Source organism: Muscardinus avellanarius (assembly GCF_963383645.1).
Source record: "Muscardinus avellanarius genome assembly, chromosome: 16".
Taxonomy (NCBI): Eukaryota; Metazoa; Chordata; class Mammalia; order Rodentia; family Gliridae; genus Muscardinus; species Muscardinus avellanarius.
Genome location: NC_137802.1, coordinates 47436069 through 47506355, shown reverse-complemented (window position 1 = coordinate 47506355; position 70287 = coordinate 47436069). Strand labels below are relative to the sequence as shown.

Below are 70287 nucleotides of genomic sequence, written 5' to 3'. Positions count from 1 at the left end.
CTTTTCTTTTCTTTTTTTTTTTTTTTTAGAACTGGGGATTGAACCCAGGGGCATTTTTTTTTTAACCTCTGAACTACACTTCCAGCCCTAATTTTTTATTCTTTATTTTGAAACAGGGTCTCACTAAGTTGCGGAGGGCCTCACCAAGTAGCTGAGGCTGGCTGCGAACCTATGATCCGGCCTCCCAAGTACTGGGATTACAAGTGTGCGCCACCACGCCCAGCTGAGACAGGTCTTATTTCTTTGCAGCAAATTTGTCTTTCAGATTCTATTCGGTTCAAGCTATAAATACATGATAAAGGACGAGAGGCGGCCAGTGCAGACACCTGGGCATGGCATTCCCCTTACCTGCACAGTCCTAGCTGCCTGCCTAGATGGCTCTTGCAGCTCCCCTTCCTGATGCTGGTGGAAAACAAGGTTGCTGCGTGGCCACAACACCAGGCTGCACAGCCAGGTCAAAGCTGGAATGCACACTGACAGTTTTCCCATTTCTCAGCCCAAAGCCCACAGGATGGAAGTAGCTTTGCACAGGCACCTGCTCCTCGCTATCCTTGGCTATTGCTGGCAATGACCTAAGGACTGTTCTGACTACTTAGTGGGGCATTGAGAAAAGTGGGACACTTGGCCAAGATGGGTAGGTCTGGGAGTGGTGGGAGAGTGACAGTCTCTCAGCACACCAGTACACTGGCTAGTCTAAACTCCAGCACAACGGGACAGGAGATGCTTGCCCAAAAGCAGCCATCTGGCTCCAGCCTCACTTCCAGTAAAGATATGAAGCCGGATTAAGAGCTATCAGAGCTGGAAGAGGAGGAGTCTGGGATGTATGATCCCAAATTTCATCCTTCCTCTTTCCCATTCAGCTGATTCCCTTCTCACCCCAACCTCTTCCTGACCCCGGTACACCTCCCAAACCCCCAGAGGACACCCCCCCACACACACACAGCACCTACCCTGTGGGGTCCAAAAGTCATTTGAACCTCTTCCCCTCTCAAGCCACAGTCTTTCCCTCATCAGACTGACCCTTTCTCTGTGTGTCCCCTTCACCTCGTCTCAGAGTCTGGCCCCTAATTCCATTTTTCCTTTCTCGATCCACCAATTTCCCCTCCCAGGAGGTTATCCCTACTCTAAACACGCCCTCAGGCACCTGTGACTGGCCTGCCACTTAATACCGACCGCTCCCCTCGAGCCCGGGGGGACCCCGACCCCGACCCCGCCTGGACGCAGAAGACCCTATACCTTTAACAAACCTCCACGTGCGTGTTAACGGCGGTGACAGCATTTCCTTGTCTCGTTGCTCCCGCCCCCGGAGGCGCTGTCCATTGGCCGCCGCGTTCCTCTATGCGCGCTCTAATTGGCTTCACTCCCAGAAAACTCCAACCAATGGCCTCTCGGCGTTTGCCTCCCTCCTCCGGTCCTGGACATCCATTGGCTCGGAGCACTTAGGCACTGTTAGCTTGGCTGGACCACTAACAAATCCTTGCTTCCGCGGTAAGACGTCGGGGCTGAGAAATCGGTTCCGAACCCAACGGAGCCCAAGGCCCAGCGACGTCGGGTCACGTGGCCGGCGGACCCCATGACGTGCGGGCTGCGGGGCGTCACCGTGACGTTCGGGCGACCTGCCAAGTGGCCGGGCTACCTCCGTCACCTGTGTGGTCGCGGTGCCGTCATGGACCTGGGACCGATGCGCAAGAGTTACCGCGGGGACCGAGAGGTGCCGCGGCCGGGGCAGGGCTTCTGCAGGGCCGGGGGAAGGGGACCCCGGGGTACCTACAGAGGGCAGGTGCTGGAGGAGGACCTCCTGAGGGTGCTTGGGGTCTCAGATGGGAGAAGAGGGGTTCAGAGTCAACCACCCGGCAGGGGCTCAGGAGAGCCTTAATGACGGTAGGTTTCAGAGGCAGTTCGTTGCAGTGGGTGAGAGCACAAACTCTGGATGGAGTCCACCTGGGTTAGAATCCAGCCATTTTCTGAATGGATCACCGTGGGCAATTGACTCATCTTCCCTGGGCCTCAATGTCTTTACCCATAAAGTGATATCCCTCCCTCACAACGCTGCTGTGGACTCGGATATTTGTAAAGTGCTTAGAACAGTGATAAAACAGCTTATAAAGGAAGTGAAAGAAGCTCTCGCTCTTACTGCCTTCAGGACCTTCTGCTCACCTTGCAGAGTTCTGGTCCTTTGCCTCCTCAGGGTCAAGACGACGGTTTTGGAATTGGGGCCCAGAGCCAGTGGTCGCCAAATCTAGTCTCCTCTGAGCATTTCCAGAAATGCTTGTTTAAAAAGCAACTTCTCATTAAACCTCCGATCTACTCAACATGAGAATTTTTGGGGCCCAGGGTGTGGGGAGACCCTGTCTTCTTCCTTTTTTTTTTTTTTTTTAAGATTCCTTGAGCTGAGAAGCTGGGCATAGTGGCGCACGCTAGTAATCCCAGCATTCGGAAGGCTGAGACTGGAGGATCTCGTTCTTGGACAGCCTCAGCTACTTAGTGAGGCCCTCTGCAACTCAGTGAGACTGTTTCAAAATAAAAAATAAAAAATAGGGCAGGGTTGTAGCTTGGAGGTCAAATGCCCCTGGGTTCCATCCCCAGACCTGCAAAAAAAAGAAAAAAAAAAAAAAGAAAGAAAGAAAGAAAGAAAGAAGAAAAAAGAAAAAAAGCCAGCGTGGTGGCGCACCCTTGTAATCCCTGCTCTTGGGAGACTGAGACAGGAGAATCGCACAGGTTCAAAGCCAGCCTCAGCAACTTAGTGAGACCCTGTTTCCAAATAAAATATAAAAACAGGTCTGGGAGTATAGCCTGGAAGTAGAAAGACTCTGGGTTCCACCCTCAGTACCACCAAAAAAGAAAAAGAAAAAAAAATCCTTGAGTAATTCTTACCTACAGAAAGGTTTGACAGCCTGAACCTCAGAACCATAATTCAACCTTCTCTAGCTGTGGGACACAAGCTACTTGGACTTTATACCTCTTTCCTCACCTGTAACATGGGGCACAGAACTTACTTGCTGAGTGCTGTTTTTTTTGTTATGAGGTCACTGTTATAAGGAGTAAATGAGTCAAGTGTGTGTTTGTGTGCATGTGTGTGTGTTACTGGGGGTTGAACTCAGGGTCATTCTACCTCCAGGCTATACCCCCAGCCCTTTTTTAGTTTTCATTGGAAACAGGGTCTTGCCAAGTAAATGAGAACCTAAGTTGCTGAGGCTGTCCTTGAACCTGTGATCCTCCTGTCTCAGCCTTCCAAGTACTGGGCTTACAGGTGTAGGCCATCATGCCTGGCCATGAGTTGATTGTTTTTTGTTTTGTTTTGTTTTGTTTTGTTTTTTGTTTTTGTAGGTCTGGGGATGGAACCCAGAGGCATTTGACTTCCGAGCTACACCCCCTGCCCAATTTTTTATTCTTTATTTTGAAACAGGTTCTCACTGAGTTGCGGAGGGCCTCACTAAGTAGCTGAGGCTGTCTGTGAACCGCAATCCTCCAATCTCAGCCTCCCAAATGCTGGGATTACAAGCATGCGCCACCACGCCCGGCATGAGTTGATATTTGACAAGTGCTTTGATCCATGCCAGCTACATCGTAAGCACCATCTGTGTTTATTAAGTGAAATAAACTCCCTTCCTAGGCATTTGAGGAGGCTCATCTCACCTCTCTGGATCCCATGAAGCAGTTTGCTTCCTGGTTTGAGGAGGCTGTTCAATGTCCTGACATAGGAGAAGCCAACGCCATGTGTCTGGCGACCTGCACCAGGTGGGCATCGCCTTGGGCTCCTGTGTGGGTGGGTACAGATGAGGCCAGAGACTTACAAAGCTGGCTGCTCAATGGAAGCCAACTTTATAGCCCCAGCTCTGTTATTAAAATGTGTGTGGTCTCAGGCAAGTCACTTCTCAGTAAACCAAACCTGACTGGTAAGCCAAAGGTCAGAGCACTAAGTGCCTTGTGCATCTCTCTCCTTGATGTAACCCCCCTCCACAAAAACCCTTGCCTCCCCCATCTCCCCATCTGCCCAAGCCCCACCTGCCCTTCAAGAACCCTATCTCCTGGAACTGCTCCATGAAGCTCTGTCATTGTCCTGAAACCTAGCAGGGTGCTTGGCTCATTACTCACCCACCAATCATGCCCTTGAGACCTCTCTTATATTAACCTTTTATTAAACTCTTCTTTGCCCATTCACTAAAGCGCCAGGCTTGAAGGCAGGGTCTTGTGCGGCCCCCGGGGCATTCCCCAGAGCTCTGAGCAGAGGAGCTGACGGAACAGGCCCCTTCAGATCCCTGAGCATTGGCTGGTCGCATTCTTCTAGGTCCCCGCTCCTTAGGGCCCTACTAGATTGCTAGGACTGCCATAGCAAAGTGCTACAGACTGGGTGTCTGAACCACAGAATTGTATTTTTCGTAGTTCAGGATGCTAACAGTCCAGATCAAGGTGCTGTCAGGCCTGGCGTCTGGGCAGTCCGTTCTGTGTGGCTTGTAGACAGCCGCCTTTCACCGTGTCCTCATGTGCCATTTCCTTTGTGTGTGGCAGAGAGGGAGTGCAAGTTTTGTGGCGTCTCTCCTATTATGACGACACCAGTCCTAGTGGATTAGGGCCCGTCCCTCTGACGTCATTTAACCTTAGTTACCTTCCCAAAGGCCCTATTTCTAAATACAGTCACATTGGAAGTTAGGGCTTCAGTGTGTGGATTTTAGGGGTATACAGTTCAGTTACAGCAGAGCCCCAGGTGGGGTGGCCATACTTGGACCTCCAGGATGAGTCCCCAGGGCACATGGAAGTAGGTGGCCTGAGAGCCAAGTAAAGGCGCACGGCAGAGGGGGGACTCGGATATCTTGTGGGACGCGGAACCAAAGCAAAGACGTGGAATGGACTCTCATCACCGTGCTCTGCTGTGTACCCCTAGAGACGGAAAACCCTCCGCTCGCATGCTGCTGCTCAAGGGCTTTGGCAAGGATGGCTTCCGCTTCTTCACTAACTATGAGAGTCGGAAAGGAAGAGAGCTGGTGAGGGTCTGATGCCCCCAGAGCCCGCGGGCCCACCCCACCTGCGCCTGCATGGCCCTCTCACGCCCGCCACCCGCAGCTTCTCTGTGCTCGGCCCCCCTCCTGCCTGGGGCTCTGCACCTGCCTTCTCTAGATGGTGAATGAACGAACCACCCCACCTCGGCCCCCGCCAGACACCTAATTGACTCCTGTTTTGGGGCTCAGCCCAAATGTTGGCTCTCACTCTGAGTCAGCCCCTCCTGCCGGGTGCTGTCATGAAACTTGCAAACCTCCTTGCTGCCATTTTTTTTTCCAGTTTGTGTCTGTGTGTTTATTTAGGTGATTAATATTTGTCTCCTCTGCTAAACAATAAGCTCTCGGGGGACGGGGGCTACATCTGCATTTGGGCGGCTGCTGGGGAGTAAACCCAGGGGCATTCTACCTCTGAGCTATACCCCCAGCCCTTTTGATTTTTTGTGATCATAGTATCAACCCCTGCCAGTTAAGTATGCTATTTATTTAATTATTTAGTAGCACTGGGGATTGAACCCCGGGGTGTTTTACCTCTGCGCTACACCCAGCCTTACTAAGTTGGGTCTTGCTACTTTGATAAAGAGTCTCACTACATGCTGAGGCTGTCCTCAAACCTGTGATCCTCCTGTCTCAGCCTCCCAAGTACTGGGATTACAGGTGTGGCCCACACATGGCTCCTTGGAGGGTTTAAATGAGATATAACACCGAGTGCCCCCCCACATGCCAGAGGCGGCCTCTGCTGTCCTGATGGCTCTCTGCGAATTCTCTTCATTTCCAGGACTCTAACCCTTTCGCCTCCCTTGTCTTCTACTGGGAGCCCCTGAACCGTCAGGTGAGTGCGCGTTCCCAAGCAGCCTGGGGTGAATTTACAGATAAACACAGGGAAGGTCTCCAGACTGGGAACGCATCCTGCCTGGGCCTGGGCACCCTGCGGCTCACATACCCTCAGTCAGCTGGCCAAGTTGCAGAGGGAACCACAGAGAAACAGGGCCTGTGCTGGTGGGAAGGGCCAGCGGCATGGGACGCAGCCCAGCCAGGGTCATCCCCCAGCAGGTGCGTGTGGAGGGCACCGTGAAGAAGCTGCCCGAGGAGGAGGCCGAGTGCTACTTCCACTCCCGCCCCAAGAGCAGCCAGATCGGGGCTGTGGTCAGCCACCAGAGTTCTGTGATCCCGGATCGGGAGGTGAGTGGGGTTCCTGGGTGGTCTTCCAGGTGAGGGAGGGGGGAGGGAGGAGCTCATCCCCGGAGGCTGGTCTAGGGAGATGCCAGGACTCTCTGGCTCTGGCAAGAGAAAAGGATGATCTCACCAGGGGAAGATGGGTAGCCGCGGCAGCTCCCGGGTCTGGCCCTGCTGCTGACTGGGCTCCAGTGGCCCTGCTCCCCTGTGCCCCCCAGCGCCGACAGAGCGCATGCTCAGGCAGCTCGCTTCCTCCATCCCCCTCTCCTGAACAGTACCTGCGGAAGAAAAACGAGGAACTGGAGCAGCTCTATCGCGAACAGGAGGTGCCTAAGCCCAAGTACTGGTGAGTGATGCCTGGTGCGCCCAGAAAGGGACCAGGACCCCTCTCTGCAGTCGCAGCAACCCCCGAGCGCCTCCCAGCCACGCTCTCCAGGAGCACCTGCGTGGGCACGCGGGTGGGAGAGCCAGCCTCTGCCTCTCCTTGCAGGGGCGGCTACCTCCTGTACCCGCAGGTGATGGAGTTCTGGCAAGGCCAAACCAACCGCCTGCATGACCGGATCGTCTTCCGGCGGGGCCTCGCGGCCGGAGAGACCCCCTTGGGACCCATGACCCACCACGGGGAGGACAACTGGCTCTATGAGAGGCTGGCGCCGTGACTGGAGCGGATGTGCGAGCAGCCCGGCCCTTCTGTATAAACTCAGCCATTTCCCTTCCCACCCTTTACGTCTAGTGCTCTGCAGAGCTCAGCCTGAGTTCTCACTGATGCCCGAGTGGGAGTCTATTTACAAGGGACAGAGACTTGCAAATAGGAAAGAGTCCCAGAAATATATATATATATATATATATATATATATATATATATATTTTTTTTTTTTTTTTTGCGGTACTAGGGATGGAAGCCAGGGGCATTCGACCTCCAAGTTACACCCCCAGCCTTATTTTTTATTCCCTCTCTCTCTCTCTTTTTTTTTTTTTTTTTTTTTTGTGGTACTGGGAGTGGAACCCAGAGACTTTCTACATCCGGGCTATACTCCCAGACCTATTTTCTATTTTATTTGGAAACAGGGTCTCACTAAGTTGCTGAGAGCCTCACTAAGTAGCTGAGGTTGGCTTTGAACCTGTGCGATCCTCCTGTCTCAGCCTCTCAAGCGCGGGGATTACAAGCGTGCGCCACCACACCTAGCTTTATTCTTTATTTTGAAACAGGTTCTCACTAAGTTACAGAGGGCCTCACTAAGTAGCCGAGGCTGGCCGTGAACCCTGATCCTCCAGTCTCCGCCTCCCAAGTACTGGGATTGCAAGTGTGCGCCACCACGGTCTGCTATTAATTTAATTATTATTTTATTTTCTTTGCTTCTCCTGATTTCTGGAATAGAGCCCTCTAGGGGCGGCAGCTGGTATGGCTCCCTTTCTGATAACTGTATAGACCTCAGCAGCTGGGTCTGTGAGTCTGTCTGGCCAAAGCTGATAGGGCTGAAGGTGGAGCTCAGTGGTGGAGGCGGAAAGCTGGAGGCCCTGGGTTCAATTCCCAGTACCTGAAAGGTTGGGGGAACACATAAAAAAACAAAGCTTATAGGTCCCAGTGCAGGCACCTGAGCCAATCTAGCCAATCATATTTTCTTATCAATAAATTGAATGTTGAAAGGGAGAGACCCAGGGCCTTCGACCCACTGTAGTAAGTCATCAATGGCGGAGAAGACACCGACTCTGGCTGCTGTCAATTCCCTGTGCTGCCCGGACCCCCCTCCTCTCTGTGCCATGTGATTTCTTCCTGCCTCAAAAGACCTTGGCCGTCTCTGTAAATTCTTTTATTTCTTTCTTCCTTCCTTTCTTTCTTTCTTTCTTTCTTTCTTTTTTTCTTTCTTTCTTTCTTGAGGGGAGAGGAAGGGTTAAACTAGCTAGAGTTGATTTACAATGAAAAGAACCTTTACTCACTGATAGGATATTTTTATAACATTTACCCCACACTGATTGCTGCCTTCCATTATTTGAAGCGTGGCACTGTGAAAGGAGATGACATTTATTCTTTGTAGTTCCAAGGGACCCATTAGAAGTTACAGAGAAGCGGGTTTCATCTTAATGTGGGGAGAGGTTTTAAACAAGTTCCTCTTAAGACATGCCCAAGAGGAAGTGCGCTGTCTGTTGGATAGTGAGTGGTCTGTCACTACAAGTATTCAATCCTAGCCAGCCAGAGATTTTATAAAAAGGTTTCATGTGTTGTGTTGGTACAAGCTAGGAAGATTTTAATGAAGCTTTCTGGTCCCCCTTTATTTATGGAAACCTATGTGTATGTGTGTGTATACATTTGTTTTCCAAGAATAAAATTAAATTATTATATAGATTTGCTGCTAAGAATATCTTCTACTGAAGGTAATTGCTAGGTCCCTGGTTTTCACTCACACTGAAATTATGGGGCGGGGGAGATCCTGATGTCAAGCTGGGCATGGTGGCCCACGCTTGTAATCCCCGCGCTTGGGAGGCTGAGACAGGAGGATCGCACAGGTTCAAAGCCAGCCTCACCTACTTAGTGAGGCTCTCAGCAACTTAGACCCTGTTTCCAAATAAAATATAAAATGGGTCTGGGAGTATATCCCGGAGGTAGAAAGCCCCTGGGTTCCACCCCCAGTACTATATACACACACACACACACACACACACACACACACGAAATCCTGATGTCTAAATTCCACCCTCAGAAACAGTTTAACTGATCTGGGAGCAGCCTGGGCATCGGGGAACTTAAAAGCTCCCCAGGGAGATCTGCGCAGCCAAGATTGAGACTCTGGTCTCAGACCCGTATCGCTCACCACGTGGCCCATGGCCAGCAGCATCAGCATCGCTGGGAGCCTGTGAGCAGCCAGACTCTTGGGCCCGCCCCACATCCCCTGCACCCAATTCTAATTTTTTTGCCTTTTTTTTTTTTTTTTGGTACTAGTGTATGAACCCAGGAACATTGTACCTCAGTACTTTTTGTTTTTTATTCTGAATCAGAGTCTAAGTTGCTGAGGGCCTCATTAAGTTGCTGAGGCTGGTACTGAACCTCTATCCTCCTGTCTCAGCTTCCCAAATCCTGGGATTTCGGGTGTACCCACCATGCCCGCTCCAGTCCTGCATTTGTACAAGACCCCAGGTGACTAGATGCACTGGCCCCAGCCCCTAAACCAACGCCTCCCACTCTGACAGTCAGTGATCCTCTGGTGACCCTTGTCTGTGAGCAAAGGATCAGGGAGCCTGCCGGCCAGGGACAGAGAGAAGGCGGGCTGGCAAATGTTTGCTCTGAGGAAGCCGGGATCAGAGAATTGACTCCCGTTTGCACCGGTTGGCCCTGAACCTGCTACTTTGCAAACTGTGCTTCCTTTACGGTACAGGAGTGCGCTCCAGTCTTACTGGTGGGGCTCCTCCAAGGGCAGTGCCCTCTGTGTTGGCCCCGTGAGCCGGGGTGCAGGGAGGCACGTATCCCTGGGCCGCCTGCTGGGTGCCCTCGCCCACCTTCCCCTGTTTATTGCTGTGCCCTGTGGACTTTTATGAGTAGACAGGGTGGGTGTGTGCGTGGAGAAGTACTGCAGCCCGCCTGTCACCCTCCGCTGGGAGCCTGCGCTCAGCTGTACCTTTTCAGTTCTCTGTCCATTAATCACTGTCCCAATTGTGTAATAAAAGCCCTTCAGCCGTGTGTGAGATTAATGTTTAACCTGGTCTGGTCTCGCCTGCTTCTCCCCCCGCCCCCAACCCCACCAGGAGGAGAGCTAGGAACTGACCTGACTTTTCTCAGGTCCGGCTTCTCACCTTGCAGGCCAGGTGTCCAGCAGGGGGAGCCCGCTGCCCAGGGGTCGGTCCTATCTGGGCAGTGGAGGCCAGTTCCAGCCGGCCTCCCCTGCCTCCCCCTTCCTCCACTTGGGTTGCTTCCCAGTGAAACTGTGGTCGATAACCCGTAGCCTCTCCCGGCTCCTGCACATATTTGCTCTCTCGGTTCCTCCTCCTCCTCCTCCTCCTCCTCCTCCTCCTCCTCCTCCTCCTCCTCCTCCTCCTCCGGTCTTCTGAAAACTTGCAGCCGCCTGGTTTGAGCTCCCCAGGCAGCCAGGTCTCACCCTAGCCAGCCCTCTGGCTTCAGGGTGTATGTGTGGGTGGAGTTTCCCTGGAAGATTCCTGTGGAGACCACTTTAGGGCTGTGAGCAGGGTCAGCATGCACACGCTAGGGGCCAGGACCCTCTTACCTAAGAGGAGTAAGGGTGCTATTGGAGTAGGCGACGATGCTGTGCCAGGTAGAAGCCAGGTCAGTGCCCAGGGCCCATCATCCCGCACCTCAGGGAGCCCCGCATGGGCTGACGTTGGAGGTCTAGAGGACATAGCGCTTATCCCCTAGGATCCCACAGCCTGACATGGCCCTCTCCCCCGCTCCCTCCCCTCTGCAGAAGGTGGCTGACAGTCCCGCTTTCTTTGTTCTGAGCCTCAGCTTCTCGAACCCGCTGCAGGGCAGGGGTCACACGCACAAACCAGCTCTGACTTCAGCCCAGTTCTACTATTGTAGGCGCCTGAGCCAGGGCGAGTGGTTCAAGCTCTAAGCCTCAGCCACTCGTAATCTGGAAAACAATAATGTCTCTGTGATGAGCAGTGGGGACGCCAATGCAGTGAGTGTTCCTGGCTGCCTGTAATAGGCACTCTGTAAATGGTAGGGTTTTGTTTTGTGTGTGTGTGTGTGTGTGTGTGTGTGTGTGTGTGTGTGTTATTGGGGATGGAACCCAGGGGCATTCTATCTCCAAGCTACCTCCTCAGCCTTATTTTTATTTATTTATTTTGGTGGTACTGGGGTTCCTGGAAACCCTTCTACTTCCGGGCTACACTCTCAGACCTAATTTTATACTTTTTTATTTGGAAACAGGGTCTCTTAAGCCAGCGCGGCTGGCTTCGAACCTGCGCGATCCTCCTGTCTCCGCCTCCCAAGCGCAGGGATTACAAGTGTGCGCCACCACGCCCGGTTTATTTTGTTTATTATTTTGAAACAGGATCTAAGTTACTGAATGCTGGCCTCAAATCTGTGATCCTCCTTGTCTCAGCCTCCCAAGTACTGGAATAACAGGTGTTGTATACCACACTGACAAAGTGGTAGTTACTAACAGTGAGAGGGCCAGAAATTTGGGGAAGGTCTAGACTCCTCCATGGGAGGCTTTAGGAAACCAGAGGCTTTAGGCTTTTGAGAAACTGCAAGACCTTCCATAAGTTTTATGTTATGGGTGGAGAAAGGCGGTGGGGAAGGCAGAACCCTTGAAATCACCTTCTGCCCCCCACCCCAGCTCCTGGTCGGCCTCACTCATCCTCTGAGCTCCCCCTGGCCTGGGCGAGGCACTTCACAAAGGTCCCCTTGTATAGGTCTGTTTGTCTTGGCAGTAAATTTCCCCAGCAACAGCTCCCCGGGGTGGGGTAGCCCAGCAGCCTGAAAGGGGCTGAGCTGGAAGTGGCAGGACCACATTGTTTAGTGACCACCTTGGTCTCTCCCTTGTCCTGCCTTGAGTTCTAGAGATCTGGCCAAATTTTTCCAGTTCCCAGGTCTTGTGGCTTGAGAAAGAGCCAGACCTAATGATAGAGAAAGGGAAAATCTTGCCTCATTCTTAAACTAAAGCTGAGCTGGGTGCACTGGTGCCAGCCTGTAATCGCAGTACATGGGAGACTGAGATAGGAGGATCATAGGTTCAAGGGTAGGCTCAGCAACCTAGTGAGACCCTGTTTCAAGATAAAAAATAGAAGCCGGGCATGGTGGCGCACGCTGGTAATCCCAGTACTTGGGAGGCTGCGACAGAAGGATTGCAGGTTCAAAGCCAGCTTCAGCAACTTAGTGAGGCTCTCAGAAACTTAGTGAGACCCTGTTTCCAAATAAGAAATAAGATAGGTCTGGGAGTAGCCCAGAGGTAGGAGGTCCCTGGGTTTCATCCCCAGTACCACAATAAATAAATAAGACGTGCGTGGTAGCACCCGGGGCTGAGACAGGAGAATCGCAGTTCCCAGACAGCCTCAGCTACTACTTAGGCTCTTTGTAACTTAGTGAGACCCTGTTTGAAAGTAAAGAATAAAAAATAGGGCTGGGGGTGGAGCTTGGAGGTAGAACACCCCTGGGTTCTGTCTCCAGTACCACAAAAATAAACAAGTAAACAAAATAAAAAGAGCTGGGAGTATACCTCTGAGGAGATAAAACACCACTGGGTTTAATCCCCAGTAACGCAAGGAAACAAACCCAAACCAAAACTCAAGCTGTGGGGACGGTGGCATTCTGTAACGAAGGAAGGAGGAGGGAAAACACTAGTTAACTGACCGCCTTGCAGTCCACTTTATACGGGCCACTCTGTGAAATGGGTACTATTATAGCCCCTTTTACAGAATAGAGAACTGTTTTTGTTTTTGTTTTGCAGTACTGGGGATTGAACCCAGGGGCGTTTTACCTCTAAGCTACACCCCCAACCCTATTTTTTATTCTTTATTTTGAAATAGGGTCTCACTAAGTTGGGAGGGCCTCATTAAGTAGCTGAGGATGAGCCATGAACTTGCAATTCTCCTGTCTCAGCCTCCCAAGTACTGAGATTACAAGTGTGCGCCACCACACCTGGAGACACTTCTGAAGTTTAAAAGAACAGTCAGAGCACATGAAAAATAGCCATTTCCATAATGCAAGAGAAGAGCATAGTTTCTCTGCTTTTGCAGGATTGTTTATTACAAAGAGATACCTACAATTACGTGTGTGTGTGTGTGTGTGTGTGTGTGTGTGTGTGTGTGTGTGTTTCTGGGGATTAAACCTAGAGGCATGCTACCTTTGAGGTACACCTCCAGCCCGATTTTATTTCTTATTGGAAACAGTTTTGCTAAGTTGGTGAGCGTCTCACCACTTGCTGAGGCTGTCCTTGAGCCTGCGATCCTCCTGTCTCAGCCTCCTAAGTACTAGGATTACAGGAGTGTGCCACCACGCCCGGCTTCTACAATTACTTTTTAAAGGAAAATTCGAGGCTCCAGGATTTACTGCTGGAGCTGATCTGTCTTAAATACTATAAGGGAAAGAGAGGAGAAAACTGCCAGAGCTTTCCTACCCACTTCCCAGTTTGGACCCTTGGGCCAGCACGGCTTTTCCTTGAGTGTGGGTGACTCAGCTCGGGGTCAAGGGGCCAGGGCAGGACCCCGGGTTCACTGGTCTGGCCGGCTGTGTGTCCTCCAGGGAGTGCCTTGGTCCTCTGGCCCTCCACACCTGGGGGCAAAGTTCCAGGAAGTTTGTGTTAGGCGAGCTCAAGTTCAACATCTCCGCCTCTGGCATCAAGGAAACCACCCCCACCCCATCACGTGGCTTCTGGAAACTGCTCTCCTAAGATTGGTCCAGGGACCGGTCACAGGTGGAGAAAGTGGACGACAAGCAATTCTAATTCACCCTTGATTCTGTGACTATGGGAGGTGGCGTCTGCAGAAGTCCTCTCTCTACCCCCTGCCTGCAAGGAGTTTTCCTCCTTGACCTGGAGTGTCTGTGTGTGTGGTCGGAGGGAGCGGAGAGGACCTGGGGTTTCCCAGGCCTTACACAAAGCTAGGGCACAGAAATACAAACCTAAAACCTAGACGTTTCCTGCCTGCAGGCGTCAGCTGCCCCTAGGGCTGCGGCTATGACCAAACAGGCCAGCGTGGCAGCTGGTCTCAGACCCGCTGGTGGCAGGGAGCAGGGAGATGCTAGCATCCTCCTGGGCCTCCTTCACTGTCCTTTGTCCTCCCGGTCATCGAAGAGGCTGGGGTTCTCCGCCAACATGGCTCGAACTTTTTTCTTCTCCTTGAAGCGCCCGGAATTGGAGACCTTGACATGCTTGCCCTTTGTGCTTTTGTCCACGATCTTCTCCAGGCGGGTGTTAAAGTCGCTGTTGGCGCTTCCAGCGTCGGGCCGCGGGGCCTCGGGGCTTCCCTCTGCCTGGGCATAGGAGTCCGGGATCTCGTACAGCACCTTGGGAGTGGATTTCTTTTTCCGGAGGAAGGTCAGCTTCCACCAACCAACTTCGGTCATGGCGTACCTCGGCCAAGGGCGACTTTCTGCTGGTGCAGGGGAGGGGGACAAAGGTCAGCGGGAGAATCAGGTGGGCACCTGGGACCAGGCCTCTCTAGACACATTCATAATCGTGGGCTATTTTAAGAGTTGGAGAAAGCAGGGCATCTGTAATCCTAGTACTTGAGAGGCTGAGACAGGAGGATCACAGGTTCAAGGACAGCCTCGGCAAGCAGTGAGACTCTCTTCAACCTAGCAAGACACTGTTTCCAAATAAAAATAAAGTAGGGCTGAGGGAATAGCTAAGAGGTAAAGTACCCCTAAATTGGGTGGGGGTTTTTTGTGGTACTGGGGTTCCTGGAAGCCCTTCTATCTCCGGGTAACAATCCCAGACCTTTTTTTTTTTTTTTCCTTTTGGTGGTACTGGGGTTCCTGGAAGCCCTTCTATCTCCGGGCTACACTCCCAGACCTATTTTTACATTTTTATTTGGAAACAGGGTCTCCTAAGCCAGCGCACGCGGCTGGCTTCGAACCTGCGCGATCCTCCTGTCTCTGTCTCCCAAGCGCGGGGATTACAAGCGTGCACCACCACGCCCAGCAAAGTACCCCTAAATTCAATCCCCAGTACAAAAAAAAAGAAGTTGAATAAAGAATCAAAAGTAGAACGAATAAACCAGGATTCTGGTAGGCAGTGTGATATGCTTTTAGAGAATGGGAGAAGAAACGAGGGTCTGGGGAAAGCCCTACCAGAGTAAAAATCAACACTGAACCCTGGAGGGACAGTGCGATGACCACACCCCATTGTCCTACAGTATTATAGGAAGCTTTGAGGTCATTCCTTCCAGGTCCTTAGGGCTGCAGGACCCAGGACACACAGCACCCTGAACTTTGGCACCATAACCAAGCCAGTACTGGGGAGGCTGACACAGGAAGATCACAGGTTTAAGATCAGCCTCAGCCCTTCTCATGATTCACTGGACCCTGCTGCCCAGGGTGGGAGGACCAGAGATTGGTCACACACACACACACACACACACACACACACCTGGGCCTTTTTTTTTTCCGCACTGGGAATTGAACCAATTTTTATTTTTTATTGGTGGTACTGGGGATGGAACCCAGGGGCCTTCTACCTCTGGGCTACACTCCCAAACCTTTTTTTTTTTAAATATATTTTATTTGGAAACAGGGTCTCTCTTAAGCCAGCTGAGGCTGACTTCAAACCTGCACGATCTTCCTGTCTCAGCCTCCCAAGCGCGGGGATTACAAGTGTGCGCCACCACGCCCGGCCCAATTTTTATTTTGAAACAGGATCTCTTTAAGTTGCTAGGATGATCCTGGCTATATTGCTTGAGGCTGGTCTTGACCTTACCATCTTCCTGTCTCAGCCTCCCAAGTGGTGGGATTATCAGCCTGTGCCACCATGCCTGGGTGACCCTGTGCATTTTGCTTGGAATGTTTTACAAAGTTAAAGAGAGTTTGTGACATCCCCAGCAATTTAAAGTTGCCAACGCGAGCAGCGACCAGCAGGGCTGAAGGAGGTACAGAGCTTTTCTTAAGGAGGTAGACTGGGAGCCTCAGGCTGGGAAGTCCTGGGTGCCGTCTTGCCTCATGACCTCTGGCAAGTTACTCCTCTGGGCCTTGATTTCTTCATCTGTCCCTGCCAGCCCTAACATTTAACTCTGCCATTAATCCCTGCCCATAGACATAGATATGCTTGCCAAAGCAAAACTGAGATAATGTTAAAGAATGATCCCCTTTCCCCACCAAGCCACCACAAGGACAGGCATTGGAAGGGGAGCTAAAATCCTCAAGGCAGCAGGCATGATGTGCACACCTGTAATCCCAGGATGTGGGAGGCTGAAACCAGAGGATTGCAGGTTCAAGGGCAGCCTTATTAACTTAATGAGACCCTATTTCAAAACAAAAACATAAAAAAGGGTTGGAGGTCTAGCTCAGAGGTAGAATTCCCCCTGAGTTCAATTCCTAGTACCAAAAGAAGGAGAAAAAAAATTGGAAGACAGTCAGGTGGAGCCCAGAGGTGCACGGGAGATGCAGCCATCACAGGCCATATTCATCTATAAGGCACCCAGTGGAGATTGGTGGGAGCATGAAATCCAGGCTTCTCCATCTACAAACCTGTACCCTGACGCAGAGCTGCCTCGCCGGAGGCCTCACCTCTTACCAGCTCACACCGGCAGGCGCTGCCTGAGCTAGCAGAAGTTCTGGGGGTGAAGTTGATTGGACATGGTTGGGCTGTGCAAGATGGGAGCAGGGGACAGCCGACTAGAGCGACGAAGACGGGTAAGAGAGCAGAGTGAGGGTAAGTAGAGGCAGCTCTGGACCTGGGAGGGTTGGTGATCTGGTTCTCAGGACTCCCAGGTGCGGCTCCAGGGAGGAGGTGCAGAAGCAAGGGGCACCAGAAAGCCAGGTGGCCGGGTGGCCCCCATACAGGCAAGCATATCACCTCCTTATGAAATATGTCACCGCCTTTATTTTAGTTTGTGTGTGTGTGGTACTGGGGGTGGAACCCAGGGGCTTTTCTACCTCCGGGCTATACTCCCAGACCTATTTTATACTTTATTTGGAAACAGGGTCTCACTAAGTTGCTGAGAGCCTCACTAAGTAGCTGAGGCTGGCTTCGAACCCGTGTGATCCTCCTGTCTCAGTCTCCCAAGCGCGGGGATTACAAGCGTGTGCCACCACGCCTGGCTTACTCTAGTTTTGTAAAAAGATCAAAAAGAAAAACGCCAAATGATTGTTAGTGGTTTTCTTTTTTCTTTTTCTTTTGGTATTTGGTATTGAACCCAGGGACATTCTACCTCCAAGTTATCCCCCTCAGGCCTTTTTATTTTTATTTATTTATTTATTTATTTATTTATTTATTTATTTATTTATTTTGTGACACTGGGAATTGAACCTAGGGGAAATCTACCTCTGAGATACACGCACCACCCTATTTTATTTAATTTTTAAAATTGTTTTTTTTTTTTTTTCCGGATCTGTGGATGGAACCCAGAGACATTCTATCTCTGAGCTACACTCCCTGCCCTATTTTTTATTCTTTATTTTGAAACAGGGTCTTACTAAGTTGTGGAGGGCCTCACTAAGTAGCATGTCCACAAACCATGATCCTCTGGTCTCAGCCTCCCAAATGCTGGGATTACAAAAGTGTGCCACCACACTATTTTTTAAAGTTTAAAAAAAATTTTTTTGTAGTACTGGGGATGGAACCCTGGGGCTTTTAACCTCCAAGCTACACTGACAGTCCTATTTTTTTTTTTTTAGTCTTTTTATTTTATTTTTATTTATTTATTTGGTGGTTCTGTGGGTGGAACCCAGGGGCTTTCTACCTCTGGGCTATACTCCCAGACCTATTTTATATTATTTGGAAACAGGGTCTCACTAAGTTGCTGAGAGCCTCACTAAGTAACTGAGGCTGGCTTCGAACCTGTGGATCCTCCTGTCTCAGCCTCCCAAGCGTGGGGATTACAAGCATGTGCCCCCACGCCCGGCTCTATATTTTTAATTTTGAAACAAGAGTTTCAATAGTTTGCTGAGGACGTAGTTTGCTGAGGTTGTCCTCAGATCTGTGATCCTCCTGTCTTAGCCTCCAGAGTACTGGGATTACAAGCCTAAACCACCACACCTAGTTTATTTTTAATTTTTAAATATTTATTTTGTGGTACTGGGGATTGTACAACCTCTGAGGTATACTCCCAGCCCTGTTTTATTTTTTATTTGAAAACAGGGTCTCACTAAGTTGCAGAGAGCCTCGCAAGTATCTGAGGCTGGCAGCAAACCTGCGATCCTCCTGTCTCAGCCTCCTAGATACTGGGATGACAAGGGTGCACCACCACACCTGGCATTATTTTTTATTTTGATATAGGATCTCACTGAATTGCTCAGGGTCTCACCAAGTTACTGAGGCTGGCCTCGAACCTGCGATCCTCCTGTTTCAGCTTCCCAAGTGTTGGGATTACAGGTGTGTGCCCATCATGCCCAGCTAGTGGGTTTCGTTGTATAGAAGGAATAGAAGATGCTCTCTCCCCTCTGTTTTTCTCATTCCCAGGATTCCCATAATGAGTATGGATACTTTTAGGAGGGAACATATTAAACTCAGAAAAAACTAAAGCAGGACTCTAGCCCAGGCTTGGAAGTAGTCCAATGCCTGCCTCTCCTCCCGCTCATTGTGGCTGTCCTGGCCCCTCCACATGCAAACCCCTTTCCCCAGAGTGCATAGGCTCAGGGAACTCCTTCCTGCCTCTGTCCAGGAAGCAGACTCCACATTGCCTGCTTTGCCCCTTCAGATAGACGCAAGTAGCCCTGGAAGCCAGGGGAGACCTTGCGCTCTTTGCACTTAGTTGGGAGAGGGAGGGAAGAAGGCCAGAGGAATACTTCCAGGCACCCTGGAGGGGGAGTGCACCCAGGGACGCCCCGAGAGGTTTGTTTTGGCTGCTTGCCCCTCCTGGGCTCAACGCAGCCTCACACAGAACTTGGTGTTCCAGAATGGGTTTCTGGAAAGACAGGGAAGGAGCCACAGGGTGCTTGCCTGGTCTGTGGGTGCCCCAGGGGCTGCCTTGTCAGTGCTACGGACCCCTCACCACCCATGAACTGGAGAATGGAGGGACAGAAGATCCAGCTCCGGAATCTATTATAACCGCTCGATTTCCTAGCTCTATGTGGGCGAGTGGCTCCTGCCCGCGCCAGCTGAAATATACCTGGTGTAGGAGGTACCGTATTTCTTTTGGCATCTATGGGGTCTAGCTCTCCTTGGAGCAAAGGGTGCCACAGGTCACCAGGAACTTGTCAGCAAACCAAAGAGAAAGGACTAGGCTTGTAGCCCGCCCTGGGGCCCCCCAGGGCAGCAAGGTTTCAGTGCCCTTGTGCCCTGGACTTGTACCCTGCTCTCTCTGCGCCACTCTTTGCCAGCCTTTCCTGTCCCTTCTGTCCAGGAGGATGTCTGAGCACCAGGAAGCAGGTGCGTGTCCCTTTGATGAAAATCTGAATTTGCAAAACAGAGGAATTAGTGAACGATTCTTTGTTTTACATAATGACCCAGCTGATGGTGTAAAAGACAGTGTAAAGTCTGATTTTTCCCCCCCTAAAGGTTATGGGATATCTAAACTTCCCAGATATCCAGAGTTGTCAAGAACAAGATATCTCTAGCAAGGTGCCCATGGCTAATCACAGAAGGCTGGAGGGGACTTGTGGGAGTTTGGGTTGGGGGATAGAGAACTTGGGATTCCACAGAAACCCAGCACTTGGTGACCTGGGGTGGGCCCGGCAGTCTGCTTGATCAGGGCGCTGGGCTGGCCATGCTGAGGGCTGGGCCCTTGCCCTGGGGCCCTGCTGCCTCTTGGATGATGGAAATCAGCCCCTGAGGAGGCCGGCTCCGCCTCTGCTGTTGGCACAGCTTTGGAGTCCACAACAGTCCTCCTGGGACAGACTTCCAGCCCCTGCCTTTGGTGCCAGCCCTGTGGTATGCACATGGGGGCCTCAGGGCAGGCCCCACCTGGCTATGTTCTTTGAGCGTCTCTGAAGGGTTTTGCCCAGACTGGGCCTGGCCCCTTCTGAGCAGGGACAAGTTAACCATTGACTGGGGCAGGGGCAGAGGTGCGGTGGGGGAGCAAGCCAGCTTCTGTGCTGTGAGACAAAACCTCCTTCCTCTCCCTCCCGGGGCCCCCTAGTGGCCCTTGCCCACCCGAGATGAGACTGGGGTACCCTGGGTAGGAACCGAGGAGATACTCCCATCAGAGACCACCAGACAATGACGGAGTGGGCTTGAGCTCAGGAAGAGTTCATAGAAGCCCAGCGCGGTGGTGCACACCTGTAATCCCAGTACTTGAGAGGCTGAGATGGGAGGATCCCTAGGTTTGAGGCCAGTCTCAGCAAGTTAGTGAGACCCTCAGATACTTAGGGAGATTCTGTTTCAAAATAAAAAGATAAAAAGCCTTGGGGATAGAACACCCATGGGTTCAATCCACAGTACCACAAAAAAAAAAAAAATCAACAGAGAGCTGCTTACAGTGAAACTTTCTCTGCAGGAGCTCTGCTGGAGGCCTGGACCATCTCCAAGAGGCCATGGGATGAGAGTGGAAGGAGCCAGCGCCTGGGTTTCCCCTCCCTGCGAGACGGTCAGCTACAGAGATAGTGCTGGGGCCCCGACCGCCCAGGGACTGTGCCTTGCTTTCCCACCCTCTGGCCCTCTGTACCTGTAATCTTGACTGCTCCGAGCTGGAGGCGAGACCTTCCCTAGAAAAGGAGCCGAGCACAGGAGCTGCCCCGGAGGCTGAGGCTGAGGCTGGAGGAGGAGACGCTGCTTCCAGGGTGCCTTGCGGACCAGGCTCAGCCAGGAGAGGTGGGCAGGAGCAGCTACCAGCTACATGTCAGGTGCAAGAGAAACAGGTGCAGGAGCGGGTACCTGCTCGGCTTGCGGCTCCCCAGAGTCAAGGTGAACCTGAAACCCGGCCCCTCCCGGCTAAGTAAACAGTAGCAGAGGCCGGCTCAGACTGATGAATATTCATCACCCCAGAAATCCAATCCCAGCGCCCCTGCATCCACCCAGAAGCCAGGGTCCTCCAGGGACCGCCAGGCTGGAGGAGAGAATCCCAGGGGAAGTCTGGGGATGAGGGGACTTGGAGGAGCCTCTCTCCTCAGTTTCCCCATTCTCTGGTGTCCGGTTGCACCCCCTAGCTGTCGCCAAGGTCACCCTCACCCACTTCATCCTCCAAAGAGACTCAGACCTCTCTCCAGCATGGACCACCACCTGAACAGTGCCCAGGACACAACCCAGAAAGGGTTAAGGGCTGCTGTTCCCTTTGAACTCCCTGAGTCGAAACCAGGCCCCGGTTAAACTGGTTGGCAGACCGGTTCCCAGGCCGTCGCTCCCCCGCCTGAAGCCCCAGAGCTCCGGTGCTGGGTTGGGGGCTGTTCTCCCCCCACCCCGACCTGGAGGACCCCTCCTCAAGAAGTTCCGAGGGGAGAAAGGGGGTCCGCAGCCCCTCCTTGGGCCAGACTCTTCAGAACACCAGACCTCAAACAACACCCCCATCTGCCTCCTCCCTGGAGGGCTCCAGGCCCTTGAAATCATATGCAAAATTCCAATGTGGACAGAGGGGCTTAGGCTTATACTTTTCTGCATGGGCTTATACTTTTCTCAGACTCGCAAAGAGAACTGTGGTGGCCTCCCACCCCAAAGCGCCGCTTGGTTCAACTCCCTCCAAGCGTCCTGCAGGCTTTTGGCAGGACCTTACCAGGTATTTTAAAGTTGGTGAGACCCAGGGCAAGTGTGCAGGGAAGGGTAGAGGCAGGTTTGAAAGCAGGGCGGCGGCGCGGGGGCACGGTGGGGAGGCACGGGATGCGTGCGCACAGGGGACACTTTCTGCAGCCCACCACGTCCCGGCGGCCACCTCGGCGGCTGGCCTCTGGGCGGGTTCTTTGGCAGCCACACTGAGGTTTGCCTTTGTATTCTCCCTCCCTCGGGTGGGCATCTTTGGCAAGTGGGAAACATCTGCTGTGCATCCAGTGTCCCTGCAGCTCCCTGTGCCCAGTGCTGCCTGCTCATGTACCCAATCCCCACCAGCCACGTTCCTCCATAAACCTAGTTGTGCCAGGCACAGAGTGAGGCGCTGGGGAGAGTCAAGGCCTAACATCCCCCTGTCCCTGCTCTCCCATCCAAAGTGTGTGTGTGTGTGTGTGTGTGTGTGTGTGTGTGTATTTTTTTCCCCTCCTTTGGTGGTACTGGGGGCAGAACCCAGAGGCTTTCTACCTCCGGGCTATACTCCCAGACCTTTTTTATGTTTTATTTGGAAACAGGGTCTCACTAAGTTGCTGAAAGCCTCACTAAGTAGCTGAGGCTGGCTTTGAACCTGTGCGATCCTCCTGTCTCAGCCTCTCAAGCTCGAGGATTACAAGCGTGTGCCACCACGCCCGGCAAAGTATATTTTATGTACGTATGTATTTTTGCGGTACTGGCGATGGAACCCAGGGGCATATTACCTCCGAGCTACACCCTGAGTCCTATTTTTTATTCTTTATTTTGAAACAGGGTCTCACTGAGTTGCAAAGGGCCTCATTATATAGCTGAGGCTGTCTGCAAACCTCGATCTTCCGGTCTCAGCCTCCCAAGTGCTGGGATTACAAGCCAAAGTACTTTTTTATGTGTGTGTGGGTTTGGGGATGGAACCCAGGGGCATTTGACCTCTGAGCTACACCCCCTGTCCTACTTTTTATTTTGAAACAGGTCTCATTCAGTTGTGGAGGGTCTCACTAGAGAGTTGAGGCTAACTGCGAACCTGTGATCTTCCTATCTCAGCCTCCCAAGTGCTGAGATAACAGGCATGTGCCACCACACCTGGCTGAGATCATGATTCAAAAACAGAAAATAAAAGGCCTGAGGGTATAGTTCAGAGATAGAATGCCCTTGGGATCAAGCTCTGGTGCCAGGAAAAAAGAAAAAAGGTGGGGCTAGGGCAGGTAGCTTGGAGGTAGAATGCCTCTGGTTCAAATAAGTAAATTAAATAAATAACTACCGCCAGGCGTGGTGGCGCCTGCTTGTAATCCTCATGCTTGGGAGGCTGAAACAGGAGGAGCGCACAGGTTCAAAGCCAGCCTCAGCTACCTAATGAAGCTCTCAGCAACTTAGACCCTGTTTCAAAATAAAATAAAATAGGTCTGGGAGTATAATCCGGAGGTAGAAAAGTCCCTGGGTTCCACCCCCAGTATCACCAAAAATAAATAAATAATCAATTAATCCTAACCAGCCAACTTCAAACCTGTCTTGCCTTCTGTAATCCTGCTGGGTCCAGCTCTTATAGCCTGGTGTTTCTAACCCTCTCCATCCCATCCCATAGCTCCCTGACCTTAAATAGTCCTTGGGTCAGCCAGTTGTGGTGGCACATGCTTATACTTCTCCAGTACTTGGGAGGCTGAGACAGGAGGATCACAGTTCCCGGACAGCCTCAGCTACTTAGTAAGGCACTTTGCAACTCAGTGAGACCCTGTATCAAAATAAAGAATAATAGCCAGGCGTGGCGGCTCATGCTTGTAATCCCAGCACTAGGGAGCCTGAGACAGGAGGATCACACAGGTTTGAAGCCAGCCTCAGGTACTTAGTGAGGCTCTCAGCAACTTAGTGAGACCCTGTTTCCAAATAAAGTGTAAAATAGGTCTGGTAGTATAAACTGGAGGTAGAAAAGCCCCTGGGTTCCACTCCTAGTACCACAAAAAGATAAAAATAAAAAAATAAAGAATAAAAAATAGGGCTGTGGGTACAGCTTGGAGGTAGAATGCCTGTGGGTTTCATCCCCGGTACCGCAATAAATAAATAAATAAATAAATAAATAAATAAATAATAAATAAAAATAGGTCTGGGGATGTAGCTCAGAGGTAGAATACCCCTGGGTTCCCAGTACTGTGAAATAAGAAATAAATAAATAAATAAATAAATAAATAAAGAAAGAAAGAAAGAAAGAAAGAAAGAAAGGGCTGAGGTAGCTGTGCATGGAGGCACACACCTGTAATCTCAGTATTTGGGAAGCTAAGACAGGAGGATCTCAGGTTTGAGGGCAGCTTGAGCAACCTAGAGAGACCCTGTTTCTAAATAAGAAACAAAATAGGACTGGGGCTATACCTCATAGGTAGACTGTCCCTGGGTTCAATCCCCAGTACTATGAAAATAAAAATAGGGCTGGGGGTGTAGCTGGGGAAGCCGAGCATGGTGGCACGTGTCCATTATCCCAGTACTTGGGAAGCTGAGAATGGATCGCAGGTTTGTGTCAGCCGTGGCAATTCAGTGAGGCCCGGTTTTAAAACAAAAAACTAGAATCGGGCTGGGAGTGAGTATCAGAGGTAGAGCAATCCTGAGCTGGACCCCTAGTACCACAAAAAAGAAAAGAAAATATAATGTGTGTGCTTTGTGCTAAGCATGGCCTCCTCACCTGCCTATGCAACCCAGGAGCAACTCCTACTCACCCCTCAAGATCTGAACTACTAAACTCCCCACAGCACCAGGATTTTTAAAATTTTTCTTAGAGCTTGTTCATATTCTTTTACTTAACATGATACGTACCATGACTGATTATGCACATGTATAGAAACAAACAGACAGATAGAGGATAGATAGATAGATAGATAGATAGATAGGTAGATAGATAGATGGATAGATAGATGGATGGATAGATGGATGGATAGATAGATGAATGGATAGATGGATAGATAGATGGATAGTAGATAGATGATGGATGGATAGATAGATGGATAGATGGATGGATAGATGGATAGATAGATGGATAGTAGATAGATGGACAGATAGATGGATAGTAGATGGATGATAGATGGATGGATAGATAGATGGATAGATGGATGAATAGATAGATGGATAGATGGATAGATAGATGGATGTATAGATAGATAGATAGATGATAGATGGATGGATAGATAGATAGATGATAGATGGATGGATAGATAGATGGATAGATAGATGGATAGATAGATGGATGTATAGATAGATAGATAGATAGATAGATGGATGATGGATGGATGGATAGATAGATGGATAGATAGCTGGATAGATAGATAGATAGATAGATAGATAGACAGATGGATAGTAGATGGATGATAGACAGATAGGAAGTATACAATGATCTATTCATGCGTCAGGCCTGGAATTACGTATCACTAGTATAGACCTGACCTAGAGTAGGTACTCAAGGCCACCTTGAAAATACACATGAGAAACAGAAGCATCGTCTTCCAGTGCTTCCAGAGAAGCTCTTCATGTAACCAGCCGCTTCGTTCCTGCTCTCTCTGGGGCGGGTAAATGTGACAGGAAACCCACTTATTTGACTTCTCGTGGTGCCAGCTGTATAGCTGGCTTGATGTTATGTTATCATCTCCCTGGGGTGATGCAAATTGGAGGATAATATTTGCTTCTAGTGCAGAATACGTATGTCCCAGGAAAGTGCCTACAGCTTCCTAGATCTGCCGCTCTCTGAAAGCCCAGTCTACTTGGAGAATGGTGTCTGGTTCAGAAAATGCCAGAAGAAGTAAAAAATTCATCTCAGTTTAGGTGTTGGGATGAGACTAGATGGTGGATATGCCTTGGCCTGGGGATGCTCACCCAGGCTCAGGACCCGCTTCACATCTGTGCCGGCGGGGCTTGTCCTGGAGGCGCTCCTTTCCTCGCCAGGCCTCTCTGGTGCCTGAGACCCAGGGCGACACAGCACTGTGCTCTCAGTGCAGAGGGGCCCCAGCGAGAACTGCAGTGGCCAGCGCAGGCCCAGGAGGCCCATCCAGTCCTCCTGGGAGGGACCAGCCAGGCCCAACCCCTGACCTTCAGCAGATTCATTCTGGGAGGAACAGGGTAGGGAGAGCTTTTGAGATAAGGCTGTGAGCTGTGACTATAACTCTCCCACACAGGCTACTTTATTACTGTATAAAATTTGTACCTTCAAGCATACTTTCTAAAATCAAGTTTAAGTGTGATCTGTCATATACAAATATATAGTATACATTTTCAGAAATATATTCTTATTTATTTATTTTGCAGTACTGTGGATGGGACCCAGGGCATTCTATCTCCGAGCTACACCCCCAGCCCCATTTTTTATTCTTTCTTTATTTATAAAAATAGGGCTGGGGTTATAGCTCAGAAATAGAATGCCCCTGGGCTCAATCCTGGTACTACACACACACACACACACACACACACACACACACACACACACGCGGCCCCGGGATTAGAGTGAGCCCTAACGCCAAGGACGAGTGTCTTTGTGGGAGGAGAGACATGGAGACACACAGGAGGAATGCCATGTGACAATAAAGAGGATGAAGCGATCCAGCTGCAAGATCAGGACACCAAGGACTGCCAGCCATTGCCAGGAGCCAGGAGGCACAGGGCAGATCGCCCCTCGGAGCCGCTGGAGGCAGCCAGCCGTGTCGACACCCTGGCTTCAGCCTCTGTTCTCCAGGACTGTGAAAAAATCAGTTTCTATTGCTCTAAGGCACCCAGTTTGAGGCAATTTGTTACTGTGGCCCTAGAAAACTGCATGCCCAGTTTCTAGGAAGGTGGACATCTTACATACATTTATTGGGTTCCATATTCTTTGAATCAAAATGATGATCCTTTTTCTTTTCTTTCCTTTTTTCCCCCCTAGTACTGGAGATTGAACCCACAGGCATTCTACCTCTGAGGTATACTCTCAGACTTGTTTGTTTGGTGGTACTGGGAAAGGAACCCAGGGGTCTTCTACCTCCGGGCTACACTCCCAGACCTATCTTATATTTTACTTAGAAACAGGGTCTCTTTTTTTTTTTTTTTTTGGTAGTACTGGGGTTCCTGGAAGCCCTTCTACCTCCGGGCTACACTCCCAGACCTATTTTAACATTTTTATTTGGAAACAGGGTCTCCTAAGCCAGCGCGCGCGGCTGGCTTCGAACCTGCGCGATCCTCCTGTCTCTGCCTCCCAAGCGCGGGGATTAAAAGCGTGCGCCACCACGCCCGGCAGAAACAGGGTCTCTTAAGCCAGCCTCAGCTGGCTTCGAACCTGCGTGATCCTCCTGTCTCAGCCTCCCAAGCACGGGGAGTACAAGCGTGCGCCACCACGCTCGGTGGCTTATTTTGTTTTTAATTTTGAAACAGGGTCCTGCTAAGTTACTAAGGGCCTTGCTAAATTGCTGAAGCTAGCCTTGAATCTGTGATCCTCCTGTCTCAGCCTCCCAAGTACCTGGTTTGCAGGTGTGTACCACATCCAGTGTGAAATGATCCATCCTTCCTTCCTTCCTTCCTTGTGCTGGGGATTTAACCCTGTTTCAAGATAAAAATAAAATTAAATTAAAAAATAGGGCAGGGAGTATAGCTGTGAGGTAGAATGCCCATGGGTTTGATTCCCCAGTACAAAAAAAAAAAAAAAAAAAAAGGCTCAAGGTGTAGTTCAGAGGTTGAATGCCCCTGGGTTCAATCCCTATTAACACACACACACACACACACACACACACACACCCCAAACAGCGAGAGGCCCAAACAAAGCTGCCTAGTTTCCAGGGCTTCCAGGACAACAGGCGATACACAATACATGCGCACACACCCAACCGTCAGTAGGACTGAGCAAGCACACAAGACCATAAAGCGCTACACAGAGGGCAGAAAAAAGAAACGGATTATTTGTGTGTCGAGGGTAAGCCTTCTTTTATGGGTACTGCAAGAGGAAAGTAAAAGGCACTCTCACCCAGGATGGGTGTGGTCTGAGAGAACACGAGGAAGGGGCAGGGACTGGAGGAGTGGGAGAGCCGAGTGTGTGGCACAACCAGGGAGAAAGTGGGGATCAGCCTGAGGGTGGAAAGAGACGGGGGCTGATGTCACGGAGACAGTGGGGCAGGAGGGGGTAGGAGGGGCACAAGTGCCAGGAGGGAGTGGTGGCATGTACCTGTGATTCCAGTACTTGGGAGGCTGAGACAAAAGGATTACGGGTTTGAGACCAGCCTCAGCAACTTAGTGAGACCCTGTGTCAAAATACGAAAAAGTTTGAGGTGTTGCTCAGTGGCAGCACACCTCTGGGTTCAATTCCCAGTACAACACACACACGCGCACACACACACACGCATACACACGTGAGGGTATAGCTCAGTGGCAGAATAATGTTCCCAAGTTCAATTCCTAGTACCACACACGTGCACAAACACGAGAGAGAGAGAGAGAGAGAGAGAGAGAGAGAGAGAGAGAGAGAGAGAGAGAGAGAAGACACATATTACACAGAGAAGGAGAATGCAGGCCGGGGAGTGGCCAGGTCTAAGTTTGAATCCCAGCCCCACCAACACCAGCCATAGGATCTTGGGCAAGTTCCTTTTCTAAGCTTTGGCTCCTTTTAAAACCTGGCTAATAATAGCACCCACATTATGAGTTGTTAGGAGGATCAAATTAGATAAGGCTCGTAAAACATTTAGATCTACCCTGGCACGCGGCACGCGGTTATCACTTAATAAACCAGCTAACAACAAGAAACGGTGCCGAGGCGGCCTGCGTGGGGCTCTGGGCTCCGCTGGTGCAGCCACCACGGCCCTGGCGCTGTCCTTCCTCATCTCTGGACATGGGCTGCTCCTCCTCCAGTGCTCTACCCGCTAAACCAGGAGATTTACAGTCAGAAGCCTTCTATATCCTCTCCCTGTTGGAGACTCCAAAGACCAAAGTCCTCCCAAGAAGGTAGAGTGATTCTGCCAGACCGTGAACTGCCCACAGGCCTTATGTGCTCGGTGGCCTTGGAAAAAAGTGCAGAATTTTGCCAAAGGCCCGGGCCCGGTGCTCTCTGGGGCAGCTTTCCCCGGGCTCAGCAGTGAGACACACCTCTTCTCAGACATCCTTGGCTCTGCGTGAGTCACCAGGCGGGGAGCTGTGTGTGGTGGCGAACCGTGCAGGTGGTCTCTGTCTTCACCAGCTCGCTGGGCCGGGGCTCCCAGACCTGCCCTGCTCTGCCCGGCCTGTTGGCTCAAGGTGGAGCGATGCACCTTGAGGGTGTGGCGGTGCTGTGCTTCTGGGGGTGTCCCAGAGAGCCCGCAGCACATAGCTGGAGCCCAGTAAGTGTTTGTTTAATCACAGGGGAGCCCGAGCAATTCCTACTGCCTGAGTCAGACCCTCTCGGGTTAGAGCCAAATTCCCATGAGAGCTCTGAAGAGGATCTCAGTTCTGCCCTGTGAACTGTTCAGAGTCGTCTTTCAACTTATTCCACAGGAATAATGATTTTATATGTATATTCTATATAATAATTAAATATATATTTACAAAGCATGAGGACACATCTAAAGTATGTTGTAAACTGTAAAGAGTTGTGTACATCTAGTGTGTTTATTTATTGAAGTCTCTAAACAGAAATGCCCTGAGATTGGATACGTGTTATCTCCACGTTGAGGAAGCTGTGGCTATCAGAGAGGATGGAAACTGTCCAAGATCTCACCGAGCAGGAATCTAGGTTTCCCCACTGCTGTATCATGCCAGGCAGTTCAGTCCCAAACCTACTGAACCCTAGGTGCTGGGCAGCCCTGGGGAGGGGTGGGCAGTATTCATAAAGGGCATACCTAGCTGTCTGAGGTCCTAGGGAATCTGCCCTAACCTTTCTCCTTACTCTACCCCCTTATTGGCCTCAAGCTGTCCCTTCGTGCACCACCGGGAGCCCAGATCAGCCAGCCTGTAACTCTCCGATCTGTCTCTCCAGCTCTGCTGAATTCCCTAAACTTCAGAGTTATAGACCCAAGTGCCTTCTGCCAGCTTTCCACCTGGAGGTCACTCAACATGGCGGACTCCACAGGGTTCAGAGCTGAGGTCTCCTCTTCTGCAAACAATTTAGCATCCCGCGTCCTTGTCTCTCTCCCAACCACTCAGCCAATTTATTGCCAAGTCCTGTCCATTTTCCTCCTAAACATCTCTCCAATCCCACCCAACTCCTTCTCCACACACCTCCTGCCCTGACCTCTGGATAACAAGCTCCTTCCAGTCTCCTGGTCTCCAGCCTTATCTCCCGCTAATCCATCCTCCCTGCAGCCAGTACATACAGGTCCCTCCCTGCCTCGGACCCTTCAGACCCATCGGTGGCTCCTCTCTGTCTGCAGGGTGAAGTCCAAGTTCCATAATGAGACTCCCTTGGATATGACTTTCACCTTTACAGTGTCCTCTCTGGCCACTCCCGCCGTATACTTTCTGCTGCATGCAGGCTAGCCCGAGGCCAACTTTCAAGACTTATGCAATCTCCTCTTGAAGTTCTTGATGATTTTTTTGACAAGACCCCCTGCATTTCTACTTTGAACTGACTCCTACAAATTATGTTGTCAACCCTACCCGCTCGTGGATCCCTGCAGCCCTGTCGCAGTTTGTGGCTTGCAAAACCTGCGCAGTCTCCTCTCCCCAGAACACCCTTTCCCATATCGCCCCTCTTTCTGCAGCTCTTCCTTTAAGACCCAAGAAGCGTTATATTTAAGAGATCTCCCCACCCTCCTCCCTCTCCATTCCCTCTCTTAATCTCCCAACACGGAGCTCAACCCCTGTGAGAAAAACTGAATAGGAAAGCAAAATGTAACAAGTGCCATAAGATACCTGCAAACTGCTATAAACGATAAGGCGAGGCAAGAAGGCATTTTCAACTGGCTCAGAAAATGCCATCAGAGTCGACGCTATGACCCTCCTTGCGGACGGGTCCGCGCCCACCCAAGAAGGAAACTGCAAGGACCGGCTCTTGGGCGCCACCTGCCGCGGCCGCGCCGCCGCTGCAGCCCTTTCCAGGAGCCCCGCCCCTCTCTGGCCCTGAGCCCGCCTGGCGTCTCCCATTGGTTGGATTCTATTCTCCCGCCCCTCCCGGGCTCACCCTTTCGGAGCGTGGTGGGCGGGGCTTGAGGGTGGGTGGAGCGTACGCTCTGATTGGCTCTGCGGCAGGCGGCTACGTGGCCGAAGTGGGCCAGTCTGCGCCTAAACCCAGGCTGCGCCGGAAGCCGCGCTGGATTGGTGGTGGGGCGGGGCAGGCTGGGGTCTCCGGCCGGAAGCGGAAGTGGAGGAAAGATGCAGGTGTGGAGATGGGGTCTGGGGGCTTAGGGGACAGCCCCGGGACCCCTGCCCAGCCGCCCGGCCTTCCTCCCGCGCGTGGCCCTCCCGAGCCCGTTGTTTCTGCCCTGCCGGGGCGGGGGCGGTTAGAACCGGGAAGTGAGCGCGTGCGGGGCGCGCCCCGCTCTCAAGACCCCTTCCCTCCGTGTTTTCCTCCAGGACCATCAGCACTTGCCCATCGACATCCAGACCAGCAAACTGCTCGGTAGGAAGGGGCGACCCCGCGCAGTCGGCTGTCGGGGGAGGCCTGGTCACCAACAGCCAGTGGCTTTGAAACCCCTGAGCAGCCCGGTTTGAGGTGCCGGCCACCTGCCCTATTCTGTGACCAGACCTGCCTCGCTAAGAGCGGCGGGAAGGAACCATTTAGAGTCTGTATTTGACTTGCGTTTTCTACTTTAACATGTGTTATCAAATCATATCATTCAAGAACAGATGATAAGCCCGGTGTGGTGGTGCACGCTTGTAATCTCAGTGCTCTGGAGGCTGAGACAGGAGGATCGCAAGTTGGAGGACAGCCTCAGCAAGTAGTAAGACTCATCAACCTAGTGAGAGCCTGTCTTAAAATAAAATAGGGCATAGCCGGGCGTGGTGGCGCACGCTTGTCATCCCCGCGCTTGCGAGGCTGAGACAGGAGGATCGCACAGGTTCGAAGCCAGCCTCAGCTACTTAGTGAGGCTCTCAGCAACTCAGTGAGACCCAGTTTCCAAATATAAAAATAGGTCTGGGAGTATAGCCCGGAGGTAGAAAGCCTCTGGGTTCCACTCCCAGTATCACCAATAAATATATAAATAAACAAATAAAAATAGGGCTGAGGGTGTAGCTCAGAGGTAGAATGCCTCTGGGCTCAATCCCCAGTACAAAAAAAAAAAAACATGAAAAGATGATAAATGGCCTGCTTTAAAGATAGCCAGTTACTAAGTGGCTGATCTGAATCGGAACTTAAAACTCTATGGTGCAATGTTAATGCTTTTCACATTATGGCAGAAAAACCCATCTCTTTTTGTTTAAAATCTTCCATCTCCCCTTGATTTTAGGAGAAAAAGGAATTAAGACTCCGTTGGAAATAGAGGTCTTTTTAATCCCCTCGTGACAGGGTGAACTGAGCCCAGGACCTTGTGCTGGAGTTTGAGGCAAGAGCTCTACCACTGACCTACATCCCCAGCCATTTTTATTTTACTTTGAGACAGGGTCTCTCTAAGTTACCCAGGTTGGTGTTGAACTTGGGATCTTTCTGTCTCAGCCTTTTGAGTAACAGGATCACAGGTGTGTACCACAACAGGTAGAAATAGAGATCTTTTAGTGGCCTGGCCATCTCTGTGTCTGGTCTTTATACTTCCTCTCAGTTCAGAGCCGGGGATGGACCTCTTCATTCTGACCACTTCAGGGCACATGTATAGTTATGGACTTTTTATTTCAGTACTGAAGATTCAACCCAGGGATGCTCTACCACTGAGCTAAGGCCCCTTTTTGGAGCTAGGTTCTTATTAAATTGTCAAGGCTAGCCTTGAACATGCAATCCTCCTGCCTCACCCTCCAGCGCCACTCAGCAGCGTGCCCTGACAGTCCTGGCATTTTTAGATGTTCAGTGGATTCATTGATTTAATTCCAGTCTAGTCCTTAAAATGGTGTGTTGGACTACCTCAGCCCTTTGCTTCTAGTTCTGTGACATCAGCACAGTTATGGAAATTTTAGAGGAACACAACAGAAGGAGTACTGATACTAGTGTGGGGCTCCAGTTTGACCACTTGGCAGACTTACTAACAAGGACTCTGGTTCTAAATTCATTTCTGCTGGCCGGGCGTGGTGGCGCACGCTTGTAATCCCCGCACTTGGGAGGCTGAGACAGGAGGATCGCACAGGTTTGAAGCCAGCCTCAACTGGCTTAAGAGACCCTGTTTCCAAATAAAATATAAAATAGGTCTGGGAGTGTAGCCCGGAGGTAGAAGGGCTTCCAGGAACCCCAGTACCACCAAAAAAAAAAAAAAAAAAAAAAAAAATATATATATATATATATATATATATATATATATATATATATAATTTCTGCAGCGGGCCACTAAGGGTTTGGGGACATAGCTGACAGTAAAGCATTCACCTGTTCGGAGCCATTTGGTCAGCCCTGTGTCCTGTGTGGCGGTCACTGGCGGAGCTTCTGTAACTTGGCTTTGGATTTGTCCCAGCTCTTCGGCCCCGGCGCAGTCTTGGTGCGTGAGCCTGTCCTCAGCCATGAGAAGAACCAATAGACAGCAGCCATTCGCTGAGGGCTTTCTCTGCACCAGGTGCTGTTCTATGCACTTGACATTCTGGAATTGAAACTTAGTAAGAGAGCATGTGTGTGCGTGTGTGTGTGTGTGTGTGTGCCACGCGCACGTTACTGGGGATTGAACCCAGGGGCATTCTACCTTCTAACTACACCCCCAGCCATATATTTTCTTTTAATTTTGAAACAGGGTCTTATTAAGTTGCCGAGTGCCTCGCTAACTTGTTGAGGCTAGTGTCCAATGTCCAACCTGCGATCCTCCTTTCTCAGCTTCCTGAGTTGTGGGGTTACAGGCGTGTACCACCAGGGGCGCTAGTTACTAAGATTTACTCATCCAGTCTTGGCCGTGTGTCAGGCACAGAGCTCAGCATTTTGCGGGCATTCTTCCTTGTATTCAGAGTCTTTTTATGCCCACTTTACTTGAGGGGAGACCAAGGTACAGAGAAGTACACAGAACTTCCCAAAATCTCGATAATGAGGACACGGGACTGCTGGGCCTGGTGGCACACGCCTGTAATCCCAGCAGCTTGGGAGGATTACGTGGTCAAGGCCAGCCTGGGCGATTTAATGAGACTCTTTCTCTAAATAAAAACTAAGAAAAGGACTGGTGTTAACACTTGGTGACAGAGCACTTGTCTGGCATATGTGAGGCTCCGGATTCATTTCTCAGTACTACAAAAGAAAGAACCATCTAACCACAAAGCCTAGCTCTTCACTCTCTTCTCAGGAAATGTGCCTGGCTCTCAAGCCATAAAGCAGCCAGACACCTTGAGGTCCGTGGCATTCAGTGTCAGTGTGCCGGGTGGCACTTTGCTGTGAAGGATAAGCTAGCCTTAGCTAGTCCTTGGGGCGCTGCAGGTATTAGGGGCTTTGCTGTTGTGTGTTCATCCGGCACTTGGCATACCAGCCTTGTGTTTTCCATTGTCATGGTTAATCCCAGCCCCGAGGACATGGAAGTTGAGCAGCATCCTCTGTCAACAAGAAAGATATAATTACCTATAGAAGCAAAATATTATGGCAAATTTAGAATGGCCAAAAGTGGCACTTTCATGTCAGGACCAATTTAAAGGTTTTCTTTATCCCTGTGTTGAAGCACTTGCTCTATAAAAAAAATCACACTGCGGAGAAGGCCGGGCCACCAGAGTCTGTTTAGCCCCAAACAGCTCTTTGGTCCTATCTTTCTTCTCCTCCCCACAACTTTGCCCATACCTTCACCAGTAGAAAGACAACTTGTAGCCAACATCTCCCGTGTCACCCTCGAATCAGCAGTGGCATTTTCGGGGGTGTGAAGGAATGCACACCGTGCTTTGGGCGTTTCTCATGCAGACTGGCTGGTGGACAGAAGGCACTGCAACCTGAAATGGCAGGGCCTCGTGCTGACCATCAGAGAGAAGATCAACGCGGCCATTCAGGACATGCCAGAGAGCGAGGAGATCGCGCAGCTGCTCTCTGGATCCTGTGAGTGCTCTGGGGCTGTCACGGGAGCCCCCTCTTTCCTGGAGCAGTTTGCACCAGCTGGACTGCTCCCTTGTTTAACCACCAGAGCTGACCCTAGAGAGAGTTTTACTTGGAATATTGGGTACAGGTGTCTTCCAACACAGACAACCAAGGGGAGAGCTCCGTGCTAATATTACTGGCAGTACAGTACACGTGCTCAGCCACCTGCAGAGCCCAGGGGAGGCGGGGAAGACATTGTGATTCTCAAAGCCCTCACTCTTCTTGGATTCCAGACATTCACTATTTCCACTGTCTAAGAATCGTGGACCTTCTCAAAGGCACTGAGGCCTCCACCAAAAATATTTTCGGCCGGTACTCTTCACAGCGGATGAAGGCAAGTGTGGCCAAGGGCTGGGGGTGTGCGGCTGGGGACATCAGTCCATGGGCTCAGTGCCTCTCTGGTCTTTCTGAGGAATCCAGTGGAGACACCAGCATAGGCAATTTCCTGAACCTTGTAGTTTATACCAAAAGGAGATCCTCACCTGGGCGTGGTGGCGCACGCTTATAATCCCAGCGCTTGGGAAGCTGAGACAGGAGGATCGCACAGGTTCGAAGCCAGCCTCAGCTACTGAGTGAGGCTCTCAGCAACTTAGACCCTGTTTCCAAATAAAATAGAAAATAGGTCTGGGAGTATAGCCTGGAGGTAGAAGAGCCCCTGGGTTCCACCCCCAGTACCACCAAAAATCAAACAAATGAGATCCTCCCCTAGCCTTACATCTCCCAGTGTGCCTCTGTGCAGGTCACTTGTTGGCGGTACATTCTGAAAGTGGGTGGTCTAGCCAGCGTTAGCTGCTAAAGGAGGGCGAGGAGCCTGCTGGGTGTGACGTGCAGGCTGGGAGAGCCTCCCTGTTTGGAGATGAAGCTGTGAGGTGGCTGCTGAGTGCCTCTGGCCGACTTCCTCTTTCTGTTGTACGCAGGATTGGCAGGAGATCGTAACCCTGTACGAGAAGGACAACACTTATTTAGGTAAAGTGACCCTGGCCTCCAGGGGGAGGCCCAGTCCCAGAGTTCTGAGACTCCAGGCCTACGGGAATCTGAAGAGGCTGGAGTGTAGATGTTCCTGTGGGTAGGTGAGAAAGTCAGTTCCACAGCGTGCTGAGGGAGGAGGGGATCAGGCAGGACATGGGCATTTGCTGTGCGTGACCCAGCAGGTGCCTGAGCTGCTCCAACTCCCTTGTAGGGTAGTGTGTCCTTCCCCTCCCTGCCTGGCACCCCCCTTCTGCACTAGGCAGAAGAGGCATGGCCATCCTGGGGGACCTGCTAGGTGCCTGAGAGAGAGTGACTAAAGGGCCGATTGTAAGTTGGGTTGTGTTTTTGAGTAGTATAAATAATAATTGCTGGGTGGGGGGGGTATGCCTATAATCCCAGTATTTTGGAAGCTGAGACAAGAGTTTCACAGGTTTAAGGCCACTGTTTGGTAACTTAGTGAGACCCTGTTTCAAAATACAAAATAAGCCAGGCACGCTTGGTGCACACTTGTAATCCAGAACTTGAGAGGCTGAGACAAGAGAATTGCAGGTTTGTAGCCAGCCTCAGCTACTTAGGCCCTCTGCAACTTAGCGAAACCCTGTTTCAAAATAAAGAATAAAGCTGGGCATTGTGGAGCATGCCTGTAATCCCAGTACTTGGGAGGCTGAGATAGGAGGATCACAAGTTTGAGGACAGTCTTTGCAAATGGCAAGACCCTGGAAACCTGTAATCCTCCTGTCTCAGCCTCCCAAGTACTAGGATTACAAGCATGTGCCACCACTCTTGGCTCCTGTTTCCAAATAAGAAATAAAATTGGACTGAGAGTTTGGCTTGAAAGTAGAATGTCTCTGCGTTCAATCCCAGTGCCACAAAAACAACAACAACAAGAAGAACATAAAGAATAAAAGCCAGGCATGGTGGCACATGGTTATAATCCTAGTACTTGGAAGGCTGAGACAGGAAGATCACAGGTTTATGGACAGCCTCAGCTACTTAGGCCTTCCACAACTTAGGGAGACCATGTTTCAAAATAAGGAATAAAAAATAGGGCTGGGAGTGTAGCTCGGAGGTAGAATGCCCCTGGATTCAATCCCCACTACTGAAGAAAAAAGGAAAAAGGGCTGGGATGTATCTCAGGTAGAATGCCCCTGGGTGTAATCCTCAGTACCACTAAGAATAAATAAAATGGGGCTGAGGGTGTAGCTCCAAAGGTAGAATGCCCATGGATTCAATCCCTAGTACCACAACTAATGAATTAATTAATAATAAAATAGAGCCGTAAGCCAGGCATGGTGCTGCATGCTTGTAATTCCAGCATTCGGGAGGCTGAGACAGGAGGATCACGGTTCGCGGACAGCCTCAGCTACTTAGTGAGGCCCTTTGCAACTCAGTGAGGCCCCGTTTCAAAATAAAGAATAAAAAATAGGGCTGGGGTGTAGCTCGGAGTTAAAATGTCCCTGGGTTCCACCCCCAGTACCGCAAAATAAATAAATAAAATAGAGCTGTAGGTATAGGTGTAGCTCAGTGGTAGACTGCCTCTGGGTTCAATCTCTTGTACCACACACACATACATACAATCACAATAGCTAATATTTACCGAGCCCCTTTTAAACACAGAATTGTACTTGGTGTTTTATATGACTCTGCATGGTGAATATTACTTATCCCTATCTTACAGTTAAAGGCTGGAATAGAGAGACTATTTGGCTTGTCTTAGGCACCACAGCTGGAAGGAGGGGCTGGGAACCATCCCCTGCTCTTCACTACTATGCTAGGGTATCTCTTTTTTTTTTTTTTTTTGGTGGTACTAGGGGTGGAACACAGAGGCTTTCTACCTCCGGGCTATACTCCCAGACCCATTTTTATATTTTTATTTGGAAACAGGGTCTCACTAAGTTGCTGAGAGCCTCACTAAGTAGTTGAGGCTGGATCGAACCTGTGCGATCCTCCTGTCTCAGCCTCCCAAGCGCGGGGATGACAAGCGTGCACCACCACGCCCGGCTATGCTAGGGTATCTCTGTGCATTCCGAGGAATGCTTGCCTTGTGTGTGTGTGTGGGAGGGTGCCTGGAGTAAATTTCCTAGGCCCTCCTCAGTGGAACTCTCCAGCCTCCTGACTCGGAATGTCAGCTACGAGATCCCCTCGCTGAAGAAGCAGATCGCCAAGTGCCAGCAGCTACAGCAAGAATACAGCCGCAGGGAGGAGGAGGGCCAGGCCGGGGCCGCCGAGATGCGTGAGCAGTTCTACCAGTCGTGCAAGCAGTACGGCATCACGGTGAGCGGGCGGCACGGCGACGGGCCACTTGTTGCACCTGGACCTGTCTTTCCTGGGCCTAACCCCTCTGGCAAAGACCTCCTTCTGGGCCAGGTTGTGCCCCAGCCTCTCACCATTCTTCAGTCTTGGATGGTTTCTCATTGGACTCTGCCTTTCACCACATATATCTCACCTGGCTCTTCTCCCCTCTCTAGGGAGACAATGTCCGAAGAGAGCTGTTGGCCCTGGTGAAGGACCTGCCTAGTCAGCTGGCCGAGATTGGGGCAGGGGCTCAGTCCCTGGGGGAGGCCATCGACCTGTACGAGGCCTGCGTGGGCTTTGTGTGTGAAAGGTAGAGGACTCGCCTTGGCAGCAGGGTGGCCCCCTGGCTCTTCACTGTATTTTCCCCACACGACCCCTGTACCCATGTGAATCAGTGGGGGCCGTTGCCCATTGGACTTTGTGGCAGAGCCTGGTGTTGGCTTCCGAGTGCTCAGCAGCAGGGTCAGCTGTGCACTCTGTTGAAGCCCCACAGAGCAGGTATTGCCCATGCTACGGTTCGTGCAGAAGCGGGGAAACTCAACCGTGTACGAGTGGAGGACGGGGACAGAGCCCTCCGTGGTGGAGCGGCCGCACCTGGAGGAGCCCCCTGAGCAGCTGGAAGAAGATGCGGTGAGGCCTCATTGGGAGCCCAGTGAGAGCTGCTCGCCCCATCCCACAGGGCCAAACCCGACCTGAATTCAGTCGAGAAGGGGGGAGATGGGGTGGGGGCTGTGAGTGAGATTGTACATGGGAGGACCTAGAAGGCCTGCTCCTTTGTTTGTCTGACCTTAAAACCATCAGGCAGAGCAGTGCTGGAGAGGCCCAGCAAGCTGCTTGTGTCAAACAGGGAGCGCTTCAGTCACATGAGCTCTCTGAAGGTGGCCTTTCTTCTGGGAGCTTGGAGGTCATTGCATTTGAACAAGTATTCTCTACAGATGCAGCTGCCGCTTATGGGAAGGCAAGCCCTTCCCCTCCCTGTTTTGCCCACATACTTTAAGCTGACACTTTTTCTTTACCTTCTAGATCGACTGGGGTGACTTTGGGGTGGAAGCGGCTTCTGATCCCAGCATCTCTGCAGAGGCCTCTGGAATTGACTGGGGGATCTCCCTGGAATCGGACTCAAAGGTTAGGATGCCCTCTGGGTCCACCCCTCTGAGGATTTTCTGTGACTCTGCTTCAGCCACAGAAAAGTGTTGGCCTTGTCCATGGGGGCATCATTCCAAGTTCACGGCTCCAAGGCCAGGTGCATGCCAGGGAGACAGAGTTACAAAAGACGTCAGAGTTTGGGCCTCCTTCTAGGGCATAGGTCAAGGCGTGGGGACACGGGATGAGGGGCAGCATAATGGGCCCACGCTGCCCATTTGTCACCTGCCTCTGGGCTGTAGGCTTGACACAAGTGGATTGCAGTCATTGGAATTTTCAAAGGCTTTGGTCTGTTCTGGCTTCCTGGGCTGGGAAATTGTCCTAACATTGCTGGGTTCTTTGCTCTCCATGTAGGAGCCTGAGGGAGATGGGATAGACTGGGGAGACAGTGGGACCGATTTGCAGATCACAGTGCTCGAGGCAGGAACACAAGGTGAGTGCTCATCCTCACAGCCTTGGCCAGAGTGGGGCGCTCAAGGACCCCCGGCTTAGAAATTTAAAAAGATCATTGTTGAGATTAGGCTTCTCACACATTTAACTGTTTCTCAAGAGCCTGATGAGGATGTGAGTGGAGGGGGGCAGAGAGAAGTTTATTGAACTAAATCTAGAAACTCTCAGCTTTTTAGAATGAATGTGGGCCACTGGTACTGGTGGGAGGCTTATAGGGAGCTGGCTGGGCCTCTGCCCTGACCTCCCTCCCCACCAGCAGAGAGGCTGTAGCAGTGACTGGAGCCACTAGAGGGCAGTGCAGGACCTCCCTTCACCTCTGCCTCTGCACTCCTCTGAACCCAGCTCTGGTTCTCCATGGGCGTGGGTTGGTAGGAGGCCTGATTAGGCCCCAGACACATGGGAAATCACCTGCTGTACAGCAGGTCTGTCCGTGGTAATCTACCAGGGTCTCTCAAATTTAAGGGTGGCCAGGTGTGGTGGCGCATGCTTGTAATCCTAATACTTAAGAGGCTGAGAGAGGAGGATTGCAGGTTTATGGCCTCAGCGACCTAGGCCCTCCACAACTTAGTAAGACCCTGTTTCAAAATCAAGAATAAGCCAGGCATGGTGGCGCACTCTTGTAATCCCCGCTCTTGGGAGGCTGAGACAGGAGGATTGCACAGGTTCAAAGCCAGCCTCAGCTACTTAGGCTCTCGGCAACTTAGTGAGAGCCTGTTTCCAAATAAATTACAAAATAGGATTGGGGGTATAGCCCAAAGGTAGAAAGCCCCTGGTTCCACCCCCAGTACCACACACACACACACAAAAGAATAAAAAGTAGGTCTTCCTGGGCGTGGTGGCGCATGCTTGTAATCCCCGTGCTTGGGAGGTGGAGACAGGAGGATCATGCAGGTTCGAAGCCAGCCGCGCTGGCTTAAGGGACCCTGTTTCCAAAAAAAAAAAAAAAAATATATATATATATATATATATATATATATATATATATATATATATATATTGGTCTGGGAGTGTATCCCGGAGGTAGAAGGGCTTCCAGGAACCCAGTACCACAAAAAAAAAAAAAAAAAAAAAAAAAATGGGGCTAGAGGTGTAGCTCAGAAGTAGCATGACCCTAAGGTTCCATCCCCAGCTCTGCAAAAAGCCTTTTTTTTTAGGTTCTTGTCCTTCCCTGTCCTCAGATCCTTCTCACCTCTTTGCCTCTCTCCCTGCAGCTCCAGAAGGTGTTGCTAGAGGCCCAGACGCTCTGACGCTTCTTGAATACCCCGAGACCCGGAATCAGTTCATCGATGAGCTCATGGAGGTACTCTCATCTGGGAAGCACGGGGAGGCCTGGCGTCAGCACCCCTGGCCTGGCCTTGCTGTCTGGGTGATGCGTGCTGAGTGCTTTCCATGTCCCAGGGGAGGAGCCTCGTTGTAGGCTGCCCCACGTTGTGTCAGCTCCTGTTTATCGCTGCCTCTGAAGCGCCTGACGCTGTCTTAAGCACCAGAGATTAAGCAGTGAACAGCTAGTCCTTGATCTTCTGGAGCTCCTATTCTAGTGGAAAAGTCAGACAGGAAGTAAGATCAGTATGCGGTGTGCTAGGGGTCCTGAGTACCAGGGAGAGCGCAGGGGAGGGAGGCAGCGTTGGGAAGGGCAGCGGTTTAAAAGGGGGATGAGGAGCTGGGCGTGGTGGCGCACGCTTGTAATCCCAGCATTCAGGAGGCTGAGACAGGAGGATCGTAATTCGCGGACAGCCTCAGCTATTTAGTGAGGCCCTCTGCAACTTAGTGAGACCCTGGTTCAAAATAAAGAATAAAAAATAGGGTAGGGGGTATAGCTCGGAGGTCTAATGCCCCTGGGTTCCATCCCCAGACCCGCAAAAAAAAGTGTGGGGAAGATGAGGAAGGCTGCAGTCTCTCACTGAAGTCGAGAGCTCGGGCAGCCTTGGGGCACATGCTGGGCAAGAGGGCTCCCCGGGCAGAGGGGGCACCACAGGGGCCCAGGGATGGGAGGGTGGCTTGCACGTTGAGCAACCAGGGGGCCGTGTGGCTGATCGGGGCAGCTGGGCTGGGGAGCAGAAGAGGAGGAAGAGCCTGGATTCTGGGTTGACTCCATGAACCGGGACGCTCTTGGAGGTTTTGAGCAGGTTAGGAGCCAGAGTCTCCATCTTGTTTGTGTTGAAATACCATCCCTGTGGCTAAGGAGTGGCCCAGAGGTAGGAGCCATGTTCTTGGACACTCCTCTGTTGTGGGAGCTGGGAAGATGTGGGCTTGTCGTTTTAGGCTCTGGCATTCCCTTCCAAGTGACTGTTTGGGAAGAGCTTCCTGAAAGGGCTCAGCTCTCACCTGGTTCCCTCCTCTTTCTGCCCAGACAGGCTTCTCCCCGCAGGTAGGGGAGAGCAGGGCAAGGGGTAACAAGTTTTGGGGTTTTTTTTTGTTTTGTAGTACTGGGGGGATTGAACCTAGGGGCATTCTACCTTTGAGCTACACCGCCAGCTCTATTTTTTTTTTTTTTTTCGGTACTGGGGATTTGGGTACAGTGACATACATGCACAAAAGGTATCAAGTTTTATTTTATTTTATTTATTTATTTATTTATTTTGGTGGTACTGGAGGTGGAACCCAGAGGCTTTCTACCTCTGGGCTATACTCCCAGACCTATTTTATATTTTATTTGGAAACAGGGTCTCACTTAAGTTGCTGAGAGCCTCACTTAAGTAGCTGAGGCTGGCTTTGAACCTGCGTGATCCTCCTGTCTCAGCCTCCCAAGCGCAGGGATTACAAGTGTGCGCCACCACGCCCGGCAGGTATAAAGGTTTTTTGTGGGTTTTTTTGGTGTTGGGGTTCCTGGAGGCCCTTCTACCTCCGGGCTACACTCCCACGGGCTACACTCCCAGACCTATTTTTTAACTTCTTTATGTGGAAACAGGGTCTCTTAAGCTGGCTCCGAACCAGCGCAATCCTCCTGTCTCCGCCTTCCAAGCGCCGGGATTACAAGCGTGCGGCACCATGCCTGGCAGGTATCAAGTTTTAATGGAAGAAAATATAGACCGGGTATGTGGCTGGTCCACATATTCCTTCTAGCCTATTACGAGTGCGCGTGTGCATGCGCGCACACGTGTGTGTGTGTGTGTGTGTGTGCACGCGCGCGCTTTACAGAGATTGAACCCAGGGGTAGTCAACTTCTAAGCAATATCCTCAGCCTTTTTTTCCCCCAATACTATTTCCCCAGCACTATTTTTTTTTTTTTGTATTACCCTTTTTTTTGTTGTTGGTGGTGTTTTTTTGTTTTTTTTTGTTGGTGGTACTGGGGTTCCTAGAAACCCTTCTACCTCCGGGCTTCACTCCCAGACCTATTTTATATTTTTAATTTAGAAATAGGGTCTCTTAAGCCAGCAAGGCTGGCTTCAGACCTGCACGATCCTCCTGTCTCTGCCTCCCAAGTGCCAGGATTAGAAGTGTGCACCACTACACCTGGCTATTATCCATCCTTCCTTCCTTCCTTCCTTCCTTTCTGGGTCTGGGGATGGAACCCAGAGGCATTTGACCTCTGAGCTACACCCCCTGCCCTATTTTTTATTCTTTATTTTTAAACCGGGTCTCACTGAGTTGCAGAGGGCCTCACTAAGTAGCTGAGGCTGTCCGCGAACGCTGATCCTCTGGTCTCAGCCTCCTGAATGCTGGGATTACAAGCGTGTGCCGCCACACCCACTTTCCTCTGCTCTTTTTATTTTTTGTATTATTTTGAAACGGGTCCTCCCTAAGTTACCACACACTTGTCTTTAACCTGTAATGCTTCTGTTTTAGCTTCCCAAATACAGGGATTACAGGCATCCACCACCAAACCCTGCTTCTAGCGTGTGTGTGTGTGTGTGTGTGTGTGTGTGTGTGTGTGTGTGTGTGTGTGTGTGTGTGGTGCTAGGGATGGAACCCAGGGACATTCTACCTTAGGCCTTTATCTTCAGCCCTATTATTTTTATTTTTTTATTTTGAAACAGTATCTCACTGAGTTGTGGAGAATATCCCTAATTGCTGAGACTGGCCACAGACCTGCAATCCTCCTGTTTCAGCTTCCAATTATTGGGATTAAAAGGGTGCGCCACCATGCCCTGGCTCTGGCCTTTTTTTTTTTTTTTTTTTTTTTTTGTGGGTCTGGGGATGGAACCCAGGGGCATTCAACCTCCGAGCTACACCCCCTGCCCTATTTTTTATTCTTTATTTTGAAGCCAGGTCTCACTGAGTTGCAGAGGGCCTCACTAAGTAGCTGAGGCTGTCCGCAAACCGCGATCCTCCAGGTCTCAGCCTCCCGAATGCTGGGATTACAAGCGTGCGCCACCACGCCCGGCTTTGGCCTTTTCTTAATCCACAGCCTCTCAAGTGTGGATTCCTAATCCCTGAATCTCATTCCCCTTGGAAAGAAAATAAATGCTGGGAAAGAGAAAAGCCTTTGGGTCTCTCTGCACTCTCACTATCTGATTGATCCACAGGCTAGAAAGGAAGGCTGGAGGCTCAGAGCTAGACTGGCCTGAGATAGGAGTGGGGAACCAAAGAGGATGGTGGCGGCTCCCCACCCTCTCAGTTTGTGAGTTTGCAGCTGCTGAGTTTTTGTTGTTGTTGTTGTTGTTGTTGTTGTTGTTGTTGTTGTTGTTGTTGTTTTGGTACTGGGGATGGAACCCAGGGGCCATCTACCTCCGAGTTACACCCCTAGCTCTATTTTTTATTCTTTTTTTGTTTTGTTTTTGCGGGTCTGAGGATGGAACCCAGGGGCATTCGACGTCTGAGCTATACCCTCTGCCCTATTTTTTATTTTTTATTTTGAAACAGGGTCTCACTAAGTTATGGAGGGCCTCACTAAGTAGCTGAGGCTGTACCCGAATGTGATCCTCCTGTCTCAGCCTCCCAAATGCTGGGATTACAAGTATGCGCCACCACGCCTGGCTCTGTTTTTCTTGATTTTGAAACAGGGTCTCACTGAGTTGCAAAGAGCCTCACTAAGTAGCGGAGGCTGTCCACAAACCACGATCCTCTGATCTCAGCTTCCTGAATGCTGGGATTACAAGCTTGCGCTAATGAGTTTTTAGCAATGGAAGTGGTTGGAGGAGATCACTGCTTCACCCAAGGCACTGCCTGTTGTATCTTGAGCCATCTAAGGGCACAGCTTCTGAGTTCTTTTCTTGGTTTGAACTCATCTCTCCTCAGCTCGAGATCTTCTTAACCCAGAGAGCAGTGGAGATGAGCGAAGAGGCTGACATCCTGTCCATTAGCCAGTTCCAGCTGGCTCCCACCATCCTGCAGGGCCAGACCAAAGACAAGATGCTCACCACGGTGTCCACGCTGCAGGACCTGATTGGCCGGCTCACTAGCCTTCAAATGCAGCACCTGTTTATGATTCTGGCCTCACCAAGGTCTGACTGTCCAATATGGCTCCACCATATTGACGGCCCGGCCCCTCAGACCTCATCCCTGCCTCCCGTGACATCACCTTCTCCTGAAGAGGGGGTTTCTCTCTGGGGCAAGATAGGGTGGTTCTGTAGTTCAGGCAGAATCTGCACCCCAAGTAGGCTGGAGACCCCAGAGTCTCCAGGCTCTTAAGGATGTGAGGGCGAGAGGCAGTCAGAGAACTGGGTCCTTGAGCCTTGCCTGCCCAGCTGTGGAACGGGGATGCTCAGGGTGCGCAGCTGCAGCACTCACCAAGTGCCCTGCACAGGTATGTGGACCGGGTGACGGAATTCCTCCAGCAGAAGCTGAAGCAGTCGCAGCTGCTGGCGTTGAAGAAGGAGCTGATGGTGCAGAAGCAGCAGGAGACGCTTGAGGAGCAGGCCACCCTGGAGCCCAAGCTGGACCTGCTGCTGGAGAAGACCAAGGAGCTGCAGAAGCTGGTGAGACAGGGTGGGAAGACCTGTCCCATGGGAGCCCCCCACCCCACCCCGGCCCCCGTTTGTGCAGAGGAGGCCCCGCGCCGCATCCGCTCCCACCCACTCAGCATCCCTGTGTCTCAGATCGAAGCTGACATCTCCAGGAGGTACGGTGGGCGCCCTGTGAACCTGATGGGAACAGCTCTGTGACGCTCTCCCTCTGCGTTCTCGCCTGCCTGTCGTCCTGGCCTTCTGATGGAGGTGGGACTGCCAGGGCAAGAGACCAGACCGGCTGGAGGACGGAGAGCCGCAGGAAGGAAGCTCACCTGGCTGGTGACCCTGCCCTCGTGCTGCTCTCTGCAGGAAGCTGTCTTGATCCACCCTGTGGCTTCAGCCTGAAGCCACAGCTTCTCTTTCTAGCTAGTTGAGTTGGACTCAATAAAAGAGGAAATGCTCTTGTCTCACTGCTGACAGTTACTTACACTGCCTCTCTGAGCTTGCAGTTAAGACTCTTGCACCTGTTTGATGGGTTCTCAACCCGGTGGCCTCCCTAGGCCATCGCTGTTGCCTGGAGCCCAGGCTAAGGCTTTCTCTTTGCTACTTGTAGTAGAAAGGGGGCCTGTTCGTACCTACAAACCCAGCAAGGGCCCTGGGATGGCTCCAGCAGCTGGGCCACTCTCGCTTCATGCCCGGGCCCAGGCTGCCCACTCCGGCCAGCAGCCCGAGGGAGCAGTCAGGCGGCAGCCTTGTTGGAGCCAGAACAGTTGTATTTTCCTCTTAATCACAGCTCGCCTCAGGCAGAGGGGAAATGCGGTTTGGGGAGGAAGGAAGGGTCTGATGAACAGGGTGGAGACAGGAGTCGTCACCTTCACTAGCCGCCTGTCCACTTCCTGCCCATAACCGCCTGTTCCGGGATTGGATAGAGCCCACGCCAGGATAGCACCCCTCTCCCAAGGCACCCACCCATCCCCACTTCCCAGGCAGGGTTGGGTGGGGTGGCCGGCAATTCGATTTTAATTTCATAGCAGAGCAGTTGATTCATGGCTCTTTGTCGCCGGCGTTGACTCCCGTAATGACTTTCCATCAAAATGAAAAGTGGAGTGACACCACTCATTATTCCTGCCGCTTGTTATCTCAGTTCTGGGGAGGGCGCCCCTCCCTGCTGCCTTTCAGCCGGCCGGACAGTGAGTGATGGCCCCTATTAATCACCGACCCCGCGGACTCCGGCGGACACACGCCGTCCAGAGGAGAGAGATAAGGCCTCGAGGACGGCTCAGAGCCGCTCCTATCGATTAATGTCAGCCTACCACTCCCCCCAATCTTTGCCTGATCACCTCCTTTTGGGAGAATCAGGTTCTGAAATAAGAAGTCTACGGATTAAGAAAGGAAAAATATTGGTGTCAGAAAACTCTTTAGAATCGAAGGGCGCCTAGAAGCATGAACGGGCTGCGCTCCAGCCATGGTGCTCTGGAGGCCCTCAGCCTGCAGTGTCTGCTGCTCGTGGTCCCTGCCCCTCTGAGAGCAAGCCTGCCACCTCCAGTCCCAGCTGGTCAGCGGCTGCCCCTGGGCTGCCTGGCTGACCTTTTGCAGCAGCCATCAGCTCACCGAGGCAGGCTATCCTGGCCCACGCCGATGTACTGGCACCAGCTGTGACTCCATTGCCTACAGGGCCAGAGCTGTGGGCAGAAGCCTAGAGGGTCATGTGACACACAGGCCGGGTACAGGCCTCAAAGGCCCTTGCTCTGCCTTGCAGGTGAGCACCTGGCCTGCCTTACCTGGGCAGGATGGGGAGTGGGCTTAGGTAAAAGGGCCTTTCAGCAGATTTGACCATTTTGGTAAGCAGCATGGTTGGGAACTTCTCACTTAGAGGGACTAGGCCCATTTGACTGCTTATGTGTCTAAAAGAAGGTTGACCTCTAGGCAGAGGAGTGTTGTGTCCTCAAAGCCTTTAACCTAGCTGGGCATGGTGTTGCATACCTATAATACCAGTACTAGGGCGGCTAGATTGGAGGATTACAGGTTCAAAGCTGGCTTCAGCAACTCAAGCCTTCAGCAACTTGAGTCTGTTTCAAAACAAAAAATAAAAAAGGCCTGGGGGTATAGCTTGGAGGTAGAAGGCCCCTGATTTCCATCTCCAGTACTCACACACACACACACACACACACACACACACACACACAGCCTTTAACCTGATAACACTGGATTTGTTCTCCAGAACTTTTGGCCTCCAGCCAGACATAGTGGTGCACACCTATAATCCCAGCAACTCAGGAGCTCAGGAGGCTGAGGCAGAGTGCCCTTGAGTTCAATTCCCAATAACATACACAGAAAACCTAGCCAGGCACAGTAGCACACGCCTGTAATCCCAGTATTTGGAAAGACTGAGATAGGAAGATTGCAGGTTCAAGGGCAGCCTCAACAATTTAGCAAGACTCTCAGCAACCTAGCGAGACCCTTTACAAAACAAAAAATAAAAATGGCTGGGGGGCCTGGCGTGGTGATAATTCCAGAATTTGGAAGGCAGGGACCAGAGGATTGTGGTTCACAGACAGCCTCAGCTACTTAGGCCCTTCGCAACTCAGTGAGACCATTTCAAAAACTAAAAAGACAGCCGAGCGTGGTGGTGCACGCTTATAATCCCCGTGCTTGGGAGGCAGAGACAGGAGGATCGCGCAGGTTCAAAGCTAGCCTGGCTTAAGAAACCCTGTTTCCAAATAAAAATATAAAAATAGGTCTGGGAGTGTAGCCCAGAGGTAGAAGGGCTTCCAGGAACCCCAATACCACCACCAAAAAAAAAAAAAAACAAAAAGCAGGAACCTAAATGCACCAGGGTGAAGCTATGGAAATTGGAATTCATCCCAAAGTCACAGAGCTGCCCCCTGTCAGGGTGAGCCAGCCAGGTGGGCCCTCCAGGACCTTTGGCCAGGAGGGAGAATCCCAGAAGGCAAAGGAATCTAAAGGTTTTTGGTTTTTTGGTACTGGATTCTGAACATAAGGGCATTCTACCTTCAAGCTACACCCCCCTGGTTATTTATTTATTTATTTATTTATTTGTCCTGGGGATATAACCCAGGGGCCTCTACCTCCTGTCTCCGCCTCCCAAGCGCGGGGATTACAAGCATGCTCCACCACGCCTGGCCTGGGTTCCTGGCTTGTTTTTGTCTCAAAATCACCATGGAATCAGAGCTCCTTGAAGAGTGACTTGCGGGGCGGCACTGGACGGAGCCCGTGAACTCAGCTTTTGGAACTGCAGATGGAACCCAGGGGCGTTCTGCCTCACAGCGACACCTCCAGTCCTATTTTTTATTCCTTATTGTGAAACAGGGTCTCATTAAGTTGTGGAGGTCTCACTAAGTAGCTGATCATAGGCTGCAAAGCTATGATCTTCCTGTTTCAGCCTTCCAAGTACTAGGATTACAAGCGTGTGCCACCACACCTGACTTTTTTCTGATACTGAAGAAGGAACCCAGGGGTCTTCTACCTCTAAGCTATACCTCCAGACCTATTTTATATTTTATTTTATTTATTTTACTTATTTATTTTTTGCGGGTCTGGGGATGCAACCCAGGGGCATTTGACCTCCAAGCTAAACCCCCTGCCCTATTTTTTATTCTTTATTGTGAAACCATGTCTCACTGAGTTGCAGAGGGCCTCACTAAGTAGCTGAGGCTGTCCGCGAACTGCGATCCTCCAGGTCTCGGCCTCCTGAATGCTGGGATTACAAGCGTGCGCCACCACGCCCGGCTCTATTTTATATTTTATTTGAAGCAGGGTCTCACTAAGTTGGTAAGAACCTCATTAAGCTGCTGAGGCTAGCTTCGAACCTGTGATCCTCCTGTCTCAGCCTCTTAAGTACAGGTATTACAAGCATATATCACCATGCCTAGCTCCCTGGCTTTTAATTTTATTTATTTATTTATTTATTTATTTAACTATTTATTTATTTATTGTGGTCCTGGGGATTGAATCCAGGGGCATTCTACCTCTTAGCTACACCCCAGCCCTGTTTTTTATATTTATTTATTTATTTGTTTATTCATTTATTTATTTAGGTACTGGAGATTGAACCCAGAGGCATTCTACTTTCAAGCTATACCCATAGCTTGACTTTCTTATTTGGAAACCGTCTTGCTAGGTTGATAAGAGTCTCGCTACTTGCTGAGGCTGTCCTAGAACCTGTGACCCTCCTGTCTCAGCCTTCCAAGAACTGGGATTACAGGTGTGTACCACCATGCCAAACCTGCAATCTTCCTGTCTCAGCCTCCCAAGTGCTAGGATTATAGAAATGTACCACTGTGCCCAGCTCTAATGTGTATTTCTTTCTTTCTTTTTTTTTTTTTTTTTTTTTTTGTGGGTCTGGGGATGGAACCCAGGAGCATTCAACCTCCAAGCTACACCCCCTGCCCTGTTTTTTATTCTTTATTTTGAAACCGGGTCTCACTGAGTTGCAGAGGGCCTTACTAAGTAGCTGAGGCTATGCGCAAACTGTGATCCTCCTGTCTCAGCCTCCCGAATGCTGGGATTACAAGCGTGCGCCATCACGCCCGGCTTGTGTATTTCTTTTTGTATTGAGGATTGAACCCAGGAAGGCTTTCTACCTCTGAGATACACCCCAGCCCTACTTATTTATTTATTTATTTATTATTTATATAATGTAATGTGGATGGAGCCCAGGAGCATTCTACCTCTGAGCTATACCCCCCAGCCCTATTTTATTCTTTTATTTTGAAATAGGGTCTCACTAAGTTTCTGAGGCTGGCCATGAACTGCAATCTACCTGTCTTAGCTTTCTAAGTATTGGGATTACAAGTGTGTGCCACCACATTAGCTTTTTTTTTCAATACTGGGAATGGAACCCAGGGGCATTTTACCTCCGAGCTACACCCCCAGCCCCATTTTTTTTTTTTAATTCTTTGTTTTGAAACAGGGTTTCACTGAGTTGCAAAGGGCCTCACTAAGTAGCTGAGGCTGTCCGCAAACCACGATCCTCCTGTCTCAGCCTCCCAGATGCTGGGATTACCAGCATGTGCCACTACACCCATCTCCAGTTATTTTTTATTTTGAAACAAGAGTCTTAGTAAGTTACAGAGGGCCTCACTAAATTGCTGAGGCTGGCTGAGAATCTGTGATCCTCCTGTTTTAGCCTCCAAGTATTGGGATTACAGGCTTGCACTACCACTATTGGCTAGTGGACTTTTTGTGTGTGTGTGTGTGTGGAGTACTGGGGACTGAACCCAGGGACATTCTACTTTGGCATTCTGCCTCCAAGCTACACCCCAGTCCTATTTTTAGTGTGTGTGTGTGTGTGTGTGTGTGTGTGTGTGTGTGTTACTGAGAATGGAACCCAGTCAGGGGCCCTCTACCTCCAGATACATCCCCCCAGACCTTTTATTTTTATTTGGAAACAAGGTCTTGCTAAGTTGCCGAGAGCCTCACTAAGTTGCTGAGGCTAGCTTCAAAATTGTGATCCTCCTGTCTCAATCTCCCAAGTACTGGGATTACAAGCGTGCGCCACCACCTCTGGCTCATTAATGTGCATTTTTAAATTGCCACTGCTCATTCTCCTCTCTCTCCACTCCCTTACTTGCATATATCAAATCTAATAAAAGTAACAGGAAGACAGGCAGGCAGTTAAGCATGGTTGTCAGTATGCCTTCCAGCTCTGGTCAGATCCTGGCTCCGCTCTTCCTCCCTGTGTGATCGGGACGTCTCTGTACCTCATCTCTGTCACCCAGAAAGCGAGAGCGAGGATGCCGCACCCCTCCAGCTGGCCGTGGAGGGGCTGTGCGCTGCTTAGAGGGCCTGGCACAGGAAGACCATGGCGGTTGGCCATGGTCCCACCTGCCCCCAGTGTCCCAACATGTACCCAATTAAACCCATCGTCATCCCCATCCAAACTACGTCTCTCTCTGGTGTTTCCTGTGTTCACTGGCTCTGTCCATAGCCTTCCGGACTCTGCTGGTTTTTCTCTTAGTCACCCTTTCCACGTTGTTGTGGGCTTGTTGCCCTAATGGACTCCCAGCTTAGAAACTCTGATGCCCCCTGATTCCTGTATAGCCCACCAACCAGCCCTTGATAACTGGACCTCCACCTGCTCTCCAGCCTCACTTCCCACCCAAGAGGCCAATCCCACATGATCTCCAAAGCCCCAACCCTTTTCTTGGCTCCCTCTGAGCTTTCCCACCCCAGCTCAGATGATGCCCAAGCCTCTGCCTCTGTCCCTGTGGAGCGTTCCTGAGCCCGGTGTACGTGTTCCCTAGGAGCTCTTGCTGGCTGCATCCCAAGTCCTTCCTGCCCTGGCTGGGTACAGTGGCATGTCTGTAATCTTAATCCTTGGGAAGCCAAAACAGGAGGAGGATTTCAGGTTTGAGGACAGTGACACTCTGGGTTTAATTACTAGTACAGCCGGGCGTGGTGGCGCACGCTTGTAATCTCCGCACTTGGGAGGCGGAGACAGGAGGATCGCGCAGGTTCGAAGCCAGCCGTGCTGGCTTAAGAGACCCTGTTTCCAAATAAAAATATAAAAATAGGTCTGGGAGTGTAACCTGGAGGTAGAAGGGTTTCCAGGAACCCCAGTACCACCAAATAATAATAATAATAATAATAATAATAATAATAAATAATAATAATTCCTAGTACAGTACCATACACACACACACACACACACACACACACACACACACACACCCTGTTTATCTCACCCAAACTGAGCTCCTTGAGGACAGAGTTTGGGTCTTGTGATCTTGGGGTGTGTTTGTTTGTTTGTTTGTTTTATTTCTTTTTTTATTTTTTTGGAACTAGCGACTGAATCCAGGGGCATTCTACTTTTTTTTTAATTTACTTTTTTTTTTCGGTACTGGGGATGGGTCCCGGGGAATTACACCCCTGGCCCTATTTTTTATTCTTTATTTTGAAACAGGGTCTCACTGAGTTGCAAAGGGCCCCACTAAGTAGCTGAGGCTGGCCGCAAACCAGAATCCTCCTGTCTCAGCCTCCCAAATGCTGGGATTACAAGTGTGCCACCACGCCTGGCAGCATTCTACCTTTGAGCTACACCTCCAGCCCTATTTTTTATTTTATTTTGAAACAGGGTCTCACTAGGTTAATGAAAGTCTTACTATTTACCGAGGCTGTTCTTGAACCTTCGATCCTCCTTTCTCAACCTCCCAAGTACTGGGATTACAAGCATGTGCCACCACAGTGGGCTTCCTCTTGGAGATTTAAACTTTAGTTTTCTGAACTTCAATTGTCTTTTTCTTTTTCTTTCTCTCTCTCTCTCTCTCTCTCTCTCTCTCTCTCTCTCTCTCTCTTTTTTTTTTTTTTTTTTGCTATATTGCTGGTGATTGAACCCAGAGCCTCATGCATGATAGGGAAGCACCCTGCCACTGAGATACACCTCCAGTCCTCTTTATTTATCTTAGCGATTTCTCAAGTGACTTCGATCTCTGAAATGATCACAGAAGCCAGACAAGGTGGCACACACCTGAAATCCCAGTACTTGGTAGCCTGAAACAGGAGGGTCGAAGGTTCAAGATCAGTCCCAGCAGCATAGTGTGACTCTCAGCAACCTCTTTTTCAAAACAAAATAAAAAAATAACCAGGCGTGGTGGCACACGCTTGTAATCCCAGCATTTGGGAGGCTAAGACAGGATCGCCATTTGTGGACAGCCTCAGCTACTCAGTGAGACCCTGTGCAACTCAGTGAGATCCTATTTCAAAATAAAAAATAAAAAATAGGGCTGGGGATGTAACTCAGAGGTAGAATGCTTCTGGGTTCCATCCCCAGTACCGCAAAAACCAAAAAATACAAAATAAATAAAAGGGAGGGTTGTAGTTTGGAGGTAGAACATCCCAGTACCTCCCCATACACCCACACATACACACAAAGAACATGTAACTTACATGTTAGTAAAGAGTCCTACAAAACACTAGAAGTTTAGAAGTTTAGGAAGAATATTGTGGCTGTCTGCCTTTTTGTCCCCCGCCCCCTATAGTGCAGGGGATTGAAACCAAGGGCATCTGCCTATCAGCTACAACCCCCAAGCTCTATTCAATTAAATTAATTAACTTGCAGTACTGGAAATTTAACCCAAGGGTATTCTATCACTTTTGTTTGTTTGTTTTGGTGATACTGGGGTTTCTGGAAACCCTTCTACCTCCAGGCTACACTCCCAGACCTATTTTATATTTTTATTTGGAAACAGGGTCTCTTAGGCCAACGAGGCTGGCTTCGAACCTGCGGGATCCTCCTGTCTCCGCCTCCCAAGCGTGGGGATTACAAGCGTGCGCCACCACGCCTGGCTTTTTATCACTTTTTTGTTGTTGTTTTTGTGGTGCTGGGGATGGAACCTAGGGGTATTCTACCTCCAAGCTACACTCCCAGCCCTATTTTATTGTTTATTTTGAAACAGGGTTTCACTAAGTTGCAGAGGGATCCTCCTGTCTCAGCCTCTGAAGTACCAGGATTACAAGTGTGTGCTACCATGCCCGGCTGGTATTCTACCTCTGAGCTATACTCCCAGCTTTATTTTATTTTGTATTTTTGAACCAGGGTCTCAAAATTGCTGAGGGTGTCCTCCTCGGTCAACCTGGGCATAATGGTGGCATACCTGTCATCCCAGTACTTTGGAGACTGAGAGAGGAAGGTCATTGGTTCTAGGCCAGCCTCGGAAAATTTGTGTGAGGGGGTACTGGGGATAGAACCCAGGGCCATTCTGAGCTATGCCCTGAGCCCTTTTTAAATTTTTGTTTTGAAACAGAGTCTCACTGGGTTACTGCGAACTTGCTATGTTTCTGAGACTGTTCTCCAACCTGCGATCCTCCTGTGTCCGCCTCCCAAGAACTGGGACATTAGGCCTATGCCACCATGCCCAGCTTGGCCTCAGCAATTTAGTGAGACACTCAGCAACTTAGAGAGACCCTGTTTGAAGATAAAAAATAAAGGAGCTGGGGACGTAGCTTAGTGGCAGAGCACTTGCCTGGCACACACAAGGCCATGGATTTGATCCTCTGTACCAAAAGAGATAAAGAAAAATTAAAAGGGCTGGGGGTATAGGTCAGAGGTAAAATGCCCTTCAGTTCAGTCCCTAAAACCAAATAGTAATGTTGTTGTTGATGATGATGATGATAATAATAATAATAATAATAATAATAATAGACTGATGGTTGGACTTCTGGGCCTGCCTCTGCTCTTTTCCCTTTTGGGCTGACAGCAATCTGGGAAGAGCGCCATGGCCAGGGCCGCACCCTCTTGGCGATGTCACTGTAGATCCAGGTTTGCTACCGAAGCTGGGGCCTCAGCCAGGTATACTGAATGCTGCCCACATGCCCGGCTTGGAACAAGCCGCTCTGCCCCGAGCAGCAGGCCTGGGAGCTGCTTGCGGGCTGCCGGCCTGCCTGGCAGTGCCCAGCCCAGCAGGAGGGTGCCAGGCTGCTGTGGTGCCCGGGGCACCAGCTGACCCCGTCCGCCTGTGTCCTCCCGATGCCCTTCCTCTGTGGCTGCGGTGACTGTGTCCAGCAGGGCCTCTGAGTAAACTGGCCCTGAGTAAACTCTCCCTAGGCTCGTCGGCTGTCCTTCTCTCCTTCCCCAGGCCTCAAAGAAAACCAGTTTGAATATTTAAACTTCTCCTGTGTGTCTAATAAAAAGTTCTGCACTATTTAACGCCCTGGCTATCCATTACTGTCGGGAGCTGCCCTCTCCCTCCCGGTGTCCCCCTCCCTCCCTGTCGCCCAAACCGTGGCGCACAGCAAAGCCATTTGTCAAACCGCTCCCGCAGCCGGCTGCGCTTGGCTGTGTCTGAAAGGACAAGCTGCCCCACGGGGAAGGTGGGAATGAATAAAGGGGCTATGCAAATTGCTGCTTAATCTGCAGAGAAACACCCAGGCTTTGGGGAGACGCTCATTACTTCTTTTAACTGTGATTAACGGGCAAATTAAACCCAAGGCCTTAACTCTCTCCTGGCAGAGGACTTGAACGCAGAGCCCTGGGCCAGTGGGGCATCCTAGTCCTGCCTGCAGCCCAGGCACCCTGGAGGTTGCAGGGCCAAGGGACCAAGCAGCTGGAGAGAGAGCAGACCCAGGACAGGCCACCTCACCCAGCAGGAAGGAGAAATTTACCCTCTCCCTCTTCTCTGTTTCTTTCAGCCACTCAAGAAAGAACAAGGTTGGTGGCAGCTAGATTTGCTGTCTTCCTTTCCCCCATGAAGAAGAAGAAAAAGAAGAAGGAGAAGGAGAGAAAAGAAAAGAACAACAGAAAAAGCCACACACCTGTAATCCCAGCTACTCAGGAAGCTGGGGCAGGAGGATCTCAAATTCAAGGATAGCCTCAGCAACTTTCGGGAGACCCTATCTCAACATAAAAAACAGAAAGGGCCTGAGATGTGGCTGCGCTGTAGAGTGCTTGCCTAGCATGCGGAAAGCTCTGGATTCACTTTCCAGTACCCCCAAAATAAAAATAAGTAAGTCAAACTGGGCATGGTGGCGCACACTTGTAATCCCAGTACTTGGGAGGCTGAGACAGGAGGATTGCAGGTTTGCGGCCAACCTCAGCTACTCAGTGAGGTCCTCTGCAACTTGGGGAGACCCTGTTTCAAAATAAAGAATAAAAAATATCGGGCTGGGGGTGTAGCTCGGAGGTAGAATGCCCCTGGGTTCCATCCCCAGTACCACAATAAATAAATAAATAAATAAATAAATAAATAAATAAATAAACAAACAAACAAACCAGCCAGTCAGTCAAGGGGACTCCTCACAGCTCACCTTCCAGAACATGCTAAGAGTGTGCCCAAGTGGCTTTAGCCACACAGACTGAGTTGCTGGCCAGACCAGCCCCAAACCCAGTGCTGGAAGCACATGTAAGGAGCCTCCAGATATTTGACTCTGAAACTGACCTTGCTGCCGATTAGCCAAGAGCCCAGCAAGCCGGCGGTGGGGAGCTGGGGTTTTATGGGACCAGGGGCACCGGGAATGGTCTTGCTGCAGGGCACACAGGGTCCCAAAGTATCACTTTGCTCTCCATGCCAGCTGTGGAGCTTTGCTTTGGTGGCAAGATATACATAACATAAAATCCATCACTTTACCCCTCTCGAGGTGGACAGTCCAGGGACACTCACACTACTGTCCAACCATGGCCACTATTATTCTGGTTTATGTGTTGAGGGAAGGTACTGGGAATAGAACCCAAGGGCGGAGCAGGGCGTGGTGGCGCAGGCTTGTAATCCCAGCATCATTCGGGAGGCTGAGACCGGAGGATTGTGGTTCGAGGACAGCCTCAGCTACTTAGGCCATCTGCAACTTAGTGAGACCCTGCTTCAAAATAAAGAATAAAAAATAGGGCTGGGAGTGTAGCTCGGAGGTTGAATGCCCTTGGGTTCTATCCCCAGACCCGCAAAATAAAAAAGAACCCAAGAGCATTCTCCAAGCCACACCTCCAGCCTTATCTTATTTTTTTCATTTGAAACGGTCTCACTAAATTGCAGCGGGTCTTACTAAGTTGCTGAGGCTGTCCTTGAACCTTTGATCCTCCTGTCTCAGCCTCCTCCCAAGTACAGGGACTCCAGGCACGCAACACCATGCCCCATTCTGGTTTTTTTTTTGTTTGTTTGTTTGTTTGTTTTTGTGTGTGGTACTGAGGAGATGGGACCCAGGGGCATTCTACCTCTGAGCATCACCCTTAGCCCTATTTTTTATTCTTTATTTTTGAAACAGGGTCTCACTGAGTTGCAAAGGGACTCACTAAGTAGTAGCTGAGGCTGTCCTCGAACCGCGATCCTCCTGTCTCAGCTGCCCAAATGCTGGGATTACAAACTTGGGCCACCACACCCAGCTCCGGTTCATGGGGAACAATTGTCTGCCACAGTCTAGGACCTGCCACCTTAGAGTTCCCGCTCACAAACAGCTGCAAGGGATGCAGGGCTCTGCAGGAAGAAGGATGCTGATTAAAAACAGGAAAACAGAGACCGCCAGGGGAGCCTGGAGGCTGACACGGAGGCCTGCTAGTTGGGAAGGCAGGTTTGGGTGAAAATCCTGTAGGGACTCCGTGTTAAACACAGGTTTTCCCTAAGCCTGGGTGATTGGGAGGTGAAGGATGGCAGGCCACGGTGACAGGCTGTCTGTTAAGCTGATGGGGCCGAGGACAGACACAGCGCCGTATTTTATTTTGTCGTCGAGTCGATCAGTAGGTCTGTCATAGAAACCAGGCCTGACAGCTTCCTCCGCCACTCTGCTCTCTTTTCTTAACTCCCGAAGCCCAAGCTCCACCATCTATTAAAACATCCTGGGCTGTCAGGGATATTAAAAGGCTCTGTCACTCCTTCTTAAAACAGTCATAAATACAATCTGGACACTAGCATTTGGGCAGGAGCCCCGGTGTTGAATGGGAAAAGGACGTAGCAGGTCTGCCTGCCTGCCTGTGGGTCTGACAGCCTGGGCTTCGGTGCTGTTCACATTCGACGCTGCGAGCTCACCTCCCTCCCTTCACCAGATGCCAGAAGCGGGACCCTTCCAATATCCCCAGAGCTCTGGCGTGTGTGTGTGTGTGTGTGTGTGTGTGTGTGTGCGCGCGCGCGCGCACGCGTGTTACTGGGTACTGAATCCAGGGGCATTCTACCTCCGAGCTACACTCCCAGCCCTATTTTATTCTTTATTTTGAGACAGGGTCTCCCCAAGTTGTGGAGGGCCTCACAAAGTAGCTGAGGCTGGCCACGAACCTGCGATCCTCCTGTCTCAGCCTCCCAAGTACTGGGATTACACACAAGTACCACCATGTCTGACTGAAGCCTAGCACTTTCTTTCTTTCTTTCTTTCTTTCTTTCTTTCTTTCTTTCTTTCTTCCTTCCTTCCTTCCTTCCTTCCTCCCTTCCTCTTTTTTCTTTCTTTCTTTCTTTCTTTCTTTCTTTCCTTCTTTCTTTCAGTACTGGGGATGGAACCCACGGGCTTTCTACCTCCAAGCTACACCCACAGCCCTATGTTTTATTCTTTATGTTGAAACAGGGTCTTACTGAGTTGTAAAGGACCTCATTAAGTAGCTGAGGCTGTCCACAAACCACTTTGATCCTCCTGTCTCAGCCTCCCAAATGCGGGATGACAAGTGTGCACCACCATGCCTGGCTAAGGCCTGGCATTTGTGTGTGTGTGTGTGTGTGGGGGGGTGTCTGGGGATGAAACCCAGGGGCATTTGACCTCCGGGCTACACCCCCTGCTCTATATTTTATTCTTTTGTGTGTGTGTGTGGTACTGGGGGTGGAACCCAGAGGCTTTCTACCTCCGGACTATACTCCCAGACCTATTTTATATTTTATTTGGAAACAGGGTCTCACTAAGTTGCTGAGAGCCTCACTAAGAGGAGCTGAGGCTGGCTTCCAACCTGCGCGATCCTCCTGTTTCAGCCTCCCAAGAACGGGGATTACAAGCATGCGCCACCACGCCTGGCTTATTCTTTATTTTGAAACAGAGTCTCACTAAATTGTGGAGGGCCTCACTAAGTAGCTGAGGCTATCAGCAAACTGCGATCCTCCAGTCTCAGCCTCCCGAATGCTGGCATTACAAGCATGAGCCACCACGCCCAGCAGGCCTGGCATTTTTTTTTTCTTTTTTTTTTTTTTTTTTGTACTGGGGTTCCTGGAAACCCTTCTACCTGTGGGCTACACTCCCAGACCTATTTTTATACTTTTACATTTGGAAACAGGATCTCTTAAGCCAGCGAGGCTGGCTTCGAACCTGCGCGATCCTCCTGTCTCTGCGTCCCAAGCACGGGGATTACAAGCATGCGCCACCATGCTTGGCAGGCCTGGCATTTTTGAGCAACTGCTCCTGCGCGTTGAAGGTAGCCATTGTCAGCTCAGCCACAACTGCAAGCTGATCTCAGCGCTGGGTCACCTGCACAGCACTGTCCTCAACATCCACCCAAGGGGCCTGCTTCCCAGGTCTCCCCAGGTGGGTAGAGGGGAGGGGGAGGTGACCAGGGCCCCAAGTTTTCCCTCCATGATAGAATTCGCCTCTTTGCTGTCTTCCCCCTTTCTGTTCCATGCAGCCTCATTCGCCTTCCTTCAGAGGCTGACTGAGGCGCCCCAGGTGGCCCCCAGGAGCGCAGGCTGGAGCTTATACTCTTGCTGCTGGGAGACCCCAGCCAGCTCCATCCCTGAGCACTTTTAGGCTACAGTGTCACAAGTCTATGAGCCTGGGAGCCCCTGGGTCCAGGGAGGGCTTCTTTTTCTTACTCTGATAAGAGCTCCTGGCCTCTGGCTTCTTGCCAGGGGCTGGTCCCTCTTTCTTAGAGCTGCCCAGTTGGGGTGGAGGACAAGTCTCCATCGCAGCAGGGATGCTGAGGCACGCAGCCACAACCTCCAGGCAAACTCTAACTCTGGGTTCCTTCTCTGCCAGTCGGGCTGTTTGCTAACCTATTACCTAGTTTGCTGAAATACACCAAAGGCCCAGTCTGTGACCTTCGATGTTGACATCAGGGCAACCAGGTCCTATTATCTGCCCACCCAGTGTCCAGTGGCCACAATCACTTCCCATTCCAAGACTTTAAACTTACTGTTGGGATATTTTTTTGAACTATGATGGCCTGTGTTTATTTCTTTTCTTATTTGGGTTACCAGGGATGGAATCCAAGGGCATTCTACCTCTAAGCTACACCCCCAGACTTATTTTTTATTCTTTATTTTGTTTTTGTTCTTTTTTTTTTTTTTTTGGCAGTACTGGGGTTGGAACCCAGGGGCATTCTACCTCCGAGCTATGTCCCATCCCTATTTTTAATTCTTTATTTTGAAACAGTGTCTCACTGAGTTGCAAAGGACCTCACTAAGTAACTGAGGCTGTCTGTGAACCCAGATTCTCCTGTCTCTGCCTCCCAAGTACTGGGATTACAAGCGTGCACCACCTTGCCCGGCTTATTCTTTATTTTGAAACAGAGTCTCGCTCAGTTGCAAAGGACCTCACCAAGTACCTGAGGCTGTCTGTGAACCGCGATCCTCCTATCTCAGCCTCCTGAATGCTGGGATTACAAGAGTGTGCCACCACACCCGGCTGACTATGGCCTGTGTTTATTTCCAACAAACTCATCTTCTCAGTAGCTTTTCATGTCAAGAAGTGTCACACTTTTAGCTGTTTTTTCTATAATATTAAAATGACTAGTTTAGCTGGGTATGCACGCTTGTGAGGCTTCCAGTACTTGGGAGGCTGAGATGGGAGGATCACAGGTTGAAGGACAGCCTCAGCAGGTGGTAAGACTCAATAACCCAGCGAGACCATATTTCTAAGTAAAAACAAAGTAGGATTTAGGGGTGTAACTCAAAGGTAGAATGAGGCCCAGCATGGTGGTGCACGCTTGTAATTCCAGCATTTGGGAGGCTAAGACGGGAGGATCCGGGTTCTCAGAAAGCCTCAGCTACTTAGTGAGGCCCTTTGCAACTCATTGAGACCCTGTTTCAAAATAAAGAATAAGAAATAGGGCAGGGGGTGTAGCTCAGAGGTAGAAACCCCCGGGTTCCATCCTCAGTACCATACACACACAAAAAATAATCAAAGGTAGAATGCCCCACACAGAGCCTAGCTTATTCCACTGTGCGGTCCCAGCAGGTAGAACTAGGGCCCATGTTGTGGACCTAGTGGGGAACAGATTTCCACCTAACAAAAGAATGCCCTTTGCGACAACCAAAAATGCCCCATCAGGGCACAGGTGAGCGAAGTCACATCGCTGGAGACAGAGGCTGGGCAGCTGGGCTGAGGACCTCTGAGTCATTGATCTGGTGTGTTCAGAAGCCAGACAAGGCCTAGCAGCTGCTGGTCAGCTGCCTTCCATGTGGCCATCTTGTAATTGAATCCCAGATGGTTGGACCCCGGGCCCTAGCAGGTCACGGGTCACAGGTCCAGCTGCAGGGAGCGCGAAACCCTTCTTTGCCCCTGTAGCCCCTAGGCAGTGTCTGACCTGGCGGGCAGGATGTGGAGGGGAATGGAGAAGCAGCAGCTGGGAGATCCCTGGGCAGGCAGAAGTCCACCTCTTCCTGTCCCCCTCGCACCCCCCCCCATTCGCCGCCGCTCCCCCCCCCCCCTTTGCTCTCCCCAGCCCTCCCCTCATCTCCATGGCAATAAAAGGGGAGGTGGGGTGGGCTGTGCCCTGTATTTTTAGCAGCGCCATAATAGCCCCTTTCTCTGGAGACACAGGAGCTGCCTGTGGAACTAATCTCCCCCCTGCCCCGGCAGCTCACAAAGGGCCAGGGAGGCCCCTCCCTCCGCCAGGGCCGCCCTCCGCGACCCCAGCCCGCTTCCGGTGCGCTTCCCGCCCTCGGGGCCTGCAGCTGGGCCTCTCTCACAGGGCCTGCACACAGGCGGGGTCGCCCTGGCTGACCTCCCCCGGGGACAGAGGTCAAGCCCCCTCTGGGGTCTCTGATGTGATTGGAAGGGAGCTGGGGCAGGGGAAGAGGGGAGGGTCCGGGGGAGGGGACCTTCTCTTTTAATGTACAATTAAATGACTCCCTGTGTGTCCCTGTCTCAGGCTGGTCGCCTGGCCTAGGACTTCACCCTTGGGAACGCCGGCATCTTAGAAATGGGCTAAACTCCTGCACTGGGGCTCTGTCAAGCCTGAGCCCAAGGTATCAGAATCATAAGATACTGGCAGCACAAGAGAAACCACAGGGGCTGGCAGTGGGTCCAAGAATCAGCCCTACCTTGGAAGCTGGGATTTGCTAGCCTGGACCCAGCTGGAGACACCTCAGGGCCTTGATATTCTCATCTGCAGAAGAGGAATGACAAAGCGCCCCTTTGCCCATTAGCACGATTAAGGTACAAGGTCCAGACCAGCCAGAGCAACTTAGGCCTAGTCTCAAAATAAACCTAAATTAAAAAGGGTGGATTGCCCATGCCTGTAATCCTAGTACCTGGGAGGCAGAAACAGGAGGACTGCAGGTTTCCAACCAGCCTCAGCAACTCAGAGAGGCTCTCAGCAATTTAGTAAGACACTGTTTCCAAAGAAAAAATAAGTAGAGCCAGGCGTGGTGGCACACGCTTGTAATTCCAGCATTTGGGAGGCTGAGACCAGAGGATCGTGGTTTGTGGACAGCCTCAGCTATTTAGTGAGGCACTCTGGAATTTAGGGAGACCCTGTTTCAAAATAAAGAATAAAAAATAGGGCAGGGGGTGTAGCTCAGAGGCCAAATGCCCCTGGGTTCCATCCCCAAACCCGCAAAAAATAAAATAAAATAATAAAATAAAATAGGGCCTGGTGTGGTGGCGCATGCTTATAATCCCAGTACTTGGGAGGCGGAGATAGGAGGATGGCAGGTTTGCAGACAGCCTCAGCTACTTAGGTTCTCTACAACTTAGTGAGACCCTGTTTCAAAATAAAGAATAAAATATGGGCTGGGAGTGTAGCTCAGAGGTAGAATGTCCCTAGGTTCAATCCCCAGTACCACAATAAATAAATAAATAAATACATAAATAAATAATAAATAAATAATAGGGCTGAAAGTTTAGCTTGGAGGTAGAATGCCCCTAGGTTCAATCCCCAGCATCACAAAAATATATAAATAAATGCAATAAAAAGGGCTGGGTGTTTAGTTCAGCAGTAGAGCACCCCTGGGTTTGAACCCTAGTATTGCATATCGCGGGCAGCGTAGTGGGTGGGGACGCAGGCCAGGGTGCTCATCTCAGGGGGACCCTAGGAACGGTGATAACTACCCGCTGCCTGGTCCCTGCCAACCCAGTGCATCGGCGTGGGGAAAGTGCTCAGCAGAGAACGCGGCCACTGTCCACACCACATAGGCGAGTAGTTACTAATATTGACTTATTGTCCCTGGGTCTCTGTAGATCTGATTTTCCAGAACAGCACTTATTTCAAATAGTCCAAGCCATTGTCCCTACAGTTCCCCCTCACTTTTCTATGTCACACGCACGTTCTGATTCCGGGTGAGAAATAATATATGATCACTCTTACTTGCATGGCTGATGAAAATAAAATGGACATTGGGCCCGTGTAGACAGCGGCTGTAAACGAGGGACTCCGCTCCCCAGAAGGGAGTAATTGGCCTCCTATAAAACAAAGCCAGGCGAAAGGCGCGGCTGGGAAAGGTCGAAGGTCTGGGGGGAGCTGCCGGCAGCTCTTCTAACCTGCCCAACTTATTACTGGAACTATTTCAAGAGATAATTTAATGTTCTCCCTCTGTGGCCTGTCGCTCCTGAAGGGAAAAAAAAATAATAAATAAACACACCCAACCACCCAACCAACACATGCTTTATGAGAACATCGCTAGCTTGTGTTTCATGCAGTTATTAATATAACTGTCCCGGCACCTCCCTATAGCTGATCACTGCTGAATTATGGGCCTTGGAATCTGATGGCCGTTCCCTTTACTGGGAATGTTTCTGCACAGCCCTATCAGAGAGGAGAACCGGCCTTTTGCCTGCAGAGAAGAACCACAGGTGACCTGCCTCTCCTTCTGGGAGGCTGCAGAATTTGAGGGGCACGGTGAGGAAGGGGAGCAGAGGGGAAGCAGGGCGCTCCTGCCATCTGGCACCAGGAAGCCACCTGAATGGAGTGTCTGGAACCTTCCCTCCAGCCATCTCCAGCTCTGGGATCTAGCCCAACCTCCGGCCTTCCTGAATGAACCTCACTGGTCAAATAGGAATTTGGAGGCGGGAATGTGGGTATTAAACCGGGGTGCTCTGCCATTGAGCTACATCCCCATCCCTTTATATATTTTTTAATTTTGAGGCAGGGTTTGCTAAATTTCCCAGGCTGGCCTTGAACTTGCAATTCTCCTGTCTCAGTCTCCCAAGGGATTACACGGGTGCACCATCATAGCTAGTTTAAAATAGGACTCTAAACGGGGGGCACGCTCGTAATCCCCGCACTTAGGAGGCTGAGACAGGAGGATCGCACAGGCTCGAAGCCAGCCTCAGCTACTTAGTGAGGCTCTCAGCAACTTAGTGAGACCCTGTTTCCAAATAAAATAGAAAATAGGTCTGGGAGTATAGCCCAGAGGTAGAAAGCCCCTGGGTTCCACTCCCAGTACCACCAAAATAATAATAATAATAATAATAATAATAATAATAATAATAATAAATTAAATAAATAAAATAGGGCTGTGTGTGTGTGTGTGTGTGTGTGTGTGTGTGTGTACATGTGTGTGTGCTGGGGATTAAACCCAGGGGCATTCTATCTCTGAGCTATAATGCCAGCCCTATTTTATTTTTTATTTGGAATAAGGTCTCACTAAGTTGTGGAAGGCCTCACTAAGTTTCTGAGGCTGGCTGCAAACCTGCGATCCTCCTGTCTCAGCCTCCCAAGTACTGGGATTACAAGTATGTGCCACCACGCCTATTTTATTTTATTTATTTATTTTTTGCGGCACTGGGACATTGTACGTCTGAGCTACACCCTCAGCTCCATTTTATTTTGATTTTGAAACAGGGTCTCTCTAAGTTGATGAGAGTCTCACTACTTGCTGAGATTGTCCTCGAGCCTGCGATCCTCCTATTTTAGGCTCCCAAGAACTAGGATTATAGGGGTGAACCACCATGCCCAGCTTATTTTTTATTTTGAAGCAGGGTCTTGCTAAGTTGCTGACAGCCTCACTAATTGCTGAGGCTGTCCTCGAACCTGCAATTCTCCTATCTCAGCCTCACAAGTTGTGGGTTAGTGTTAGTGTGTAGCACCGCATCTGGCTCCCAAGGCCATTTTTAATTGCTTATATAGTGCCAGGCATTACACTAAATAATTTATATTAGCACAAACTCATTTAATGACTAATTTGGTACTAGGGATTGAACCCAGGGATGCTCTACCTTTGAGCTACACCCCTTGCCCTTTATTTTTTATTTTGTTTCTGTTTGTTTGGGTACTAGGGATTGGGCTCAGGGACATTCTACCACCAAGCTATACTCCAACTCTTTTTTAATTTTTTATTTTTTAAATTGCTGAGGCTGCCTTCAAATCTGTAATCCTCCTGTCTCAGCCTCCCAAGTACTGGGTTTACAATTATTTATTTATTCATTGGTACTGGGGATGGAACCCAGGCATATTCTACCTCCAAGCTATACCCCCAGCCCTATTTTTTATTCTTTATTTTGAAACAGGGTCTCACTAAGTAGCTGAGACTGGCCGCAAACCTGTGATTCTCCTGTCTCAGCCTCCCAAGTACTGGGTTTACAAGCGTGCACCCCCACACCCAGCTTATTTCTTGTTTTGTTTTGTCTTGTGGTACTAGGGGTGGAACCCACGGGCATTCTACCTCTGAGCTATACCCCCAGCCGTATTTTTTTATTCTTTATTTTGAAACAAGATCTCACTAAGTTGCAGAAGGCCTCACTAAGTAGCTGAGGCTGTCTGTGAACAACTATCCTCCTGTCTCAGCCTCCCAAATGCTGAGATTACAAGCGTGTGCCGCCATGCCTGGCTAGCTTTTTTTTGGCAAATTCCTACTAAGTTACCTAGATTAGCCTGCAATTTATGAGCCTTCTGCCTTCGCCTCCCAAATTGCTGGGATCACAGGTGTGTGCCGCCCAGCCTGGCTGGCAGTACTCCCTTTATTTCATTTGGCAGTTGTGGCCAGACAATCCCTCTGTTTAGAGCCACTGCCTCGAGCCGTGACCCCCTTCCATCGGGGATGTTATCCTTCTGATCATCCTCGGGGGCTCTGGTCCAGCTGAGGGGGTGGCTGCTGCCCTTTCTTGCCCCCCAGGTCCCTGGCACCACACAGAGCTGATAGCATCTGGAAGGTAGACCAGAACGAAGCCCCCCAAGGCTCTGGGAGTACAGCCACCTTAGGCCGAGGTGGAGCTCGTGCCCGGACACAGAGCTGGTCGGTGGCTGTGGAAGGCAGAGACAGATGCCCCCAAACCTTTCCAGGGCCCATCCCAGGCCGAGAGCGACGGGCAGGCTGCTTGGTATTCTGCTCAGACACCGCTGTGTGCCCTGCCTCCCGGCTTCCCCGCCAGCCCGGGCCCTGCATTATCCTCGCAAGATTGAGGAACTAATGAAGTCAATCAGCACCCCGGGGGTGGGGGACACTTCTCCCAGCTCCAGAGGGAGGACTGAGCAGTGCTAGTTGACTCATCTGCCTACTCTAATATCGGGGTGCACCGAGGAGGGACTCTGAACAAAGCCAGTCTAGGAGGCCACGTGGGGACCATCCTGCTCCCCTCCAGGGGATACAGCTGAGTTAAGAGTCTCCAGCCACCGCCAGCCAGCTCTCAGGGAGAGCTTTCACTTGCTCTGGGGAGGGGGGTCTCCCGCCGCTCCCCACCCCCTTGCCTGCCTGCCTGCCAGCTGGTCCTCACTGGAGCCAGCCTCTGCTGCCATTGTTCCTGACTCCTCCTCCCACGTGGGGGGGTGTGCGCCTGGCCTCCCAGGTCAGGAGCGCAGATCAGCTCCTCCCCTCCCCTCCATGGGCTTCAAAGGCCCAGAGGGACTAACCCTTGGCATGGTGGGTCTTCCCTGCGGGAGCCCAGAGGGGGCCGGTGCCCCAAGGCAGCATTCGGTGGTTCCCCAGGAGCCAGTAGAGCCAGCCAGGAGGTGACCCCAGCCAGGCAGGGGGTCACAGGACAGGGGCCCAGAGGCAGAAGGCCTGGGAAAGCCTTCAGAAATAGAGATCCTGCCAAGCCAACAGCAGTGCCTGCTTTCAGAGGACTCACTGTGTCCCTGCTGCAGCGTCCACAGGACAGGCCGTTTCTCCCTCCCTGGAGCTGGGAGCTACAGAGAGACATTGCACAGGGGAGAAAATCCAGCTCAGAGGGATTAACTCACCTGGGCTCACACAGATCTGAACCAGATATGGACCCACACCATTGACTCTGGAACCTTCTCCTGACCACAGGGCAGGGCCACTGCACTACCCAGGGAGGGGACGCTGAGTGCGAGGGCACCATGTCCAAAGCACTCAGCTGGCTTTATCCGCATCTGCAAAATAGGACAGCCAGGGGTCCGAGAAGCAGCTTTTTCTTCACGGAGCCCACAAATACAGGGATTCCCCCCTTCTTTCTAGTCCCTATTCTTCTAAGTGTCTTTTTTTTTTTTTTTTTTTTTTTTTGCAGTACTGAGGACTGGGCCCAGGAACAGTCTAACTCTGAATTATACCCCCAGCCCTATTTTCTTATTCTTTATTTTGAAACAGGGTCTCACTAAATTGCAGAGGGGCTCACTAAGCAGCTGAGGCTGTCCGAGAACCCGCGACCTTCCTGTCTCGGCCTCCCAAGTGCTGGGATTACAAGTGTGCGCCACCTCGCCAGGCTTTCTAAGCGTCTTTGCTCCTTTTTTCCAGGCTAACACGTTTCCCTCCCACCATCCGCTCCCCAGATGGCAGCTCCTGCCCACCTTGCTTGCCTGGAGAGGGAGTCCTCGGCTCATCCTCCCCAGGTGCTGTAATTTGAGGTACTGCCCAACTTGAATGAACCCAGGGGCTCCCCAGACTGCGCTCCCACCTCTGAGAGTCGGCTAGCCTCTGCCCTTTGCCCTCTTCTGCCATTAACCCTGTCACCTGCCGGACATCAGCCCCAGGGCCCAGTCTGTCATCCGTGGCCAAAGATGGATGAGGGGCAGCTGCGAGGCAGGAGCGGTGACCCCTTAATGAGATCTGGCGGGAGAGGGCCGGGCTCTATCAGGCTGCCGCAGGGCCAGGTTGGTGATAACGGACCCTTGTTGAGCTGACCCATTTTCCTTGTGTGGAGGGGAAGATGGCGGGGTGAGCCGCTGCGGGACAGGCTTGGGAGGCTCAGGATTCTTTTGCCATCCACGCCCCCCTCCCCTCCACCCTCAAGCCAAAGACAGGGGAGATGGGCAGAGGCTGGGGAAGAAAGATGACCTTCCCCAACCTCTCATTCCTTCTCCTTGGCACTGCGACCCCAGCTGCTAGGGAGGAATCACAGGCGCAAAGAATTTCTAGGAAACAGAGACCAGCTGCCCGCTGGGGCGGCGCAGGTCAGCCCCGGGCACGACCTGTCTCCTGACGGTACTAGAGACGCCGCAGGGAGGGAACCTCGTGCTGGGGGGCTGTCTGAGAGTGGGGAGCATCTTCAGAGGCTCTAGGGAAGGGTCCTTACTCAAGCAGGAGAAAGACTGGGAGCAAAGTGGGGGAGAAACGTGATAGTTTCCCCATGCTGATTCCTGCAGTGTGTGTGTGGGAGGGGGACACTGAGGGTTGAACCCAGGGGTGCTCTGCCTCTGAGCTTTGCCCACAGTCCTCTTTATTTTTTATGGTACTGGGGATTGAGCTCATGGAGGTTCTACCTCTGAGCTGTACCCCCAGCTCCATTTTATTTTTTATGTTGAAACAAGATCTCAGTACATTGATGAGGGGCTCGCTACATTGCTAAGGCTGGCCTCAAACCTGCAATCTTCCTGTCTTTTCTCAGTCACCCAAGAACTGGAATTAATGGTGTGTGCCACCACACCCAGCTGCTTTTTTATTTTTATAATTTGTATTTATTTATTTGTATTTATTTATTTATTTTTTGGTGGTACTGGAGTTCCTGGGAACCCTTCTACTTCCGGGCTACACTTCCAGACACCTATTTTTTATGTTTATTTGGAAACAGGGTCTCTTAAGCCAGCGAGGCTGGCTGCGAACCTGTGCGATCCTCCTGTCTCTGCCTCCCAAGCGCAGGGATTACAAGCATGTGCCACCACGCCTGGCTGTTTACTTATTTATTATTTGCGGTACTGGGTATGGAACCCAGGGGCATTCTACCTCCAAGCTACACCCCCAGACCTATTTTCATTTTTTATTTTATATATATTCAGTACTAGGGATGGAACCCAGGGGCATTCTACCTGAGCTACAACCCCATCCCTACTTTTTATTTTTTATTTTGAAACAGGGTCTCCCTGGGTTGCAAAGGGCCTAAGTAGCTGAGGCTGTCTGCAAACCATGATCCTTCTGTCTCAGCCTCCCAAATGCTGTGATTACAATCATGTGCCACCACACCCGGCTTCTCAGCTGCTTTTTTTTTTTTTTTTTTTCTTTTGGTGGTACTGAGAGTGGAACCCAGAGGCTTTCTATCTCCGGGCTATATTCCCAGATCTATTTTCTATTTTATTTTGAAACAGGGTCTCACTAAGTTGCTGAGAGCCTCACTAAGTAGCTGAGGCTGGCTTCAAACCTGTGCGATCCTCCTGTCTCAGCCTCCCAAGCGCGGGGATTACAAGCGTGCGCCACCACGCCCGGCTTTCAGCTGCTTTTTATTTTATATTTTGAGACAGTGTCTCACTAAATTGCACAGGCTGGCCTAGAACTCTATTTTCCTGTTATCTGGAATTATAGATGTGCACCAACACACCTGGCTTGAAATTATTTATTTATTTATTTGTAGTTTTGGAGATTGAACTCAGGGGCATTCCACCTCTGAGCTATATTCCCAGCTATTTTTTATTTTTATTTATTTATTTTTGTGGCACTGGAGGTAGAACCCAAAGGCATTCTGCCTCCGAGCTACACCTCCAGCTCTATTTTTTTATTCTATATTTTGTTTATTTATTTATTTTGTTACTAGATGTGGAACCCAGGCGCTTTCTACCTCTCAGCTATCCTCCCAGACTTATTTTATACTTTATTTAGAAATAGGGTCTCACTAAGTTGCTGAGAGCCTCACTCAATAGCTGAGGCTGGCTTCGAACCTGTGCGATCCTCCTGTCTCAGCCTCCCAAGCACTGTGCCCAGCTCTTTTATTCTTTATTTTGAAACTGTGTCTCACTAAGTTGCAGACAGCCTCGCTAAGTAGCTGAGGCTGGCCAAGAACCTGTGCTCCTCTTATCTCAGCCTCTCTTGAACCTGCAATCCTCCACTCTAAGCTTCCCAAGTAGTGAAGCTGAGACTGGAGGCACACACAATTTACAGGTGTGTGCCATCGCACCCAGGCGCCAGTTGGATTTTAAGAGAGGATACTGAAAAATCTGAGTTCTAGCCTTTCATTATGCAGATAAGAAAGCTAGTGCTTGGGAGTGAAAGGGCCACCCAAGGAAGTAGTAGGGCCAGAACCAGAGTCCAGGGCTCAGCGACCCAGCCCCTCCCCTTAGCGCAGGACCTCCCTCCTTTTCTCCAGAAGAAAATGGAACAGCTGCTAAAGTGATCATTCCTGGACAAGTCCAGAGGGTTTGT

The 70287-nt window shown here is 50.8% G+C and overlaps 3 protein-coding genes across 3 annotated transcripts; 2 read left to right on the top strand and 1 right to left on the bottom strand.

The window, feature by feature from the left end:
* Positions 1-1573: 1573 nt before the first annotated feature.
* On the top strand, positions 1574-6829 carry PNPO (pyridoxamine 5'-phosphate oxidase; the record flags this gene model as incomplete). Its single annotated transcript, XM_080713302.1, has 7 exons — positions 1574-1711; positions 3614-3738; positions 4883-4982; positions 5773-5826; positions 6048-6176; positions 6446-6516; positions 6661-6829. 7 exons carry the CDS (start codon positions 1574-1576, stop codon positions 6827-6829), a joined length of 786 nt encoding a protein of 261 aa, XP_080569428.1.
* Positions 6830-13884: 7055 nt separating this feature from the next.
* On the bottom strand, positions 13885-14187 carry PRR15L (proline rich 15 like; the record flags this gene model as incomplete). Its single annotated transcript, XM_080713208.1, has 1 exon — positions 13885-14187. The coding sequence occupies one exon, from the start codon at positions 14185-14187 to the stop codon at positions 13885-13887; it is 303 nt and encodes a 100-aa protein (XP_080569334.1).
* A 16495-nt stretch (positions 14188-30682) lies between these two features.
* CDK5RAP3 (CDK5 regulatory subunit associated protein 3) lies at positions 30683-45409 on the top strand (the record flags this gene model as incomplete). Its single annotated transcript, XM_080713305.1, has 14 exons — positions 30683-30715; positions 30911-30956; positions 34338-34469; positions 34742-34842; positions 35426-35474; positions 37573-37751; positions 37946-38082; positions 38258-38402; positions 38796-38897; positions 39270-39348; positions 40577-40665; positions 44544-44749; positions 45052-45223; positions 45344-45409. The coding sequence occupies exons 1-14, from the start codon at positions 30710-30712 to the stop codon at positions 45407-45409; spliced, it is 1509 nt and encodes a 502-aa protein (XP_080569431.1). The 5' UTR covers positions 30683-30709.
* Between the last annotated feature and the right edge of the window lie 24878 nt (positions 45410-70287).